This window comes from Schistocerca americana, chromosome 2 (assembly GCF_021461395.2).
Source record: "Schistocerca americana isolate TAMUIC-IGC-003095 chromosome 2, iqSchAmer2.1, whole genome shotgun sequence".
NCBI classification, from domain to species: Eukaryota; Metazoa; Arthropoda; class Insecta; order Orthoptera; family Acrididae; genus Schistocerca; species Schistocerca americana.
The window spans coordinates 873,321,615-873,393,703 of record NC_060120.1 but is presented as its reverse complement, the minus strand read 5'-3'; the positions used below and the strand labels follow the sequence as shown (position 1 = coordinate 873,393,703).

Below are 72,089 nucleotides of genomic sequence, written 5' to 3'. Positions count from 1 at the left end.
TGACTGGATACTGTGCTTGTTAATCCATTATGAAAAAAAAGTACCAGTTAGCCGGATATAGCTCTAATAATTTCCTTCCAAATTTTTTCATTTGTTTTGATGACCTATTTATTTACAAGAACTATTTTAAAGCATTAATTAGTATTAAGTTTACTTTCGTTTTTCTGCAATTAATAAGGACCGCTTGGTTTCCTGCAAGAATAACTGTCTTTTTGTAATAAATGATAGATTTCACAACTATAGTTAACATCGTAAATATGTTTTGAATTTTGTGAATATGTATTTATTATTTGTTTACAGGTCCAAAGTAATCTAAACAGGGAAGATAAAAGAAGCTGAGAATGAGATACTGCACCACGCTGTTGAACAATCTCTTTCCCATGGGTGTAATACTTCAGACTGTATGATTTGGCCCTGAAATATGCAGAACTACATCCAGAATACAAGTAACAACTAAAACACAAACAGCAACAACAACAAGAATAATAATAATAATAAATATATAATTGCATGGATAACCTGATCAATACATTAATTTACATTTAATTAGACTTCAGTATTTTATTTTATTGTGTATTTTGTTTTGATTAATATTCATTGTAATTATACAAAAGGTTAATATATTAAAAAGAATGTACTGTTTTTAAATGTAAACTATGCTACAAGAATTGCTAATAGGAATAGACATGGACTATTCTTATGTTAGAGCACGTCTAAAGCACATTACAACGAAATTAAGAGCCAGACAGGTGTGAAACTTGTTTTTTCAAAGTTTTATTGTTGCAGCATATGAAATTCTACAAGTTGGACATATTCTCCTCCGCAGTAGCACTGAATTGTAAATAAATGACATTGTGACTATTTTTAAAAAGTCCTGTATGTCTAGTTACATTTCAGCAAAAATTTGTGAATATATATAAATAAAAAATAAGAATTATGGAGGGAGCTAATAAAAAATTAGGCTTTACTTATTTAAGACCAATGCAGATTAGTTATGTAAACAGGATTATGAAGAGTGGATATGTACGGCACATCACAATGTGCTCTGCTCTGTCCACCTACAAATAGAAAAATGAAGAATCGTGAGATATATGTTGGTATGACTCTACTGTAGAGTGGCTTCATTACACAATGATTACATTACACAATACTACCAATATTCCTAAGTATGCCATATAATAGACATTACAGACAGGTAACTACAAATAATACAGATATGAGTGCATGACCAAAGCGATGAAAAGTCTAACTGATCTTAAAATCCATACATGGGCGGTGAAATGTCTGTAACAATTTACACCTTAGATTTTGAGGCACTAGCCACAGCTGTGTTCAGGCACACAGCTGCGTTCAGTCGCCGCATGCAGTAACAGTATGCGTGTCCTGGGTGGGAAAAGGCTTTATCTCTAGACTAGCCACATGCTAAATTTACAGCTTGAGACAATCTACAAAACCAAATCAGCCAGCTTCCCATGTCATCATTTATCGCTACAGTTTTTCCGAGGAGAATGTCATTGTAAACACATTGTTTCTGGTCCAGGAAACAGTCAGGATAACAGATAACAGTGTGTGAGAACATACGGGATTTTAGTGCACTCCACAGGTGGCCCAGAGCACAAAGAAATAATAAGCCCGTGACAACTTTGAATCTGTTGGAAGGAAAGAAAATTAGAATTTAATGCCCTATCGATAGCGAAATCATCAGAGAGGGAAAACATGCTTGGATAGGATGAAAAGGAGGAAGGAAATCACTCATTTTGAAAATGATATTTTCACTCTGCATCGGAGTTGTGCTGATATTAAACTTCCTGGCAGATTAAAACTGTGTGCCAGACCGAGACCCGAACATGGGACCTTTATCTTTCGTGGGCAACTGCGCTACCAACTGAGCTACCCCGCACGTTTGAGGACCTCTCGTCTCAGCTTCATTCTGCCAGTACCTCCGTCTCGTACCTTCCAAACTTCACAGGACCTCTCCTGTGAACCTTGCAGAACTACGTCTCCTGGAAGGAAAGATATTGTGGAGATATGGCTTAGCCACAGCCTGGGGGGGTGTTTTCAGAATAAAATTTTCAGTCTGCAGCAGAGTATGCGAAGATATGAAACTCCACTGAGTGAAAATTTCATTCTGGAAACATCCTGCAGACTGTGGCTAAGCCATATCTCCGCAATATCTTTTCTTCCAGGAGTGCTAGTTCTGCCAGGATCACAGAAGAGCTTCTGTGATGTTTTGGAGGCAGCAGACGAGGTAATAGCAGACTCGAAGCCGTGAGGACGACTTCTCAGTTGTGCACGAGTAGCTCAGTCAATAGAGCCCTTACGCCCAAAAAACGAAAGGTACATGTTCGAGTCTCCGTCCGGCACACATTTTTAATCTCCCAGAAAGTTTCAGTCACTTATTTCGTTTATATGGGTCGCCAGAGAAGTACATGAAACTCCTTAATGGAATCCAGTGCAGTATGTACTGTGGCAATACACTTGTATTTATATTTGATGACGAGCTACAATTTCTAATACTGAAATTTATTTCTGAAATTCAACTTAATTGTAACAGGTGTAGATGTCTCACCTAAGGCAACATACGAAAATGTGTGTTGGACCGTAACTCGAACTCATATTTCCCCCATATCACTAGCAGTCATCTTACCCTTCAGGCTATCCGAGCACAATCTCTGAATGGACCAACTTCCATGTTTCACACACTACATATTTCTTGTCATAGATTATTAATTCATTTATTCACGATATGACAAGAAATAGGTAGCCATGTGGCATATGGAAGTTTGGATCAGTCCAGTGATCATGCTTGGATAGCCAATGTGGTAAGGCCTGCTCGCGGTAAGTGGGGAATCTGGGTTCTAGTCCCAGTTCAGCACAAATTTTCATGTGTCGCTTTAAGGTACCACATCAATATCTATTGCGGTTAATTTGAACTTCACGAATGAGTTTCAGTATTTGAAACAGTAGTTCTTCAAAAAGGTACGGCCAAACTTTCAGGAAACATTCCTCACACACAAATAAAGAAAATATGTTATGTGGACATGTGTCCGGAAACGCTTAATTTCCATGTTAGAGCTCATTTTAGTTTCATCAGTATGTACTGCTCAATGGAGCTCGTTATCATGATTTTATGCGGGATACTCTACATGTGCTGGTAGAACATGTGCCTTTACAAGTACGACACAACATGTGGTTCATGCACTATGGAGCTCCTGCACATTTCAGTCGAAGTGTTCGTACGCTTCTTAACAACAGATTCGGTGACCGATGGATTGGTAGAGGCAGACCAATTCCATGGCCTCCACGCTCTCCTGACCTCAACCCTCTTGACTTTCATTTATGGGGGCATTTGAAAGATCTTGTCTACGCAACCCCAGTACCAAATGTAGAGACTCTTCGTGGTCGTATTGTGGACGGATGTGATACAATACGCCACTTTCCAGGGCTGCATCAGCGCATCAGGGATTCCATGCGACGGAGGGTGGATGCATGTATTCTCGCTAACGGAGGACAAAGTGTTTGAAGTCACGCTGGTACGTTCTGTTGCTGTGTGTTTCCATTCCATGATTAATGTGATTTGAAGAGAAGTAATAAAATGAGCTCTAACATGGAAAGTAAGCGTTTCCGGACACATGTCCACATAACATATTTTCTTTCTTTGTGTGTGAGGAATGTTTCCTGAAAGTTTGGCCGTACCTTTTCGTAACACCCTGTATATATAAACGTGCCTGTGACGAAAATACAATGCTAGTCTGTGACTACACTTTGTCTTGATTCTAAAACTTGCACGGGAATCTCGGGACGTGCGATCGGGAGTAAAGGAATAAATAATCTATTGGAATAAATAGATACGTGTGTGACATATGGAAGTTTGAGTCGGTCCAGGAAGTGTGCTAGGATAGCCTAAGTTGAAAGGCGATCGCTCGCAATAAGGGAAACTCCGTGTTTGCGTCCTTGTCCGGCAACAATTTTGATATGTGGCTTTAGGCTGTACAACTATACGTATTACACGTAAGCTGAATTTCAGGAATAAATTTCAGTTCACTAAACTGGACTGCATGAACCAAGACCTGGGGCGAGCAGGTCCCACGCTGTGGGTGATGAAAGGGCGGACATAGCAGTGTCTGACCATATCTGATGAGCAGACCTCTCTGGGCACAAAAATCTTGTTGATTGCGAAATGTAAAGGAGATTCAATATGGGTGTCACAATCTACATTCTCTTGAATGCAGTCTTAATTAGAGCTAAAGAAACTTTAAATAATTTTGGTGAGTTTTTTACCTCAACTTGGTTCATGTTTTAAGAAATAAGTAATAAAGTAGGAGACATAAGCACTTTTGTGTGCATGATCGTGTGGTAGTACCCAAGTACTGCTTTTCCCCTAGCCTGTGATTATCCTGCTCCAAAAAAAGAATGCTGTGTTTGGACTATGCCCCGTTGCACGAGCAAAATAGATGTATATATAAGTTATTGTTATGCACTTATCGCAAGCAGTTTGAGACTTGCATATATAAAGCAACCATGCTTGATTCGGAGAAACATCCTTCTTATTTCCGGTAGTTTCAAAGACATATCGCAAAGTGGATTTGAGAAAACACGTTGGGAAACGTGTACCACTTTCTTGCAATCAATTCAGCAGTTTCCTATGAAATCCATTAGCGAAAGAGCAAATGAATTTCAAGTACGACGGTCAACAACGCATGACCACAGAGTGGAACAATTCACGTAAAGATGTCGTCTACAGTAAAGGCAGTCCTTGATTAAAAGCTGCATCGTCAGCACTACTATAGTTTACTACATTCTTGTTTCAGTCCAATATAAGCTTTGCAGCAATGTAGTTCTCCGTTTGTCCGTGTGAGCCGTATCGCAGTTATCTTGTCATAAAGTGTTTCATTGTTCGAAGTGAACTCAAAACGTCAAGAGGAAGTGTTTATTCCAAGAAAAATACTCAGAAGAGCGGTTCTCCACAAAAAACGATGGAAAATTTACTATGATGTGGAATGTGTAGTTCGCTATTTGTTTGCATTGCACTTGGGGGAAAGAGATAATTTAGCTCGCGTAAAGCGTAAATCAAACGTGTACTCTACAACCACCTAAAATGGACAGTTGTTTCGTTTCAGATTCATTTAAACTGAACAAAATAGTAACAGCAGCGGAATTAGGAATCTGCTATCATGCTGTAAAATAACGTATATCTTTGAAAACATTGGACTGTACTAAGATGAGACCCATAGTTGTCAACGATGTCGAAGAAGCAAAAATCAACAGCAGTTATGAAACAAGTTTTAGCAGGCGACACTGACAAACAAATATGCAATGATCTTTCAAAGGTCTTTTCTTTTGGTACAACTAGAGATAGTAGTAATCAAGAGGAGAAAATATTTCCATTAATTAGTTCACTTTTATAAGCTTAAGAGAAGTGTCCCGGTTTCTGGTTCCAAAATTAAGTCTATTTTTAGTCAGTTTCAGAGTAATGTCACGGTTTGTCAGACGGAAATTATGGCAACCCTATAAATAATGCAAACCTTAAATTGAGTACGGTTGACGGAAAGATCGGTGTTCATTTTCCTTGTGTTTCCATTTATTTGCTATTAACTCCAGCAAACGAACAAGTTACGCTATGCTGAGGAACTGAACTGTGTGCTAGTTCAGAAGAATCAAAATTAGTGTCGTGTTACTTCTTAATAACGTGATCTTTACGTGAATAGTACAGTGTGGTCCCCTTTTGAACTAGTCTTGAGAAGAGAAAGTGGATTACCTAATAAAAAAAATATAGGGCGCTATTTAAGAAAGACGTACTGTGATCATATCTTCGTCATGAACAGAGTTACAAGAAGTCCACGATGGAATAATGATAGTGTTATGGAAAGGATAGATTGCTACTCATCATATAGTGGAGATATTCAGTCGCAGATACGAACAACAAAAATACCGCCCCTGGTCATGTGTGTGTGACTTGTGTTTCCGTGAATGTGTAGATGGAAATTTGGAAATTTGTGGTAAGTTCCTGCCAAACTGCTGAGATCATCGGTCCCTAGGCTTACACACTACTTAATCTAACTTAAACTGGCTTATGCTAAGGTCAACACACACACCTATGCCCGAGGGAGGACTCGAACCTCCGATGGGGGGAGACGCGCGAACCGTGGCAAGGCGCCCAGGGCCGCGCGGTTCCACGCGCGGCAATGCGTGCAAATGTTGCCTACTTCAGAAGAAGGCCTTTTTGGCCGAAAGCTTACTTGTATAGCAATCTCTTTGTTGCTCCTGTATGCGACTCAGCATCGCCTCTATACAGAAAGTAGCAGTCTATCCTTTCCATAATATTCTCAAAGTTATAAGAAAGATAACCACGCCGGTTAATGATCCCATGAAGGACCTTTGTTTGACACTCTGTTTATTTGGCTCCTGGCCAAAAATTATGTTTGGTGGTCAAGGTCAATAAAACATTTTGCACAATGTAGTGCTGTACCTGGGTGTAAGGGGACTCCTCGGACATACTGTACTTTTAGTAATTTTCTTGCATAGTGCGCTCTGTTAACAGTGCCGTCAGTTCCTCAGCTGCACCATGACGGTGAAGTAAGTGGCCAAGGCCGCGAACGCAGACACGAGTAGCCGGCCGTCCAGAGTGAAGAGCCGGGCGGCGGTGAAGCGTGGAGCTGGACTGTGCTGCGCCTGCTGCCAGAAGATGCTCAGCTGGGTCGGCACCGTCCATGGCTGGCCCTGGAACTAGGGACGGGAAAATCAGACCCCTTAAAACCGATACCGGTATTACTCGCTCACCCTAAGGTGACGATTCCCGCAAGAGTTTGGGTAACCTGTGCGCATTCGCACAGACGAAGGTCAATGGCTGTGTAGCCTTTAACTATATATATGTAGATAGTAACTGTTCTCGAAAGAACGGATACCATTGATGACCGTGCAGCTTCTCTAGAATAAATGCTAATTAACTGAAACCCTCAGCTGCCGACAGTGGATGGGCAAATATCTATCAGGTACATTAAGTATGTATGTAGATTGTGGACAGTTGAGAATGTGGGGTTCACGGGAAGCGTGCAAGTGATAAGTTACTGCATTCGCACTATTCATCTGTGTCCTCGGTGGCTCAGATGGATAGAGCGTTAGCCATGTAAGCAGGAGATCCCGGGTTCGAGCACCGGTCGGAGCGCACACTTTCAGCTGTCTGCTTCGAGGTATATCAACAGCGCCTGTCCGCAGCTGAGGGTTTCAATTAATTATCATTTAATATGTACTAACTCTGAATGTAAGTTAAAACTGTTCTTTTTAGAAATATTTGAAATTAGAGAATATTTGGTACACTTAAAATTTCTATTATTAATTACGCAGTCTAGTACTGTTTATTATGTTTATTTCTCGATACATTTATAAAATAATAATCTAAACTAATTGTCAAGAAAAATTGTCAACTCTTTGGAACATTGTTATTACCACAGAAAGAAGTAGTAATAAACATGCCTCTGATTTGATCGGATATATTTTGGTAGTTTGGGCGAACAATGTAATTTCAGCTTTGTTAATGTGAAAATTCAAAAGATAGTGTGATACAGCAAAATGTGACGCAGTAAATCATTGTAAAAACAAAAATCCTACAAAGACACTCTTCAAAATTATTGAGCCGTAAGAAGTTAATATGTGAGAATTTCATTTATAAGGATCAGACCGGTAGACATGAAGAACTGAAGCGAACTGTGCGAGAAAAGATACGTAAAATTTTTTATTGTAAATCTTACTCCTCTCGAATCTTCTGAAGAAGACTTCACCATCGTGGACTGTAGCATCAATAAGAATGCGAGGTGTAGATTACAACCTGCACTGCAAACATATCTGATGTGGAAGCCACTATCGATGCGTGGTTTTCACATAATTGAATTGTAGCCAAGGGCACGTATTTGCAGCCAATATATAGATTTTGAGACATTGACAAAAGTGCAGTTTTTTGTAACAGTTACAAATTTTTAAATGGGACAATGCCTGTTGACAAAAAAATCATAAAAAGTAGCGTAAACGATAATGTCAATGTTGTTTGTTGCAGAAATGTAGTGCAACTAATTTACGAGTAATCGTGTTGTGAACACTGTATACACCAACAGCTGTTTGTTCCATTGCAAAGTGCCCTGTATACACTGCGATTATATTGCGAAGATCCTATCACTTTTTGTGTGATAGTGGATGTAGTAGAACATGTTTTTATGATGGTATTTCCCAATGCGAAAATGGCGGACATGCTGATGGTTTGTGGTGAATGTAGAGCGTATGCTGTTAGTTTGTGTAGAGTTCGTGCCGAGGATATCCCAACAGATGTCAACCTCTTCAAACAATTACAGATAATGTGAAACGGCGGATTACTGCTGCCTGCACTGCAGTTTCTGCTGAATTGCTAGAACTTGTGAAGCAATCGTTGCACGGCAGAAGACGGCAATCTTCTATTGACGTTGGTGGTAGTTAATTTGAGCACAGGCGTTGAGAGTACATCAGTTCTTTTCATGACAGGTCCCACAGAAGTACTGCATTCACGTTTGTGTGTCTTTCCTTCGTCCTAGGCAATGTCTCATTTAACTTCAGGACACCTCCGGAGACTTATTAACATCTGTGTGGGGCTACACATAAGCAACCAAACGAAATTCACATTCGTTTGTGCTACAACATGGAACAAACGACAGTCGGCGTTTACAATGTTTAAACTACGATATCTCGTAAACTGCTTGTACTAAACTCCTGCAACACGCCACTGGTACTCTTATTTAGTATTCTTTGATTGTGGTACTGTCAATAGGTATTGTTCCATTGAAACATTTGTACCTGTGAAGAACAAACACATATTGGAACATGGTAACAATATGTGTATGGGGTGCATAGGAAGTCCCCTGCCTGCCATTTCAATCTGTGAAAATTGCATGTCAACGGCGCCTTCCACTATCAAAATGTTTTCGGTACAAGTATCAGGAGTTCATCCTGGATACATACATTCATTCACATAATACGTATGGATTTTGATGCAGAAGTTGGGGGGGGACTTAGAATTTTTCAATCTATGTTCGATATTTACAGTCATTACTGAAAATATGCAGATGGAAAAAAATCGCAAGACCACAAAATAATCAATGTAGAGTAATAAAATTTCGGAAATATATTTGTCTACGTATCACATTTAAGTGATTAACATTGCAAGAACAGAAGTTAACATAAGTTCAAGATAAGGCATTGGAAATGTAAAATACTGGTAAACTAATAATCGGGGTAACTGACAGAATGTTTAATGGCACCATGCGAACGAACATGCATTGTGATATACAGGTGCAGGATATTAGTTTGTGGGATGGCGTTCCATGCCTGTTGCACTTGGTTGGTCAATACGGGGATGGTTAATGCAGGTTGTGGATATATACATGCCAGATATCAGTTTGTGGGATGGTGTTCCATGCCTGTTGCACTTGGTTGGTCAATAAGGGGATGGTTAATGCAGGTTGTTGATATATAGGTGCCAAATATCAGTGTGTGGGATGACATTACATGCCTGTTGCACTTGGTCGGCCGATACAGGGATGGTTAATGCAGGTTGTGCATATATACATGCCAGATATCAGTTTGTGGAATGGCGTTCCATGCCTGTTGCACTAGGTGCACTAGGTCAATCAATACAGGGATCAATACAGGGATGCTTAATGAAGGTTGTCGACATATAGGTGCCAGATATCAGTTTGTGGGATGGCGTTCCATGCCTGTTGCACTTAGTCGGTCAATACGGGTATGGTTAATGCAGGTTGTGGATATATAGGTGCCAGATATCCGTTTGTGGAATGGCGTTCCATGCCTGTTGCACATGGTCGGTCAATATGGGGATGGTTAATGCGGGTTGTGGATATATAGGCACCAGGTATCAGTTTGTGGGATGGCGTTCCATGCCTGTTGCACTTGATCGGACAATACGGGGAATGTTAATGAACGTATTCGTTATATAAGTGCCTGATATTAGTTTGTGGGATGGCGTTGCATGCTTGTAGCACTTGGTCAGTCAATACAGGGATCAATACAGTGATGGTTAATGCAGGTTTTCGATATATAGGTGCCAGATATTAGTTTGTGGGATGGCGTTCCATGCCTGTTGCACTTGGTTGGTCAATACGGGGATGGTTAATGCAGGTTGTGGATATATAGGTGCCAGATATCAGTTTGTGGAATGGCATTCCATGCCGGTCAATATGGGGATCAATACATGAATGGTTAATGCAGGTTGTGGATATATAGGTGCCAGATATCAGTTTATGGGATGGCGTTCCATGTTTGTTGTACTTGGTCAGTCGATACAGGGATGGATAATGCAGATTGTGGGTATATAGGTGCCAGATATCAGTTTGTGGGATGACGTTCAATGCCTGTTGCATTTGTTCAGTCAATACGGGGATGGTTAATGCAGGTTGTGGATATATAGGTGCCAGATATCTGTTTGTGGGATGGCGTTCCATGCCTGTTGCACTTGGTTCGTTAATACGGGGATGGTTAATGCAGGTTGTGGATATATAGGTGCCAGGTATCAATTTGTGGGATGGCGTTCCATGCCTGTTGTATTTGGTCGGTCAATACAAGGATGGTTAATGCAGGTTGTGGATATATACATGCCAGATATCAGTTTGTGGGATGGTGTTCCATGCCTGTCAATACAGGTATCAGTACACGGATGGTCATTGTAGGTTGTGGATATATAGTGGCCAGATATCAGTTTGCCGGCCGTGGTGGTCTCGTGGTTCTAGGCGCTCAGTCCGGAACCGCGCAACTGCTACGGTCGCAGGTTCGAATCCTGCCTCGGGCATGGATGTGTGTGATGTCCTTAGGTTAGTTAGGTTTAAGTAGTTCTAAGTTCTAGGGGACTGATGACCACAGATGTTAAGTCCCATAGTGCTCAGAGCTGTTTTTGTTAGATATCAGTTTGTGGGATGCCATTGCATGCTGGTCAATACAGGGATCAATACAGGTATTTTTAATGCAAGTCGTGGATATATGTGTGCCAGATTTCAGTTTGTGGGATGGCGTTCCATGCCTGTTGCACTTGGTTCGTTAATACGGGGATGGTTAATGCAGGTTGTGGATATATAGGTGCCAGATATCAATTGGTGGGATGGCGTTCCATGCCTGTTGCACTTGGTTCGTCAATACAGGGATGGTTAATGCAGGTTGTGGATGTATAGGTGCCAGATATCAGTTTGTGGGATGGCGTTCCACGCCTGTCAATACAGGGATCAGTACAGGGATGGTCAATGTAGGTCGTGGATATATAAGGGTAGATATCAGTTTGTGGGATGGCGTTGAATGCCTGTTGCACTTGGTCGGTCAATACAGGGATGGTTAATACAGGTTGTGGATATATAGGTGCCAGATGTCAGTTGGTGGGATGCCATTGCATGCCGGTCAATACAGGGATCAATACAGGTATTTTTAATGAAAGTCGTGGATATTTATGTGCCACATTTCAGTTTGTGGGATGGCGTTCCATGCCTGTTGCACTTAGTCGGTCAATACTGGGATGGTTAACGCAGTTTGTGGATATACACTCCTGGAAATTGAAATAAGAACACCGTGAATTCATTGTCCCAGGAAGGGGAAACTTTATTGACACATTCCTGGGGTCAGATACATCACATGATCACACTGACAGAACCACAGGCACATAGACACAGGCAACAGAGCATGCACAATGTCGGCACTAGTACAGTGTATATCCACCTTTCGCAGCAATGCAGCCTGCTATTCTCCCATGGAGACGATCGTAGAGATGCTGGATGTAGTCCTGTGGTACGGCTTGCCATGCCATTTTCACCTGGCGCCTCAGTTGGACCAGCGTTCGTGCTGGACGTGCAGACCGCGTGAGACGACGCTTCATCCAGTCCCAAACATGCTCAATGGGGGACAGAAGCGGAGATCTTGCTGGCCAGGGTAGTTGACTTACACCTTCTAGAGCACGTTGGGTGGCACGGGATACATGCGGACGTGCATTGTCCTGTTGGAACAGCAAGTTCCCTTGCCGGTCTAGGAATGGTAGAACGATGGGTTCGATGACGGTTTGGATGTACCGTGCACTATTCAGTGTCCCCTCGACGATCACCAGTGGTGTACGGCCAGTGTAGGAGATCGCTCCCCACACCATAATGCCGGGTGTTGGCCCTGTGTGCCTCGGTCGTATGCAGTCCTGATTGTGGCGCTCACCTGCACGGCGCCAAACACGCATACGACCATCATTGGCACCAAGGCAGAAGCGACTCTCATCGCTGAAGACGACACGTCTCCATTCGTCCCTCCATTCACGCCTGTCGCGACACCACTGGAGGCGGGCTGCACGATGTTGGGGCGTGAGCGGAAGACGGCCTAACGGTGTGCGGGACCATAGCCCAGCTTCATGGAGACGGTTGCGAATGGTCCTCGCCGATACCCCAGGAGCAACAGTGTCCCTAATTTGCTGGGAAGTGGCGGTGCGGTCCCCTACGGCACTGCGTAGGATCCTACGGTCTTGGCGTGCATCCGTGCGTCGCTGCGGTCCGGTCCCAGGTCGACGGGCACGTGCACCTTCCGCCGACCACTGGCGACAACATCGATGTACTGTGGAGACCTCACGCCCCACGTGTTGAGCAATTCGGCGGTACGTCCACCCGGCCTCCCGCATGCCCACTACACGCCCTCGCTCAAAGTCCGTCAACTGCACATACGGTTCACGTCCACGCTGTCGCGGCATGCTACCAGTGTTAAAGACTGCGATGGAGCTCCGTATGCCACGGCAAACTGGCTGACACTGACGGCGGCGGTGCACAAATGCTGCGCAGCTACCGCCATTCGATGGCCAACACCGCGGTTCCTGGTGTGTCCGCTGTGCCGTGCGTGTGATCATTGCTTGTACAGCCCTCTCGCAGTGTCCGGAGCAAGTATGGTGGGTCTGACACACCGGTGTCAATGTGTTCTTTTTTCCATTTCCAGGAGTGTATAAATGCCAGATATCAGTTTGTGGGATGGTGTTCCATGCCTGTTGCACTTGGTTGGTCAATACAGAGATGGTTAATGCAGGTTGTGGATATATGGGTACCAGACGTCAGTTTGTAGGATGGCATTGCATGCCGGTCAATACAGGGATCAATACAGGGATTTTTAATGCAAGTCGTGGATATATTTGTGCCAGATATCACTTTGTGGGATGGCATTCCGTGCCCATTGCAGTTGGTCGGACAATATAGGGATGTTTAATGCAGGTTGTGGGTATATACGTGTCGGATATCAGTTTGTGGGATGGCGTTCTATGCCTGTTGCACTATGTCAATCAATACAGGAATCAATACAGGGATGGTTAATGCAGGTCGTGGATATATAGGTGCCAGATATCAGTTTGTGGGATGGCGTTCGATGCCTGTTGCACTATGTCAATCAATACAGGGATCAATACAGTGATGGTTAATGCAGGTTTTCGATATATAGGTGCCAGATATCAGTTTGTGGGATGGCGTTCCATGTTTGCTGCACTTGGTCGGTCAATACGGGGATGGTTATGCAGGTTGTGGATATATAGGTGCCAGATATCAGTTTGTGGGATGGCGTTCAATGCCTGTTGCATTTGTTCAGTCATTACGGGGACGGTTAATGCAGGTTGTGGATATATAGGTGCCAGATATCTGTTTGTGTGATGGCGTTCCATGCCTGTTGCACTTGGTTCGTTAATACGGGGATGGTTAATGGAGGTTGTGGATATATAGGTACCAGATGTCAGTTTGTGGGATGCCATTGCATGCCGGTCAATACAGGGATCAATACAGGGATTTTTAATGCAAGTCGTGGATATATATGTGCCAGATATCACTTTGTGGGATGGCATTCCATGCCCGTTGCAGTTGGTCGGACAATATTGGGATGTTTAATGCAGGTTGTGGGTATATACGTGTCAGATATCAGTTTGTGGGATGGCGTTCGATGCCTGTTACACTACGTAAATCAATACAGGGATCAATACAGTGATGGTTAATGCAGGTTTTCGATATATAGGTGCCAGATATCGGTTTGTGGGATGGTGTTCCATGTTTGTTGCACTTTGTCGGTTAATACTGTGATGGTTATGCAGGTTGTGGATTTATAGGTGCCACATATCAGTTTGTGGGATGGCGTTCTATGCCTGTTGCACTTGGTTGGTCAATACGAGGATGGTTAATGCAGGTTGTGGATATATAGGTGCCAGATATCAGTTTGTGGGATGGCATTCCATGCCGGTCAATGTGGAGATCAATACATGAATGGTTAATGCAGGTTGTGGATATATATGTGCCAGATATCAGTTTATGGGATATCGTTCCATGTTTGTTGTACTTGGTCAGTCGATACAGGGATGGTTAATGCAGGTTGTCGATATATAGGTGCCAGATATCAGTTTGTGGGATGGCGTTCAATGCCTGTTGCATTTGTTCAGTCAATACGGGGATGGATAATGCAGGTTGTGGATATATAGGTGCCAGATATCTGTTTGTGGGATGGCGTTCCATGCCTGTTGCACTTGTTTCATTAATACGGGGATGGTTAATGCAGGTTGTGGATATATAGGTGCCAGATATCAGTTTGAGGGATAGCGTTCCATGCCTGTTGCATTTGGTCGGTCAATACAGGGATGGTTAATGCAGGTTGTGGATATATACATCCCAGATATCAGTTTGTGGGATGGCGTTCCATGCCTGTTGCACTTGATCGGACAATACGGGGAATGTTAATGAACGTATTCGTTATATACGTGCCTGATATTAGTTTGTGGGATGGCGTTGCATGCCTGTAGCACTTGGTCAGTCAACACAGGGATCAATACAGTGATGGTTAATGCAGGTTTTCGATATATAGGTGCCAGATATCAGTTTGTGAGATGGCGTTCCATGTTTGTTGCACTTGGTTGGTCAATACGGGGATGGTTAATGCAGGTTGTCGGTATATAGGTGCCAGATATCTGTTTGTGGGATGGCGTTCCATGCCTGTTGCACTTGGTTCGTTAATACGGGGATGGTTAATGCAGGTTGTGGATGTATAGGTGCCAGGTATCAATTTGTGGGATGGCGTTCCATGCCTGTTGTATTTGGTCGGTCAATACAGGGATGGTTAATGCTGGTTGTGGATATATACATGCCAGATATCAGTTTGTGGGATGGTGTTAGATGCCTGTCAATACAGGTATCAGTACACGGATGGTCATTGTAGGTTGTGGATATATAGTGGCCAGATATCAGTTTGTGGGATGCCATTGCATGCTGGTCAATACAGGGATCAATACAGGTATTTTTAATGCAAGTCGTGGATATATGTGTGCCAGATTTCAGTTTGTGGGATGGCGTTTCATGCCTGTTGCACTTAGTCGGTCAATACAGGGATCAATACAGTGATGGTTAATGCAGGTTTTCGATATATAGGTGCCAGATATCAATTGGTGGGATGGCGTTCCATGCCTGTTGCACTTGGTTCGTCAATACGGGGATGGTTAATGCAGGTTGTGGATATATAGGTGCCAGATATCAGTTTGTGGGATGGCGTTCCATGCCTGTTACATTTGGTCGGTCAATACAGGGATGGTTAATGCAGGTTGTGGATATATACATGCCAGATATCAGTTTGTGGGATGGCATTCCATGCCTGTCAATACAGGGATCAGTACAGGGATGGTCAATGTAGGTCGTGGATATATAAGGGCAGATATCAGTTTGTGGGATGGCGTTGAATGCCTGTTGCACTTGGTCAGTCAATACAGGGATGGTTAATGCAGGTTGTGGATATATAGGTGCCAGATGTCAGTTTGTGGGATGCCATTGCATGCCGGTCAATACAGGGATCAATACAGGTATTTTTAATGAAAGTCGTGGATATTTATGTGCCACATTTCAGTTTGTGGGATGGCGTTCCATGCCTGTTGCACTTAGTCGGTCAATACTGGGATGGTTAACGCAGCTGTGGATATATAAATGCCAGATATCAGTTTGTGGGATGGTGGTCCATGCCTGTTGCACTTGGTTGGTCAATACAGGGATGGTTATTGCAAGTTGTGCATATATAGGTACCAGATGTTAGTTTGTGGGATGCCATTGCGTGCCGGTCAATTCAGGGATCAATACAGGGATTTTTAATGCAAGACGTGGATATATATGTGCCAGATACCACTTTGTATGATGGCATTCCATGCCCGTTGCAGTTGGTCGGACAATTTTGGGATGTTTAATGCAGGTTGTGGGTATATACGTGTCGGATATCAGTTTGTGGGATGGCGTTCATGCCTGTTACACTATGTAAATCAATACAGGGATCAATACAGTGATGGTTAATGCAGGATTTCGATATATAGGTGCCAGATATCGGTTTGTGGGATGGTGTTCCATGGTTGTTGCACTTTGTCGGTTAATACTGTGATGGTTATGCAAGTTGTGGATATATAGGTGCCACATATCAGTTTCTGGGATGGCGTTCTATGCCTGTTGCACTTGTTTGGTCAAATCGGGGATGGTTAATGCAGGTTGTGGATATATAGGTACCAGATATCAGTTTGTGGGATGGCATTCCATGCCGATCAATGTGGGGATCAATACATGAATGGTTAACGCAGGTTGTGGATATATAGGTGCCAGATATCAGTTTATGGGATGGCCTTCCATGTTTGTTGTACTTGGTCAATCGATACAGGGATGGTTAATGCAGGTTGTCGATATATAGGTGCCAGATATCAGTTTGTGGGATGGCGTTCAATGCCTGTTGCATTTGTTCAGTCAATACGGGGATGGTTAATGCAGGTTGTGGATATATAGGTGCCAGATATCAGTGCGTAGGATAGCGTTCCATGCCTGTTGCATTTGGTCGGTCAATACAGGGATGGTTAATGCAGGTTGTGGATATATACATGCCAGATATCAGTTTGTGGGATGGCATTCCATGCCTGTTGCACTTGATCGGACAATACGGGGAATGTTAATGAACGTATTCGTTATATAAGTGCCTGATATTAGTTTGTGGGATGGCGTTGCATGCCTGTAGCACTTGGTCAGTCAATACAGGGATCAATACAGTGATGGTTAATGCAGGTTTTCGATATATAGGTGCCAGATATCAGTTTGTGGGATGGCGTTCCATGTTTGTTGCACTTGGTCGGTCAATACGGGGATGGTTATGCAGGTTGTGGATATATAGGTGCCAGATATCTGTTTGTGGGATGGCGTTCCATGCCTGTTGCACTTGGTTGGTCAATACGGGAATGGTTAATGCAGGTTGTGGATATATAGGTGCCAGATATCAGTTTGTGGGATGGCATTCCATGCCTGTTGCATTTGTTCAGTCAATACGGGGATGGTTAATGCAGGTTGTGGATATATAGGTGGCAGATATCTGTTTGTGGGATGGCGTTCCATGCCTGTTGCACTTGGTTCGTTAAAACGGGGATGGTTAATGCAGGTTGTGGATATATAGGTGCCAGGTATCAATTTGTGGGATGGCGTTCCATGCCTGTTGTATTTGGTCGGTCAATACAGGGATGGTTAATGCAGGTTGTGGATATATACATGCCAGATATCAGTTTGTGGGATGGTGTTAGATGCCTGTCAATACAGGTATCAGTACACGGATGGTCATTGTAGGTTGTGGATATATAGTGGCCAGATATCAGTTTGTGGGATGCCATTGGATGCTGGTCAATACAGGGATCAACACAGGTATTTTTAATGCAAGTCGTGGATATATGTGTGCCAGATTTCAGTTTGTGGGATGGCGTTCCATGCCTGTTGCACTTAGTCGGCCAATACAGGGATCAATACAGTGATGGTTAATGCAGGTTTTCGATACATAGGTGCCAGATATCAATTGGTGGGATGGCGTTCCATGCCTGTTGCACTTGGTTCGTCAATACGGGGATGGTTAATGCAGGTTGTGGATATATAGGTGCCAGATATCACTTTGTGGGATGGCGTTCCATGCCTGTTACATTTGGTCGGTCAATACAGGGATGGTTAATGCAGGTTGTGGATATATACATGCCAGATATCAGTTTGTGGGATGGCATTCCATGCCTGTCAATACAGGGATCAGTACAGGGATGGTCAATGTAGGTCGTGGATATATAAGATCAGATATCAGTTTGTGGGATGGCGTTGAATGCCTGTTGCACTTGGTCAGTCAATACAGGGATGGTTAATGCAGGTTGTGGATATATAGGTGCCAGATGTCAGTTTGTGGGATGCCATTGCATGCCGGTCAATACAGGGATCAATACAGGTATTTTTAATGAAAGTCGTGGATATTTATGTGCCACATTTCAGTTTGTGGGATGGCGTTCCATGCCTGTTGCGCTTGGTTCGTTAATACGGGGATGGTGAATGGAGGTTGTGGATATATAGGTGCCAGGTATCAATTTGTGGGATGGCGTTCCATGCCTGTTGTACTTGGTCGGTCAATACAGGGATGGTTAATGCAGGTTGTGGATATATACATGCCAGATATCAGTTTGTGGGATGGTGTTCCATGCCTGTCAATACAGGTATCAGTACATGGATGGTCATTGTAGGTTGTGGATATATAGTGGCCAGATATCAGTTTGTGGGATACCATTGCATGCTGGTCAATACAGGGATCAATACAGGTATTTTTAATGCAAGTCGTGGATATATGTGTGCCAGATTTCAGTTTGTGGGATGGCGTTTCATGCCTGTTGCACTTAGTCGGTCAATACAGGGATCAATACAGTGATGGTTAATGCAGGTTTTTGATATATAGGTGCCAGATATCAACTGGTGGGATGGCGTTCCATGCCTGTTGCACTTGGTTCGTCAATACAGGGATGGTTAATGCAGGTTGTGGATATATAGGTGCCAGATATCAGTTTGTGGGCTGGCGATCCATGACTGTTACATTTGGTCGGTCAATACAGGGATGGTTAATGCAGGTTGTGGATATATACATGCCAGATATCAGTTTGTGGGATGGCATTCCATGCCTGTCAATACAGGGATAAGTACAGGGATGGTCAATGTAGGTCGTGGATATATAAGGGCAGATATCAGTTTGTGGGATGGCGTTGAATGCCTGTTGCACTTGGTCGGTCAATACAGGGATGGTTAATGCAGGTTGTGGATATATAGGTGCCAGATGTCAGTTTGTGGGATGCCATTGCATGCCGGTCAATACAGGGATCAATACAGGTATTTTTAATGAAAGTCGTGGATATTTATGTGCCACATTTCAGTTTGTGGGATGGCGTTCCATGCCTGTTGCACTTAGTCGGTCAATACTGGGATGGTTAACGCAGGCTGTGGATATATAAATGCCAGATATCTGTTTGTGGGATGGTGGTCCATGCCTGTTGCACTTGGTTGGTCAATACAGGGATGGTTATTGCAAGTTGTGCATATATAGGTACCAGATGTTAGTTTGTGGGATGCCATTGCATGCCGGTCAATACAGGGATCAATACAGGGATTTTTAATGGAAGACGTGGATATATATGTGCCAGATACCACTTTGTATGATGGCATTCCATGCCCGTTGCAGTTGGTCTGACAATATTGGGATGTTTAATGCAGGTTGTGGGTATATACTTGTCGGATATCAGTTTGTGGGATGGCGTTCATGCCTGTTACACTATGTAAATCAATACAGGGATCAATACAGTGATGGTTAATGCAGGATTTCGATATATAGGTGCCAGATATCGGTTTGTGGGATGGTGTTCCATGGTTGTTGCACTTTGTCGGTTAATACTGTGATGGTTATGCAGGTTGTGGTTATATAGGTGCCACATATCAGTTTCTGGGATGGCGTTCTATGCCTGTTGCACTTGTTTGGTCAATTCGGGGATGGTTAATGCAGGTTGTGGATATATAGGTACCAGATATCAGTTTGTGGGATGGCATTCCATGCCGATCAATGTGGGAATCAATACATGAATGGTTAACGCAGGTTGTGGATATATAGGTGCCAGATATCAGTTTATGGGATGGCCTTCCATGTTTGTTGTACTTGGTCAATCGATACAGGGATGGTTAATGCAGGTTGTCGATATATAGGTGCCAGATATCAGTTTGTGGGATGGCGTTCAATGCCTGTTGCATTCGTTCAGTCAATACGGGGATGGTTAATGCAGGTTGTGGATATATAGGTGCCAGATATCAGTGCGTAGGATAGCGTTCCATGCCTGTTGCATTTGGTCGGTCAATACAGGGATGGTTAATGCAGGTTGTGGATATATACATGCCAGATATCAGTTTGTGGGATGGCATTCCATGCCTGTTGCACTTGATCGGACAATACGGGGAATGTTAATGAACGTATTCGTTATATAAGTGCCTGATATTAGTTTGTGGGATGGCGTTGCATGCCTGTAGCACTTGGTCAGTCAATACAGGGATCAATACAGTGATGGTTAATGCAGGTTTTCGATATATAGGTGCCAGATATCAGTTTGTGGGATGGCGTTCCATGTTTGTTGCACTTGGTCGGTCAATACGGGGATGGTTATGCAGGTTGTGGATATATAGGTGCCAGATATCTGTTTGTGGGATGGCGTTCCATGCCTGTTGCACTTGGTTGGTCAATACGGGAATGGTTAATGCAGGTTGTGGATATATAGGTGCCAGATATCAGTTTGTGGGATGGCATTCCATGCCTGTTGCATTTGTTCAGTCAATACGGGGATGGTTAATGCAGGTTGTGGATATATAGGTGGCAGATATCTGTTTGTGGGATGGCGTTCCATGCCTGTTGCACTTGGTTCGTTAAAACGGGGATGGTTAATGCAGGTTGTGGATATATAGGTGCCAGGTATCAATTTGTGGGATGGCGTTCCATGCCTGTTGTATTTGGTCGGTCAATACAGGGATGGTTAATGCAGGTTGTGGATATATACATGCCAGATATCAGTTTGTGGGATGGTGTTAGATGCCTGTCAATACAGGTATCAGTACACGGATGGTCATTGTAGGTTGTGGATATATAGTGGCCAGATATCAGTTTGTGGGATGCCATTGGATGCTGGTCGATACAGGGATCAACACAGGTATTTTTAATGCAAGTCGTGGATATATGTGTGCCAGATTTCAGTTTGTGGGATGGCATTCCATGCCTGTTGCACTTAGTCGGCCAATACAGGGATCAATACAGTGATGGTTAATGCAGGTTTTCGATACATAGGTGCCAGATATCAATTGGTGGGATGGCGTTCCATGACTGTTGCACTTGGTTCGTCAATACGGGGATGGTTAATGCAGGTTGTGGATATATAGGTGCCAGATATCAGTTTGTGGGATAGCGTTCCATGCCTGTTGCATTTGGTTGGTCAATACAGGGATGGTTAATGCAGGTTGTGGATATGTACATGCCAGATATCAGTTTGTGGGATGGCGTTCCATGCCTGTCAATACAGGGATCAGTACAGGAATGGTCAATGTAGGTCGTGGATATATAGGGGCCAGATATCAGTTTGTGGGATGGCGTTGAATGCGTGTTGCACTTGGTTGGTCAATACATTGATTTTTAATGCAGGTTGTGGATATATAGGTGCCAGATGTCAGTTTGTGGGATGCCATTGCATGCCGGTCAATACAGGGATCCTTACAGGTATTTTTAATGCAAGTCGTGGATATTTATGTGCCAGATTTCAATTTGTGGGATGGCGTTCCGTGCCTGTTGCACTTAGTCGGTCAATACTGGGATGGTTAACGCAGGTTGTGGAGATATAAATGCCAGATATCAGTTTATGGGATGGTGTTCCATGCCTGTTGCACTTGGTTGGTCAACACAGGGATGGTTAATGCAGGTTGTGGATATATAGGTACCAGATGTCAGTTTGTGGGATGGCATTGCTGGCCGGTCAATACAGGGATCAATACAGGGATTTTTAATGCAAGTCGTGGATATGTATGTGCCAGATATCACTTGGTCGGATGGCATTCCGTGCCCGTTGCAGTTGGTCGGACAATATAGGGATGTTTAATGCAGGTTGTGGGTATATACGTGACGGATATCAGTTTGTGGGATGGCGTACGATGCCTGTTGCACTATGTCAATCTATACAGGAATCAATACAGGGCTGGTTAATGCAGGTCGTGGATATGTAGGTGCCAGATTTCAGTTTGTGGGATGGCGTTCCATGCCTGTTGCACTTGGTGGGTCAATACTGGAATGGTTAATGCAGGTCGTGGATATATAAGTGCCAGATATCAGTTTGTGGGATGACTTTCCATGCCCGTTGCACTGGGTTGGACAATACGGGGATGTTTAAAGCAGGTTGTGGATATATACGTGTCGGATGTAAGTTTGTGGGATGGCGTTCCATGCCTGTTGCACTAGGTCAATCAAAGCAGGGATCAATACAGATATGGTTAATGCAGGTCGTGGATATATAGGTGCCAGATATTAGTTTGTGGGATGGCGTTCCATGCCAATTGCACTTGGTCGGTCAAACGGGTATGGTTAATGCAGGTTGAACATATATAGGTGCCAGATATCAGTTTGTGATATGGGGATCAATGCCTTTTGCATTTGGTCGGTCAATACGGGGATATTTAATGCAGCTTGTGGATATATTGGTGCCAAATATCAATTTGTGGGATGGCGTTCCAAGGTTGTACCACTTGGTCGGTGAATACAGGGATCATTATAGGGATGGTTAATGCAGGTTGTCGATATATAGGTGCCAGATATTAGTTTGTGGTGAGTCGTTCCATGCCTGTTGCACTTGATGGGTCAATACAGGGATGGTTAATACAGGTCGTGGGTATATACGTGCCAGATATCAGTTTGTGGGATGGCGTTCCATGCCCGTTGCACTTGGTTGGTCAATACAGGAATGGTTAATGCAGGTTGTGGATATACAGGTGATAGATGTCAGTTTGAGGGATGGCGTTCCATGCCTGTTGCAGTTGGTCGGTCAATATAGGGATGGTTAATGCAGGTTGTGGATATATACATGCCAGATATCAGTTTGTGGAATGGTGTTCCATGGCTGTTGCACTTGGTCGGTTAATACTGGGATGGTTAATGCAGGTTGTGGATATATAGGTGCCAGATATCAGTTTGTGCTATGGCGATCCATGCCTGTTGCACTTGGTCAGTCAATACAGGGATCAATATAGGGATGGTTAATGCAGGTTGTCGATATATAGGTGCCAGATATCAGGTTGTGGGATGGCGTTCCATGCCTGTTGCACTTGATGGGTCAATACAGGGATGGTTAATGCAGGTGGTGGATATATACATGCCAGATAGCAGTTTGTGGGATGGCCTTCCATGCCTGTTGCACTTGGTCGGTCTATACAGGGATGGTTAATGCAGGTTGTGGATATATAGGTGCCGGATATTAGTTTGTGGGATGGCGTTCGATGCCTGTTGCTCTTGGTCGGTCAATATAGGGATGATTAATGCAGGTTGTGGATGACGCTGGTGTTCTCGTTCTATGATGTCTCATACGCGCTCAATTGGAGACATATCTGGTGATCGAATAGGCTGAGGTATCATGTCGACACACTGTGGAGCAAGATGGGTTACAACATCGGTATGTGGGTGAGCGTTATCTTGTTGGAAAACAACACCTGGAATGCTGTTCGTGAATGGTAGCACAATAGGTCGACTCAACCGATTGACGAACAAGTTGGCCTCATGGTGCACGCGATAGTAGCGAGAGTGCACCTGCTGTTACACTAAATCGCACTCCAGACCATAACTCCAGGTGTAGGTCCAGTGTGTCTAGCACGCCGCTTGCAGGCCCTCAACTGGCGTTCTTCTCTGCAGAAGGAACATCCAGCTTCTTGTAATCCTATTACACGACCTCATTCAAGCTCTGTGAGGTGTTGATAGTGGCTTCTTTGTCGCCTTAAAGGCATTCTTGACTAATATCACCTCGCCACGTCCAGTCTAACAGATAACTAGCGCTTACGACCATTTCAGTGTGTATTTAAAGCAAAGCTGATTTGCGTCCTCATAGTGGCGCCACTAGCCTCGCTTTTGGGCGACAGACGTGAAATTTGAAAAGACATCATATTTGAAGTTTTAGAAAGATGCCTACATACTTTCGTTTCTGTTTCACTCCATCTTAGTGCTTTGATTTTTTTTTTCTGTTAGTCTAATACCATTAACCCTTTCGTGAGCCGTGGGAAACATGCTTCCTACTACTCGCTCCTAGTCCCGTGGGATTCACTGTTCCCACCTCTGTACGGTGTTACCACCTAGTGAACAGTATAGGGTACTACTTTCAATCGGAAGTTCCCACCGTTTTTGCTGTATCTTCGCGCAGAGGCATTGTATAGCTGAGTGTTGCTCTGTAGAGGAGCCTTTCAGTGCCGTTTGCGTGACATTTTGTGATTTTTTACCTCAATGCTATAGTATAAGGTAAATACTTTTGATTTACCCAAATTTGTGAAGGAGCACGTAAAACTGGAACGGGGAGAATTCCAGTTTGAAACAAAAGGAGCCATTTCTGCAGTAAAATGGATGTATAACCATCCAGTCACTTTCCTGTCCTCAATTCATGACCCATGAGAAACAGCCACAGCGAAAAGGAAAAACAAGGATAGTACTAGTACAGAGGTTTCTTGTCCTGAAGTTGTGGCAAAATACAACAAAATAATGCGTGGTGTCGATAAGTTTGATCAGTTACGAGAAAGGTATGCTATTGGTAGACGCTCTGTAAAATGGTGGCACAGAATGCTTTATTTCCTGGTGGATGTTGCTGCAGTGAACAGTTTTATCTTGTGGAAAATTAGTAAAAGAGAAAGTGGGCAGCATGATGAGCTCACATACAGGATCCTTCTAGCCAGACAATTGATCGCTGGCTTCTCATCCCAAAAAAGGCGTCAACAAAAACCTGTCTTTCTGGCAAAAAGGGGTAAAGTACCTGAAGATTTTCGTCATGTGGCTGTAGGGGAGCATCTACCCGTTTGGGAGAAACCTACTGGACGTGCCGTCATTGTAGTACCAAAGCTGCGGAAAAGAGCACTCGCTGAGTTTGTACATATTGTTAAATACCACTTCGCATAGACCCATGTTTCAGAAAATTTCATGGCAAGTAATTATGAACAATCATTGTAACAAGAGAAGTAAATTTATCAAATAAATATGACATATATATTGAAAAAGTTGTTTTTGTCATTTAACTCCAAGGAAGGGCAGTGGGGAGAATACTTCCCACCCTGTTGTGTGACCTTACTTTCACAGTTGGAGCAAATTTGATATTCTGTATGATAAATATACCTATCTGTTAACTACTATCTGATCTCCATTCATTAAAAAAAAAAACTGCTCAATAATTTTGCCCACGAAAGGGTTAAAAGGTCGAAAATCGGTTTTATCAGTAACCGGTTGCTTTGAGTTTTTTTAACAGTCAGGTAAAACTGAAGATAGAAACCGGCAGTATGAGTGATAACCACCAGCCCTACCTGGGACACGACGCGCAGCAGCAGCACTGGGGTGCGCGCCGCCTCTGCAGCGGCCGCGCCGCACGCCAAGCAGACAGCGCACAGCTTGAGCACGCTGTAGGAGAACCAGCCGTGCCGGACCACCACGCTGCCGCTGTCCGCCGACGCCGCCACCAGCACGATGTCGTGGGCGCAGCTGAGCACGCTGGTCGCGCTGTAGCCGATGTCCACGAGCGCGACGAGGCAGAAGTGGTCCTGCAGCAGTTCCGCCGCTCTGTGGAGCGCCAGGTGGGCTTCGCGAAGGCTGAGTACTCGGGACCACGCTGCGCGACGCGCCGACGACATCTTCAGTCCCAAGATTTTCCTCAGTTCAGACTCGTCAGGCGAACTGCTCAGCTCTAGCACTCCGTCATTTAGACGTTTAAATCTGATCCAGAGCTCCACAGTGAAGCAGAAGTGCTGCAGTGAAATCATTGCGTCAAATGCCTGCTGAATAGATATTACAACCAACGACTGCTCAAAGATATCTGGCGACAACTTCGTTATGCGCAAGTACAGCTCAGTCTCCAAACAGCATAACATGATGATGATTAAAATCACGAGAGCTGTAGTTGCACATCTCCTCCTCGGACTTTTTGTCGAGAATAGTCGCCTATCTGCGTACAAGAGCGCTGTGCGAAACGACCAAAGTTCTTTAAAATTATTTAAACTGTTGCTCGCGAAGAACACTAATATCTTTGCCAATCCTAATGTTGCTACGAGCCAGTGTGCTACAGCGGCGATGGACGAAAGATCTTTGTAAATTACGCAGCGAACTTGAATGCCAAGTACAGAGGCAATTACGTGCAAAAGTAGCCACAGTAACGAAGGTGTAAATGCTAATCTGTGGCGGCTACGAGTCTTAGAAACTGACGTTCGAAAACGCTTGCCAATTTTGCATGGAACCAGCCCAAGCACTTGCCATAACTTATACAGTTTGTCACCCACCAGGAAGAATGTCTCATCTCCCATGCTATAAAGACAGGAAAACCTTGTGAAGTCTTTCCCCAGAGTGTAGCTGGATTGTCGCAAACGCTGGGACACCTGCCCAACCGAAACGAATTCTCGTGTAGAACGATTAAGATCGTGAATTTGTGACTATTATTGAATCAGATCTTAGCTGAAGTACAGAACAATGCCTTTGATATTTACCTCCAGAGCGCCTGAAATACATTTGCTGATTGCTTGGCATAAATAGATGCATGTTATTAGTACGAAGTTTCAAAGTCTTCAGGTATCTTTTTCGTTCTTAATTCGATTTCTTGTGCCGCTACGTTTCTGAGCTGTTGTTTTACTTCATAGCAGTGTGAAAATTACTGGGACTTTCTGAGAACTCATTATTTGTCGTAATTTAAAGTTTTCCGAGATCAAATATGCAGGTACAGAGTCACAGCAGTAACATGTAGAGAGTGCCTTTTCCAGTACCGCATTGAGATCTGACGACAGATACACGAATTAAACAAAGTTTTGTATCGTAACACTACGAAAACGAACAGACTTCATGGAACTCAGTCAATACGCCACTGCCTCCACTTTTTACAATTCGTTGGCGACACGATGTAATTTACTGCATATTTTTTGAAATCTGAGGTAGACAGAATTTCTCAAAGTGCTGCTATGATTTGCATATTTAAACATCCGACTGTACATGACACAGGCTGCAGTGGAATCGAAAGTAATAACGACGGGTTTTCAATTGTCTCTTACAAGGCTCGTTTATTTGCCCACGTTTACTGGAACGATTTTGCTTCTACAGGGTGATCGAAAAGTTGCGCACACCATTCTGAATAAGCGACAAAATCTATGTAATAATGTATTGGTACCCAAAGAAAATAGGGCTCGCTATGCAACCCTGTGGTGCGTCACACTGCACCCTAATTTTCTGACTGTTCTATTACTTCTTACGTTATTTTTCGTTACTCTGATTGTTAATGAGATCATATGTTGAGGTTAAGTTTGAAATGTAATTTGTGATTTAGTTCACAAGTCTAAACAGAAAGCCCAGGTACGGCAGCACTTCCTGTGAACAAAGGTTGGTCGACGGATTGAGGGACTCCGCAGTGTGTAGTGTGGACCAGAATACTGAAGCTGGAGGCTCTCGCAGGAAGGCGTGGAATAATGTTGACCTTACAGCAGGCTCATCTGCAACATCCAAAATTCCTATTAAACCTGTACCATAGTAACTGAAACCTCGATGACAGATTAAAAACAAGTAGTCGATACAATTTTCTTTGCGTGAGTATCACTAGCGATCTTCAGTTTGACTGCTTCCTCTTGACATATCCTTTGCCATTCAATTAAAATGTATGTCAACTGACTTTCATATTTCGTTAACACCTTTCGCTACGACTTTTTCGTACTAGATACATAATAAACAAACAAAGACTATCAGATGATAGTACCGACCGGCCGCCGTGTCATCCTTAGCCGTTAGGTGTCACAGGATGTGGATTCGGAGGGACATGTGGTCAGCACACAGTTCTCCCGGCCGTTGGCAGTTTTCGTGTGCGGTGCCGCTACTTCTCAATCACGTATCTCTTAAGTTGGCCTCACAAAAAGCCAAAAATTCAGAATTCCATACATGGATATACGATAAGCTGGACTTGGGGTATATCAATTATCAGTGTTTGTAGGTACTGCTAAAGGTAATCTTTCATCGATAAAATCCATCATTTTATCATATTCATACTTTTTGAGTCTCGTGCTGATCGGCTGGAATTTGGCTACTAAAGGCGTCGACTTGAGGTGATGACAGCGACAAGACAGCAAGATGAAGGGATAGATCAGGCTCAGAATGTTGATTGGTGTCAGAAACATTCGTTGAGAAAAGTACGGACATCAGCCAGTGACGAACAGCAAAGTTAGCAGTGGAAATGTAACCTAATCAGACATTTCATTTGCTTATTGGTTCAAATGGCTCTGAGCACTATGGAACTAAAATTCTGAGGTCATCAGTCCCCTAGAACTTAGAACTACTTAAACCTAACTAACCTAAGGACATCAAACACATCCATGCCCCAGGCAGGATTCGAACCTGTCGCGCGGTTCCAGTTTGTAGCGCCTAGAACAGCTCGGCCACTTCGGGCGGCTCATTTGCTTGTTGTTTTGCGTGGTTGGAAAGAAAGGATTAATTTGTGTTCTCATTCGATTTCTATTCAACTGTAGTCTGGGACATTCAGATTAAAATAATTCGTATAGATATAGAACTTTGCTAGATGATGAATATCGGTTCGAGCAATCAGGAATGTACTTATCACGTGACATCCACGGCAGCCTTCATATTCAAGATTTCATTACACTTGATGTTCGAGATACAATCTAAACTGATCACAAGACATTAAGCACTCGACCTAGCATGTCCTCAGATCACTTCTTATTGGTTAACTGTTCAACTAAATGGCACAACTATGTGAATAACAGATGTGTCCATGGATACATCACACCTAGCAATACACATCTCTTCTAAATGTTTGTAGGGTTCAGTTTACACACACCCAACAATTTATTTGTGGTTGACAGATACATTAATGGTACATTTATTTAAGAATCAGGTTGTAATTCACACATTGCATACCTGCTCGTGAGGGGCAAGGCAGGCACATATACACACACAGATCGTGACCGTTCACTAGTACTAAAGGTGGAATATAATGACTGATTACAAAATATTTGTAACCAAAACGACCAGATATCCCATTAACACCACCCATAACTAAGGTTTCAGTCGATGAATTATCATTGTTATGAATTCAAATCATGTACAGATCACTGATGATTGAAAACTAACTTGCGAGAAAATCGTCAACAGACCCTTATCCTAATTGCTAATTGAAAACTCTCACAGATTAATTAATAATAAAAAACTTCATCATAAGTAGTAAATTGTAACGACTTGCCTAAATAATATTAAATATTCTTCTACTTTGGTCACCACAATTCTCTGTATTATTCTCAAAACCCAATTAACTGGCTACTTACGTGTATACATAATTATACATATACCAAGGAAATAGTCTCTTCATACATGGAGGATATTTGAAAAAAAAAAAAAAAGAAACAGTCACTTAGATCTTATCACATGAGGCTAAACCTAATAGCCCAATACTCTACACTTCATTGAGATTATGAGAGAACGTTAAAAAATAGTTTATCTCTAAGTTCTTTTGGGGATAAAGCCCACCGATTCTGTCAATCATGTGGTACGCCAGAAGATAAGCACCAAGTTGTGCATGTTTATTATCTTGAATGGTCCCGGATGCAGTAATGGCCATATTTTGTTCTGATTTTTTAGCGACGACGATTTGGGGTGATGTCGAAGAAGTACTTTCATACCAACTTCAAAACGTTGTAATTTTGTCCGCAGCTCGTGGTGGTGCGGTAGCGTTCTCGCTTCCCGCGCCCAGGTTCCCAGGTTCGATTCCCGGCGGGGTCGGGGATTTTCTCTGCCTCGTGATGACTGGGTGTTGTGTGATGTCCTTAGGTTAGTTAGGTTTAGGTAGTTCTAAGTTCTAGGGGACTGATGACCATAGCTGTTAAGTCCCATAGTGCTCAGAGCCATTTGAACCATTTGTAATTTTCGTATAGCATAAATATATAGTAGCTTTCTCTGACGCACGTTGGAGGTCAGAGTGATTAGGCCTATTGACTCCATGATTTTCCGTTCCCACCATTCATCGTTGGTTAGAATTTGCGGCAATCTGTCGACCCATTTATTCTTTGCGGCTTTCTCAACGTCAGCTGAGATGGGCCTGTAGTTCTTTTTATTTCCTGGTATATCTAAGTGCCCAAGGGATTGTGTAGTGGCTGTAGCAGTAGGTATGATGAGGTTTCGTATTTAGACGACAAACATATCCGCTAAGTATGGCAGGGTTTTCTGCTAAACCTGAGCGTATTTCAGTGAAGGTTCCAAAACACGCTCTGCTCCGAAGGCATAAATCAATCGAATTGTCAATCTTGGATGTTATCTGCTCACGAATCGACACTGTCTCTGTGACAACAGGCAGTTATTTTAATTTATCTGCAGTTGTTCAACATGTCCATCTCTCAACCTTTCGCTTATTTTCCGTGGATGCATTCCTTCGGTAACAGGTTAACTGTAGTGGAGACTCCTTCGTCCGTAAATTTTAGCTTGCCTGAAGAAAAGTCTGTCGTTCAGTCCTTCACGTGCTGACGACCAAATTCAGCACCACCAAGCACGTGCATAATGTAGCTACATTACCCAGGATTATTTGCAGTCGCATCTGCCATTATATAATTCCATAAACGTTCACTAGCAGCACCAACTACGCGACCCTTCGCTGCAGGAAGAGTGCGTAAATCAGTTCTTTTCCGCATCCTTGTGCCAATGAGACTGCATTGATATACGCTCCAGTGTCTCGTACTTCAATACAAACTGCAGATTGTGGTCTTTTAGTTGATTTTAATTTAGGCGGATGTGGATCCTGCACAAGTTCTCCACGTCTGTCTTGTCTATCATTATACTGTAGCACCAAAAACCTATAACTACCAGAGCCCTTTATTAATTCTCGACCAACATATTTGGGCGAGATGTGGTCGTATTTAGTTTAATGTTGATTGCGGCCTGGTAGGACTATGGTCCTCCACCACTTCTATCATAATCGGTGGATTATTCCGGCATTCATTGTTTAGGTTACCCATGGCAGCCGGATTTTTCTGCCTCTGGTTATGTCCTCAAATTGTCTGACAATCAGGATTGATTATCCTTTCGTGCCTCCTACACTGGAAGCGGTTATGATTGCCTTTGTTGTACGTGTTACTGACAGTGGGATTCATCAGATTTGGTCCATTCCCATTTCTGTACTGTCTATGTCCAGTGGCGAACTAAATCTGCGTTAGTTGCTCGTATTAATGAACTCACCTGATTGTTAGGCCTTCTAGTCCTACTACAACACATGTAGAGTGTCTAATACAGACAAGAACTCTTCCACATTGGTGAAGATAATGTGGCTCTGTTGGCGAGTAGCCAAGTATGGAAGTGAAACAAGGACGATAAATAGTTTGGACAAGAAGAGAATAGAAGCTTTCGAAATGTGGTGCTACAGAAGAATGCTGAAGATTAGATGGGTGGATCACATAACTAATGAGGAGGTATTGAATAGGATTGGGGACGAGAGGAGTTTGTGGCACAACTTGACCAGAAGAAGGGATCGGTCGGTAGGACATGTTCTGAGGCATCAAGGGATCACCAATTTAGTACTGGAGGGCAGCGTGGAGGGTAAAAATCGTAGAGCGAGACCAAGAGATGAACACACTAAGCAGATTCAGAAGGGTGTAGGTTGCAGTAGGTACTGGGAGATGAAGAAGCTTGAACAGGATAGAGTAGCATGGAGAGCTGCATCAAACCAGTCTCAGGACTGAAGACCACAACAACAACAACAACAACAACAATTTGGCTCTGTTCCTTTGGTCGCCCAGGTCGCCTGACCTAACGCCTTGTGACATTTACTTTGGGGATACATTACAGACCGTGCTTATGCCTTCCAGTTGCCAAGAACGCTGGAACAGCGCAGAAAACGCATCAGTGCTGCTGTGATGACCATTAATGAAATATTGCTTCGTAACGAATGCGTGGACGTGTGTCTTGTGACCAGAGAACACTGCAGAGTCCAAAATGCAAACTTGGTGAGCTTTAGGTTTTATTCATGCATATATTATATTTGTACATGTAATACTGGAAAATAGAGCTTTGAAAACGAATTAATAATTTATAGTAGCCTTGCACTGTTGAACAGTTAAGAAACGTTTCTCCTGGAAAAACATGTATACTATGCAATGAAGAACACGATCCTGCAGACTTTAACTGAACTGTAGCAGTTATATCGGCCTCTTTGTTTCTTGTCGGTAATACTTGTAGTGCTGTCTTGCATGGCTGAGCGAACGAATCCACTGCACCTCCTATTTACAGACATATTTGTGGTGATACTATATTGCAGTGCCTGTGTTATTCCGAATAGAGATTGAATGTTCCTTCAGACATGCACACATACCTGAAGGAAAAGGTACTGCGGCGACTGCAGTTGTTATGAAATACATCCAATGTATTTGCAGTTGCTAATATGGATAACTATCAACAGCATAATGTAATGAAGAAAGTGAAAGTATGTGCCGGACCAGGACTCGAAACGCGATTTCCCGCTTACCGCGGGCGGTGCCTTACCATTTCTTTTTAATTATCAGAGTGACTTGGCATTATAATGAAACTTCAGAAGGCCAGTCAGATCATCATGGAATATAAGCTGCAAATGGGAGAACAAATTAATTATCATAACAAAACAGTAATAAAAAGAGAAAGGAAAAAAAACTGAGACCATAGCCGAAAAACCACCTCCAAGCTCTCATGATATGTATAAATATTTTTATAGTATTTTATATTAATTTAGTTTTTAAATTTTTATATATTTTGTATTATATAGAACCTAAAAGTAGGAAGATAACGAATCAGATCATATTCTAAATAACAAACTAAGAAAAATTTCAATATGATTTCAAGGATTGTATACGCTCGTGGGTATATATATACTTCATCTATACACATTTTACAACAGAACTCAAGCGATACTGAGTCAAAACACTAAACAAATCGAGCAGGGAAACTAGGCGAGAACAACCGAAGCAATTCAGATGGGAAACACACATAACAAGGAAAACACTTATCATTAGAAAATGAAATTAACCAACACCTTGCCGACACAAAACAAGATTAAACATGTTGCCGAAGAGGTCTCGATATCGAGGCATTCGCAAGCATGTCCAATAGGCCGTGATCATGTACTGCATCAAGTTCAGGTGATCTTCCCGCTCGCCTTCTACAACATAATGAACCAAGGGTCCCAGTAACCAGATAACGGTATCGGTTTTCGACCATGGAAAGAAGGAAGATTCCGGTCGAAATATGATGTCCGTAGTGTATAAAGTCTCAGAAGATCGAGTAAGGAAGGCCAATTGCGTCCTAATCCAAGACCAGTTTGCCATATGACATCCACAAGTAAGGGGATGTTGAACCGTATTTGTAGACGTACAACGACTACATAAATCCGTGTCGCTAAGCCCAAAACGGAAAAGTCGCTCTTTCGTTGGAATCAAGTTATTTCCTGCCTTATACCAATAGGATGCTACGGGCATCGGCAATATCGGAAGACTGATATTGCACCAAACTGTTTCCCAGTTTGTTTGCGGCGATCCTCTTTCAACGAGGTTCGGACAAGGGACTGCTTTCCAACAACTCTGTAGGAATTTCATGGTGAAGACAGGTCTTCATAAGATGTCAGCCCCTAAACAGCTCACCACATGTATTTAACTTGTAATTTATGAGACCAACATCGCCCAGCCCCCCTTTTTTTGTATGTCCCCTCCCTCCATTGGCTCCCCCCTTTTTTCCTTTGCTCTCCTCCCCCCTTTTTTCCCTTCATCTGTCTGGGTCTCCCCCCCCCCCCCTCTCCCCCACCCCGCCCCTCCATCTGCCACCGTGTTGCCTCTACAGTGCTGTTTTGAGTGAGTGTTCAGTGTTGTGCGTCCCCTGTCAGTGTTGCGAACAACCACCATACAGTCACTAGTTGTGTTTCTATCTTGTGCGAACAGAAACCAGACTGTCTCCGTGTTCTTTAATTGTGCATGTCTCCTTCCTGTGTGTCTTCATTCGCATCGCAACACTGTGTTTTTGTATTTTAAGTTCTGCAACTTTCCGCCATTTTACTGTTATTAACAATGTCACCGTTTTATCGCCTTTTTATATTGTTTGTTCTCTGACCATTGTTTGTTTAATTCAAAAAATGGTTCAAATGGCTCTGAGCACTATGGGACTTAACATCTATGGTCATCAGTCCCCTAGAACTTAGAACTACTTAAACCTAACTAACCTAAGGACATCACACAACACCCAGTCATCACGAGGCAGAGAAAATCCCTGATCCCGCCGGGAATCGAACTCGGGAACCCGGGCGCAGGAAGCGAGAACGCTACCGCACGACCACGAGGTTTGTTTAATTTTTGTCTCGGCTGTAGAGCAGCGTATTAAACTGCTGTCAGCGCGCCCCCCCCCCCCCCAGGTGGGGGGGAATCGAAAATCAATAAAGGAAGAAAAAAACGACTAACATCAATAGACGGTTCAAGACCAACAGGACGGACACAGAGAAATAGAAGAGACGTGAATGTGTGAGTTTCTTGATGTATCATCAAAACCGTACATCGCACATGTAGCATCTGCGTCTTCCTTCGTATGTCAGCCAGACCCAACCCACCAAGGAAATGACGCTTTGTAACGACCTCGTACCGTAAGCAGCAATGTCTTTTCCATAAGAAAGGACCAGACAGTTGCTGAAGTTTCTTCGCCATCATCGAGAGAAGCGCATAAACTTGGGCCACGTAATAAGCTTTGCATAAAACATATGTATCCAGTATTCGGACTTTCTGGAGCTGAGTAAGAGAACGCCTTTTATGTTCTAGTACTGCTCCCTGAATTTTTTCCGCAACAGACTTCCAGCTGAGCGTTGCCGTTTTGAATGAACAACGATCAATGATGATACTGAAAGACGTATGCTGATCCATCCATTTGGCTATCCGAGCACGACTCATGGCCAGATCCAAACATCCATATGTCGTCAACTATGTTTCTATATCCTGTACTCGTACATCCGTTATGTATATTCCTGTACAGTGGAAACATTTTACTTGAAAGTAGCTTGCCCTGTGTCGGAGGATGCAATGTTCCTTCGGAGATGCATGCGTGTACTGGCGGTCATTATCTTGCTGAAATGCAAGCCCAGGATGGCTTACCATGAAGGGCAACAAAACGGGACGTAGCATATCGTTGACGTACCGAAATGCAGTAAGGGTGCTGCGGGCGACAACTAAATGTATCCTACAATGAAAAGAAATGGGACACCAGACCGTCACTACTGGTTGTCTGACCGTATGGAGGGCAACAGTCAGGTTGATATCCTGCCGCTTTCTGGGGTGTCTCCAGAGACGTCTTCGGCCTGGAATCTCATTGACTGGAGTAGAATTACCTTCAATGAACAGTCCCACGTCGGAGTGAGTCCCGATCACAAGCAAAGACGTGTCTGGAGACGTCCCCGACAGCAGAGGGATACCAATCTGACTGACGCTTGTTGTGTTACTGAGGATAGCCTAGTAGTAGTAGGAGGAAATAAGTGTTTAACGTCCTTCGACATCGAGGTCGTTAGAGACAGAATATAAGCTCGGATTAGGGATGGATGGGGAAGGAAAGCGACTGCGATCTTTCAAAGGAACTATCCTGGCATTTGTCTTAAGAGATTTAGGGGAATCACGGAAAATCTAAATCTGGTCGGCGGGACGCCGGTTTCAATCGTTGTCCTCTCGAATGCTAGTCCACTGCACAACCTCTCTTGGTACAACGGCCGAAATAGAGATGATATAAAAAGCAGACTCACAGTGCCAAGAAAAGCGATTCGGACGAAGATAAATATTTTAACATCAAATACAAATCTGTTAAGTCAAGAGAAGAACAGAAGCTTTTGAAATGTGCTGCTACAGAAGAATACCGAAGATTACGAAATGGGTTTATTGGATAATGAACGAGAAGTTAGTGAATCGAACTGAAATGTTTTTACACAATTTCACTAAAAAGTTAATGATTTATAGCGCACGTGCTGAGAGATCAGGGAATCGCCACTTTAGTAAAAAAGGACAGCAGGTGGGGGAAATGTAAAAACTGTAGAGGGCGACCAAGGCTTGATTACAGTAGCAGGTTCTGAGTAACGTGGGTTGTAGCAGTTATACAGAGATAAAAAAACTTGCAAGACTAGATTAGTGTGGAGAGCTGCATCAAACCTGTCTTCAGAGAGCACACCCCAGACGTCATGTACGACGTTGTAGACAACGATAAGGAGAGATGGGCTACAGAATTGTGTAACCACTGTCATCGCAGGAAAGCTGGACAAGAGCTGAAGTAACCAGTGAACAATGTAACACAACAAATATAAGATTTACTTAACCTGTATTTCTCGAAGTTAATGAATACTCAGTAGAAATAATGCAGCAGGAAACAGTGCAGCTATATCAGTGTCAACAAGGATGATGCATGAAAGAAGATGGTGTAGTGTAGTGGTTCCAAATGCGAGAGAGCTGAGCGGGTGCCGCCAACCGTCCTATATTATGGCAGCTGAGGGCACTCATGACGCAGAGCTGTTGCAGGTATGGTTCAGTGGACACACACCATTGGATCCACCGGATCCCATGACACACTCTCGACGTCAGACAGAAACTTGCCGTTCTGTTACCAACCCGGATGTACGGCGGGGTGGTATCAATACGTGATACCACAACAGTAACAGGTGATATTATGTCACAACCTTCCAATGACTAACCATTACTTTCTGCCTTGGGTCTACAACCATTTCTACCATTTCTGCAATAAACACACTTTCGTGACTGATTAATGTCACAACAACAGAATCATCCTGCATTGTCTGTACACTGCCCACCTGCTCCTGATACAAGCATGTAAACAGACAATGATTCATCCAAGTTCGGTAGGTAGCAGATACTTGTATGCACTGATTTTCTTTTGTTTTACGTTATATATTCTAACGAGGTAATTTAACGCTTTCACTACCATCAGGGCATATGTGACCCATTAGAGATTATCAAAGAACTAGTGGTAATTTCCAGAGTGAAATTTACAACGTAGAAGACGAAGTACTGGCGGAATTAAACCGTGAGTACCGGCTGTGTGTCATGCTTCGGTAGCTCAGATGGTAGAGCACTTGCCCGCGAAACGTCCCGAGCTCGAGTCTCGATTCAGAACACAGTTTTAACCTACCAGGATGTTTCAGTGGAAATTTGATACATGCTACTGTATGTACCAGTGTCCCACTGGTAAGAGGAAGCCAGCTAATGGTTTGCAGAAGTCTTATATAGTTTGCAGCTGTAGGTTGCGCTGTCTTCGGATTTCATTGTTAACCATCCGCTCCGCTCCGTATTGTCCCATCAAATTAGTTCACACCTACAGATGGGCAACACAGTGAACAGATTTGCAAATCGGGTTGCTGTCGCACCTTTCCAGACAATTTGTAGCAATGAAATGCACACACGTATTGGCGTTTGCTGAGTCACAAACAGTGTCATATAGAGTAACTGACATGGATCTTTTCTGCTGTATGTCTTGTGGTTTCAGTCAATTTATCTTCTGAACCTCTGAACCCATCCCCTTCCTACGTTGGAAGATGAAACGGCGTGAAATCTTTTTTTATATATACATATATATACAGGGCCTATCCGAAAACATATTTTTACACAAGCGACTTATCATTTGTCGCCCCTTTCCCTCCCTTCTCCCTAGTACACTTCCATCTGAGTCTCGCTAATTGCGATAAGCACTGTAATATGGGGTGGTCCGAATTCCTATTAAACAGTTATAGACATTGTACAGGAGACTCAGGACAGCAATATCGATACAAATTACAAATATACATATTTACCAAATATACATATTTACCAAAAAATACCAATGGGAAGATCTCCATACATATGGGACAGAGACTTAAGGAAGACATCCGAAACTGGAAATGGGAAGCTCAAGATCGACAGAAATGGAAAAACATGCAGGCATCCTATGTTGCACGCCGAGGCAAAAAGGCGACATCACCAACTGAGCGAACTGGCTAACGGTGATCATCACCACCATGATGATGTATGTATGTGTGTATGTTCCACATCTCCTCGTAAACAACTGGACCGATATCAGCGAAACTTGATAGACGCATCACTTACCATCTGGAAACCATCACTGTGGACGTAAGAACTACCTACATACTAATTAGTTGGCGGTAGGGGTGAAGAAGCCGTATAGCCCACGAGGCACCAATACCCATATTTTAGTCAAGCAATATTTGACAATGAGAGCTTTTTAGAGACTTGCATCAAACTTTACACATAATTTCAGACCTTTAAGAAACTTTTTCTTGTTGATGACCACCACAAAATAATGAAAGAAGGAAAGTTTATTGCTTACAAATTTTCGCTGTTCACGCAGTATAACTGCTGGATGAAGCATGACGTTTTAATTTATTAATCCTTTACCAATAACGATATTCGCGACACATTTTGCAGATAGTATTCACATATACCATTGAATGTACCACAAAAAGTATATAATTTTACGACACGTAGTTCAGGAGAAGTGACATCACAAACATCGAAATGTATGAAAACCCGCTGCATCACGCAAGAGATTTAAATTTATTACTTCGTTGCTACTAACTATATTCGCAAACCTTTTCGCAGACAGTAATCACATCTGTCATTGAAAGTACCTTCAAACATATATCTCATGTACGACTTTTTAATTTCTTACTTATTTACTGCTAACCTATTTGCAACGTATCTCGCAGGCAGTGTCCACACACGTTACTGAATGCATTTTCAAGCAAATATTTCATGTATCTCGTTTGAATTTATTATTTATTTATTTCTAGCTCTATTTCCAACAAATTTCGCCGATAGTATCCACACATGCCGCTGCATGTGACGAGAATAATGTGTCATTCTGCAGCACTTAATATAGGAGATATCACTTCACCAATACAGAGATGCGTGAAAAAATACAGCATCCTGCATGACTTTTTAATTTATTATTTCTTTACTACCGAATCTATTCAAAACACATTTCGCTAATAGTAGCCATATGTAAACTGGATATACAACTTATATCACTGTACAGCACATAGTTAGGAGATACGACGTCATGAACATGGAACTGAGGGAAAATGAAACTATGGGACGAAATTTGCTAGAGATACAAGTGGAAATGTATGCAAATACATGTGAAATATATTTGACGTATACCTATGCGGGAAAAATGTCGCGTTTAAAAAGCTCACCCTAAACCTGTGGAGCGATTTCAGCCTAACGTGGTACAAATATTAGTTCCAATCTGTAAAGAAATACTGTGGGAGTAAGAACCACCAGCCTCGTATTAGGGTGGGGGTGATAACATGGACAGACAGAGGGGGAGGAGGTGACGGATATACAGGGAGGGTGAAGCAGGCGAAGTATAGGGAAAAGAAAGACGAAGAGACCAACGGAAGAGGGCGAAGGAGAAGATGGACAGAGGACAAGAGGAGGAGACCGACAAAGAATGGCGGAGTAGGAGATGGACAGAGGAGGAAGGAGCAGATGGACAGAGAATCTTGTTCAAAGAATTAATACTGCCATTTTTACTATTCGAACGGTATCTGAAGTGAGCGACCGTTCGACACGAAAATTAGTCTACGTTGCTTATTTTCATTCGCTTACGTCGAATAGTATTACATTTGGGGGTAACTTTTCCCATTCTAAAAAATATTTTTTACTCAGTAACAGGCGGTTCGGGCAATATGTGGTGAAGTAAGCGCGTAAGTCGACTCGTGTTCACGAGTCTGGGTATTTTGTCATTGGCCTCTCAATATATATATATTCCTTACTGTCATTTCTTGTTAACAAGATGACCTTATTCCCAAGAATAAGCAGCTTTCACTCAGTTAATACTCGGCAGAAATCAAACCTGCATTTGGATAGGACCTTCTTAACTCTTGCGCGGATAGGTATGCAACATACTGCTGCATTCATTTTCAGTAATCTGCCACTGGAATTCAAAAATCTTATCAATAATCCTCGGGCTTTCAAATCGATACTGAAGAGTTTCCTCATGGGTTACTCCTACTATTCTGTCGAGGAGTTCCTTGAAAAATTTAGCTGATTCTTGTTGCATTGTTGATTACGTTTGCTTAAACTAATGGACTGACATTTTTCGGGTTCATAAATATTTATTTTCATCTGTTACTACTGTTATGTTGTAATTTCATGTACTGACACGTTCCATGATCTTGGAGATTTGCTCCACAGTTTGATCCTACGGAACTTGACGTGTAAATAAAATACTGGGTGATCAAAAAGTCAGTATAAATTTGAAAACAATGTATCCCGTAATAATGTAGATAGAGAGGTACAAATTGACATACATGCTTGGAATGACATGGGATTTTATTACAACAAAAAAAATACAAAAGTTCAAAAAATGTCCGACATATGGCGCTTCATCTGATCAGAATAACAATAATTAGCATAACAAAGTAAGACAAAGCAAAGATGATGTTCTTTACAGGAAATGCTCAATATGTCCACCATCATTCCTCAACAATAGCTGTAGTCGAGGAATAATGTTGTGAACAGCACTGTAAGGCATGTCTGGAGTTGTGGTGAGGCACTGGCGTCGGATGTTGTCTTTCAGCATCCCTAGAGATGTCGGTCGATCACGATACACTTGCGACTTCAGGTAACCCCAAAGCCAATAATCGCACGGACTGACGTCTGGGGACCTGGGAGGCCAAGCATGACGAAAGTGGCGATTGAGCACACGATCATAACCAAACGACGTGCGCAAGAAATCTTTCACGCGTCTAGCAATATGGGGTGGTTCTAATAAAACCCCATGTCATTCCAAGCATGTGTGTCAATTTTTACCTCTCTATGTACATTATTCCGTGGTTTATTAAGTTTTCAAATTTATACTGACTTTTTGATCATCCGGTAAATAAAGGGGGACGAGCAGATTGACAAAGGGGGGAGGAGCACATGCACAGAGAGAGGGCAGGAGGAGAGGGATAGAGAAAAGGGGAAGAAGGTTTGGGAGTAATAGAAGACTGGAATAATTACGCAATTGGGCAACGCTGAGTTATCAGCTAGTTTGGTAGTAAACACACCTGTCCAGAAATGTACCGTCTGGAAGATAAGCGACTTCGAAAGAAAGTCAGAAGGCATGTTGCACATGCATCAACCAGCTCGTGCCTCCGTGAACCACAACGTATGGTCGAAGTGGAGACTGATTTTCGTTGCACGAAGTGTACCTGCGAACAGTATTCACGTACACACGGTCCAAAAGTTTTGGAATCTCTCGAATGGCCTCCGCTGCATATGTGTGTGTGTGTGTGTGTGTGTGTGTGTGTGCGTGTTGTGTGCGTGCATGTAAGAAAGAGAGTATGTGTATGATTGATGGTTGTTTGTGTGTGTGCGTGTGTGTGTGTGTGTGTGTGTGTGTTTGTGTGTGTGTGTGTGTGTGTGTGTGAGTGGGTGGGTTTGTGGGGGTGGGTGAGTTCTGGTTATTCAGTGCTGGTTGTAGGATGTTGAATATGATTGTAATAGCTGTCAGAGAGTGGCTGAAAGTTTTGGTGTCCAGGTGATTTGAGCTTTGGTTTGAATTTTTTATGGAGTGGTTCACGGAAATGTGAGTGGAAAGGGGTTGGTGGTATTATTATAATTATTAATATACTCTGTTGGAGTGTTACTCTATAATTTTATCTGATTGTGTAAACAATGAGTTGTTTGGCATGTGTACTTAATCATTCAACAGGGTTTTCTTTTCTGCTTTGGTTTCCTCTACACAGTAATTTTCTTGCAGAGTTAGGAGGTGTTTTTTATCGTTGATTCTAATTATTTTCATGTTTTCTTCTCTAGAGGTTGGTTTGTGACTGTGTTATCTTTGGTATCCCGCAAATTGGGACTAGATTGTCCCATACTTCCAGGCTCTCATGTGTTCTTTGTATACACCATCAAATGTTCCACCTTTTTGTCCTATGTATTTGCCATTACAAACGATACACTGTAATTGATCTATACCAGCTTCCTGGTATATTTATCCGTCTTTTGTCAGTTTTTGGGCGTATTTTTGGACAGAACTGGTTGTTGTGTATGTTATGTTTATGCTCTGTCTTTTGAAAATGTTGGTGATCTTATGTGTGAGTTTGTGTTTGTATATCACTGTGTAACATATTGTATTTTCTCTTTTATTTTCCTGATTGTTCTGTGTAGTTGTTATGGCACTGAGTGTTTGTGATTGTGTTTGGTTCTGTTGCGTTAATGTATGTGGTTTTGAGTTTTCTGCTTTTATTTTATTTTTAATTTTTTGTTTAGCTTTGTTACTGTGTTGCTGTAATAGCCATTATTATTGGCTACTAGCAGTATTATGTCAAGTTGATTTTACTAGTTTTCTTCGTTGAGTGGCACTGTGTTGAGTCTATGGAGCAAGTGTCGAACTATTGCTTGCTTTTGTGAGTGTGAGTGGCCTGAGGATAGGGGAGTGATAACGGGAGTTGTTTTGGGTTTACGGTAAAATACACTGCTGTAAAAAAGGCGGTTTTTATTTACAAAACAAACACTCTATTAAGTTCTGTACAAAATACAGAGTCATACCAACAACTGATGTAGCGGATGAGCAGCGGTCAGTAAACAAGGTCGAAGTTCCAATCTTATGGGTGCACATATTGATGAAAACTTGAATTGGAAGAACTCCTAAAACGCCTAAAATCCTGAAACAATTAAGTACAGCAACTTCTGCTCTTCGAATAATTACTAGTCTTGAAAACAAAGAAATCAACCTCCTGAAGTATTTTGCATATTTCCACTCAGTAATGTGTAACAGAATAATTTTCTGGGGTAGCTCAGCACTATGAAAGAATGTCTTGATTGCACAAAATCAAGCTGTAAGAATAATATGTAGTATTCATTATGGTCGTCATGTAAGTACCTCTTCGAGGAGTTTGGCATTTTAACTGCACCGTCACATTACGTACATTCACTAATAATATTCGTCATTTATCTATTACACTTCGAGAACAGAAATGTCCATACCTACAAAACTAGAGGAAAAAATGACCCTTATTACCCACTATTAAAGCTGTTAGTGGCTCAGAAAGGAGTTCAATACGCAGGAACAAAAATGTTTGATCATTTGTCTAACAACATTAAACGTCTGAGAAGGTGCAAAGCAAATTTTAAATATAACATCAAATAATTTCTCCTAGTCACCGGCCGATATTTTACTTAAAATTGATAGCCTGTACAGAAAAAGAATAGTTTTTAAGTTATTTACATAAATAGGACCAAAACAGTATGTTCATTAATGTTAACACTAATCGTGTACAAAATTAATATATCTTCGATAAAAGAAAAGTTCAAAGGATCTACGAAACTTGTAGCTAAAAAACTAACAATAAGCCAGTTCTAAACAAATAAGGGAAAGCTGAAAGGTGACAAGACTATATAGAAGGTTACAGAAGGGAAAAGAAGACAGCATTATAGAAAAAGAAGAGGAAGATAAGATGGAAGATATTATGCTGTGAGAAGAATCTGCCAGAACACTGAGAGACTTGAAATCGACACGAAGGTTCCTGGTGTAGACGACATTCCGACAGAGTTACTGAAGTCCAAAGGGTGAGCCAGCCATGACAAAACTATTCCACCAGATGCGCAAGTTATAGGAGAGATTCGAAATATCCCTAGACGTCACAAAAACGTAGTAATTCCTTTTTTAAAGAAATCAGGTACTGAGAGGTGCGAATATTACAGTACTAACTGTTTAATAAGTAGAGGTGGTTAAATACTTTACAGAGATACGAGAAACTGACAGGAGACAACTTCGGGGGCTATCATTTTGTGTTCGGGAAAATGTACAAAACACGCGAGAGAATGCAAACACTACCATTTATTTTAGAAGATAGACTGAAGAAAGGCAAAGCTACGCCAAAGTTTCACAGATTTAGAGAATGTCTTTGATAATGTTGACTGCAATACACTCTTTGAAATTCTGAAGGTAGCACGGTTGAACTTTAATCGAAAGAAACAGGACTGCATTTATGTGATTAGCATTATGTGAAGGGGAAGCAGCAGTTGAGAAGGTAATATGAAAGGGTTTTATCTACAAGCTGTGCATCGATAGAAACCAAGAAGAAATTTGGAAAAGGAGTAAAGCTTTGTGAGGAGAAATAAAAGATTTGAGGCCGGCTGACGACATCGTAATTCTGTCACGGAATGCAAAGGACTTAGAAGAGCAGCGGAACGAAATGCATAGCGTCATGAACATAAACAACACTAAATCATGGGTAATGGAATGTTGTCGAATTACATTAAGCGTTAGTAAGGAAATTAGATAAAGAAATGAGAGAATAAAACAATTGATGAGGTTTGCTATTTGGGCATCAAAATAACGGATGATGGTCTAACTAGACAGGATATAAAACGGCAAGGCAAAGAAAAGTTATTCTGAAAAAGATAAATCTGTTAGCATCAAATGTAAATTTAAGTGCTAAGAAGTCTTTACTGAAGGTATTTGTACGAATAGCTGCCTTTACGACAACAAACTGTTCAGACAAGAAGAGAACAGAGGTTTTTAAAATTTGGCTTTACTTAAGAATGGCGATGAAAAGACGTGTAGATCCAGTAACTAATGAGGAAGTGCTGATTCGAACAGGCCAAAAATTAATTAATAGCCCAACGAGACTGAAAGACGCGATCGTTTTATAGGACGTATCCTGAGGCATTATGGAATCGTCTGTTTTGACATGGAGGGAAATATTGGAGCCAAAAATTGTGGACTGAATATTGTAAGCAAGTCCAAATCGATCAAGGGAGCAGTAACTGTACGAAGACGAAGAAGTTCGCATAGGATAATGCAGCTTGAGCATCGGGTTGCAAATCACAATAAATAGATTTTTGCCCCCAATTACGTGAATAAAGCGTGAAACTGAATTTTATTTCACCAGTTTAACCACTAACAGATGTTATCTACTTTGATTTTTAGAGCTTTATCTGACCAAGATAATAAAAATTACTCAAAGCACTAAAACTATCCTTCGTAGCTGGCTTTAGGTATCTCCACTGAAGAGCAAGGAAAAACCGGTGTTTGGAATAAGTCTCTCCACTAGAAAATAAAAATAAAAGTTCAGGGACACTACCTAAACCGATGTTTAGGAATAAGTCTCTTCACTAGAAAAAAAATAAAAGTTCAGAGACACTACCTAATACTGCTTGAACATTGAAGACCTTGTTTACGCTTTGTGGGAAGAGTAAGGCAACCACTATTCCAATTTTTGACCACCGTTAGAATAAGCGACAATCACAGCTGACAGTTGGTCCCCATTGCAGGGGGTGACCTATCGAAACTGTCCAGAAATTCAACATAAACCATTATGTCTTTCGTAAGAAAATAATATGCGTCGTATTATAATCTTAGTCTTCTGGATAGTATAGCAGAATTTCGTAGGTCGGTCTATGCCACACAGTAAAACGTCGTGGCACACCAACTGGGAGAGTGTGATTCTCGAAACTCGAGAATGAGGCATCCCGCGGGAGGGAATGACCACACTGGAGCATGGGGTCGGGTGAAACATCAAAGCATGCATTGAAAATTTTACAGAAACGTGACAGGCCAACTTTAAAAGGCACATTATGGTTTAACTCAAGATTAGTATAAGGAACGTAAAACAGGATCACAAAAGTAGCAGCAAGTGAGCTACATTATTACTAATTCAAATGTGTAAATGTCAGACTTTGGGACTATTACGGCTGCTCAACTGTTTCACTTAAACGCCTGAGTCGTTTGGAGTATATCAGAAAACGAAGTTTAGAAGAGCTTTGTTAAAAATTTAAAGCAAAAGCTCTCTGTCGACAATATTGTGGTACGAGTTCGTAATAAGATACAGCAGACCAGTGCAGACTAGAACCTCTCTTTGAAACTACTATATCTTTTTGTATTACGCTAATTTCATTTAACAAAGTACTGTTTTGGTGGTTTTATTCTTCAAACTTTTGTAAATACACATACTTTTATTTCATTGTTTCAGAAATACTGCGCTATCGTACGCACACAGTCCTAAACAGTATTAATATTTTTAATTCAAATCCGTTAACGGTTAATTGTCCTCCAAAGAACTGGTCTGTGCGCTGCGGTGTCCGTAGCAATGCGCATTCCACTGTTTGCGACTCTTAGATGATCGTGCTGGCAATATAATATTCACACATATTATGAAAACTGATGTACGATTGTTTAAAGCAACAATGAATTAATTTTCTATGTCAAATGTACTTCTATATAAAGTATGTATAAAACTAAAAATGTAATTTATTAAGCTATTTAAGTAATAATGCACTCAAGTAGCGATGAACTACATTCTTCTTCTACTAACAAATTTACTAATATGAGTGTATTTCTCATGAAAAAGCTAAAATTCATGTATTCCATGTATGAAATGCTCAGTCAGTATTTAATCTGCATATAACAGATGTATGTATCTAAGGTATTACACAGAATATACGACAACTACCAACAATAGGACAAACAAACTTACAACACTCTCAGAAATATACCAATACACACAAACACAGTAAACGTACATAGGCAGAAACCATTTCAGATGAGAATAGCTCGAGGTTCTACCGAGACCTTCTCACCTGAAATAGGTAGAAATAGGTCGAAATAGGTCATTATCAACCAACTAGCTACATAGGCTATATTACACATCCAGATACACTATATCACTTCCCTCTACATATTGCAAATTTTTTCCAACGCACTCATTGTAATAAATTTTTATTTTTATTTTTCTTTGACATTTGCATGTATAAATAATACTCCTATCAACTAGGCAGAAACAAATTGTATAGAACCATTTTAACAACTGTTAAGCACTCAGTTCGCTGTAACCTTAGAGAAATTTTTATATTATGTTCGTTATATTATTTAAAAAAAGCATTACAACTTTATACCAATAACGTTGTAATACTGAGGAGTTTATGCTGTTGGATTCAGAAGCATCCGAGCCATCTTACACTTCAAGGTGGTGTGTTACTCTGTGCTGTTAATGAAATAAATAAATAAAATTTATATTTGTATGTACATTCCCATCTCCTCCTAAAGCACTGGACTGATTTCAACCAAATGTGGTGTAGATTACACTTACTGTCTGGAAAGAATCGCGGGGTACGTAAGAACCACCTTCCTAGCAAAGGAATGGGGTTGGAGTGAAACCGAAGTGCAGCACATGAAGCTTAAATACCCAGACTTTTTTCGACCAGTATTTGAAAATGCGAGCTCTTAGTGGCTTGCAGCAACCTTTAAACCTAATTTCCAACCTCGACAAAACTTTTTCTTCCTGTCACCCGCCACAAAAATATGAAAGGAAAAAAAGTTTATCGCTTACTACATTTTGGCTGTTCTTGCAGTAAAACTGCCGCATCAGGCGTACGCTTCAGCTTAATACTCCTTTACTACTGGCTGTATTCGCAACACGTTTTGCAGACAATATGCACAAAAATCAGTAAATGCAACTGCTAAATTATGCCATTGCACGACAGGTAGTTCATCAGATATGACGTCATAAAATTTAAGCTGTGAGAAAACGAAACTGTCCTGCGAAATTCGTTGGAGGTACGGGTAAAACGTGTGTAGAAATACGAGTGAAATATGTTAAATGTATGTGACAATTGGGTAAGCGCGCAAAGCAACAGGCAAAAGCTCCTCCTAAAATTCTGGGTCGGTTTAAACAAACGTGGTACACACACATTGAAGAGCCGGAGAAACTGGTACACCTGCTTAATATCGTGTAGGGCCCCCGTGGGTATGCAGAAGTGCTGCAAGACGACATCATATGGACTCGACTAATATCTGAAATAGTGCTGGAGGGACTTGGCACCATGAATACTACGAGTGAGTGGAGATCTCTTCTGAACAGCACGTTGCAGTACATCTCAGATATGCTCAATAATGTTCACGTCTGGGGAGTTGGTGGCCAGCGGAAGAGTTTAACCTCAGAAGAGTGTTCCTGGAGCCACTCTGTAGCAATCCTGGACGTGTGGGGTGCCACATTGTCCTGCTGGAATTGCCGAAGTGCGTCGGAATGCACAATGGACATGAGTGGATGCAGATGATCACAGAGGGTGCTTACGTACGTGTCACCTGTTAGAGCCGTATCTAGACCTATCAGGGGTCTTATATCACTCCAAATGCATACAGCCAGCACCAATACAGAGCTTTCCCCAGCTTGAACGGTGCCCTGCCGATAGGCAGGGTCATGAGGTTGTCTCCATATCCGCACACGTCCATCTGCTCGATAGAATGTGAAACGAGACACGTCCGACCAGGCACATGTTTCCAGTAATCAACAGTCCAATGTCAGTCTTGACGGGCCCAGGCGAGGTATAAAGCTTTGTGTCGTGCAGTCATTAAGGGTACACGAGTGGGCGTTCGAAAGGCCATATCAATGATGTTTCATTGAATGGTTCGCACACTGACACTTGTTGGTGGGCCAGCATTGAAATCTGCAGCAATTTCGGAAGGGTTGCACTACTGTCACGTTGAACGACTCTCTTCAGTTGTCTTTGGTCCAGTTCTTGTAGGATCTTTTTCCTACCGCAGAGATGTCAGAGATTTGATGTTTTACCGGATTCCTGATATTCACGGTAGTTTCGTGAAATGGTCGTACGGGAAACTCCCCACTTTATCGCTACCTCGGAGGTACTGTGTCCCGTCTCTCGTGTACCGACTACAACACCATGTTCAAACTCACCAAAAACTTGTCAACCTGCCACTGTAGCAACAGGAACCGACCTAACAACTGCGCCAGACACTTGTTGTCTTATATAGGTGGTGCCGACGGCAGTGCCTTAATTCTGCCTGTTCACAAATCTCTGTATTTGAACACGCATGCCCACACCAATTTCTTTGGCGCTTCAGTGTATTACTTACTATCAGGAATGAAGTACTCTAGGGATAAGCACCAGGAAGATTCTAGTGGGTTGGTGGTCTTAATGCGGAGAGAGAAAGTGGAGAAGGAGAGGTTCAGAGAGAGATGGAAGGAGAAATGGACAGGGAGAGGAAAAAGGAGATGGACAGAGGGAGGGGATGAAGGTGATACAGGGAGGAGGAGGAAGAGGTGGACAGAGAGAAGAGGAGAGCCAGGGAGAAGGGGTGGAGAAGAGATGGACAGAAAAAGAAGAGAGGAAGAGATGGATAGGAAGAGGAGTAAGAGGGGATGTACGGAGAGACAGGGGTGGAGGTGATGAGCAGGGAGGGTAGGGGGCGGGTGGAGAAGGAGCAGATGGACAGACAGGGGAAGGGGGAGAGGCAATGAGAGGTAGATAGCTGGGGAAGGAGGATATGGACTAACAGAAGAATGGAATAAATACATACGGCGGGAACACAGCTAATGATTCTCACTCACTCCAAACTTCGTTCCACACAGGTTCTCCGTAGCAGTGTGTGGATCGTCACTTGTTTCAGTATTGTAAAAAACAAAAATGCCCCACCTGTTACCAGCAAATGAAAACTTCTCTCTTCCACTATACGTTTCGAACACACATTCGCGAAGTTTAAGATGAAGAGTCGGATGATATGGATTTCTAGACAAGGACGGCGTGACTATGTATCAGAGGACCTGAGTCGCCCTTTTTGTTACGAATTATCAGCCGCCCTTCTCCATCACATCGGCTGTCTGGTTACATAAATGCACCTTTATCTTTGTGATGTGTGTGTGCGTGACAACACGGATGTTGCGACGCGATAACACGTACCATTGAGAAGCTGATAACGACACTGTAATCAACTGAGACACGGCGAAATATACACATTCGCCCGTATATAGAACCAATTGTATTTGCCACGAAGACCATGGAATTCCGGTGTGCATCTAAGAATAGGCGATTTATTTCTATTGTGTGAAGGAAAAATATTAACGGCAGTCCCCAAAAACATTGAAAATCTGTCGATGTAGGTTTTACCCGTGGTCTAGGAGTTGCGTCTTTGATGCATAATCAAAACATCTTCGGTCCCGGGTTCGATCCCCGCCACTGCCTAAACTTTGATAAATAATCAGCATTGGCGGCCGAAGACTTCCGGCATAAGAAGTCAGCCTCATTCTGCCAACGGCCTTGTCAAAGAGGGCGGAGGAGCGGATAGAGGTTCAGGGCACTCTCTTGTCCTAGCGGTGGGAAATTGCCCCTAAAGGCGGAAGAATCAGCAATGATCAACGACATGAGGATGCAGAAGGCAATGGAAACCACTGCATTAAAGACACGTAACGTGTATCCACAGGACATGTGGCCTGTATTTGAAGAAGTGTCATGATGATCTCTTCATTGGCAAAAGATTCCGGAATAGTCTCCCATTCGGATCTCCGGGAGGGGACTGCCAAGGGGGAGGTTACCATGAGAAAAAGATTGAATAATCAACGTTCTACGAGTCGGGGCGTGGAATGTCAGAAGCTTGAACGTGGTAGGGAAACTAGAAAATCTGAAAAGGGAAATGCAAAGGCTCAATCTAGATATAGTAGGGGTCAGTGAAGTGAAGTGGAAGGAAGACAAGGATTTCTGGTCAGATGAGTATCGGGTAATATCAACAGCAGCAGAAAATGGTATAACAGGTGTAGGATTCGTTATGAATAGGAAGGTAGGGCAGAGGGTGTGTTACTGTGAACAGTTCAGTGACTTGGTTGTTCTAATCAGAATCGACAGCAGACCAACACCGACAACGATAGTTCAGGTATACATTGCATGGGGGCTTAATTAAATATTATGCAAATATTTTTAATTTTAGTCGCTGTATGTCCGGCTACAAGGTCTCGTAAACGGTTAGCCCTGACTAGCATTAGTACGCAATCTGACTGCATAGAATAACAACAAAGAATGAAAGGAAATTTCCGTTACCACAATTAATTAATTAAGTCCCCAGCAACTATAAAAGCTACGAAACAAAAACTACGAACAACAAAGCACAAGTGCAACTGTTCTGTGTGTGGTAGTGTGATTCAACGTACACATCTGGCACGGTTCTTCCTCAATAAGACAAGATATTTTAAATACCATTTACACTGAATTAATTAAATAAAACTGAAATACTATAATTGCATAGAGAAATCCGAATTACAGCCTAATACATGAACACAAGCCAGATGCTTTGTTGACTGAACCTGTGACCAAGAGGCATTATTAGTTAGGAAATTTAAAAAAAAAATAAAAAAAATGTTTTTTACCTTCATATATATTGAATAAAAATACACTATGATCATTACAACATCTCCTTTCGAACAACATCTGCTGTCTAGCCCATCAAAACAACTGCACACGACATGGCCTCAAATAGTACAGCTATCAACATCCTCTCAGCAAAGCACTAACCATCACAACTTCTGAACCAGCACTGCCAGTGGAGGCGGCGGAATAAAACTCTTTGGCGCAATCTCTGGCGCTGTGACTCAGTGTAGCCACCTTTCATATGCCCCTCCACCACGGGCTAGAATTTGATGGTATTTTTGCCAGCATTGGTGGTGAAAATACCACCAAATTCGTCAAAAAAAACAGACAAAATAAAAGATAATATTAATAAGTAAATATCACGTAACTAAATAAATTTTGGCTTTGCACTGACCCTTCAATAACCTAATATACAAAATACAGTAAGGAATACAAATGCTTTCATACATGTGATTTTACATGATAGTTTACACAAGTATCATTCAATCAATGGCACCAGCAATGACTAATAGGTGTAAGTAAGAGACTCATAACATTTCATAAACAGTAAATACACAAAAAATCAGTTTATACAAATATTCACACAAAATCTTTTCAATAGTTCAATAAACACGTAGCACTTCTCAGAGTAGTTGACAGTTCCAACAGTAGCACCAAGCAATGGTCAACAGATGCAAATAGCAGTCTCATAATATTTAATCAGCAGTATTTAAACAGCTCCAACAGTGGCACCCACAAATGGCGAGCAGGTGCAGACACCAACAAGTGACCTTATTTCAGTAGAAGCAGTTCCATCAGTGGCACCCAGTAATGTTGAACAGGTGCAGACAACAACAAGTGACATCATTTCAGTAGAAGCAGTTCCATCAGGGGCATCCAGCAATGTTGAACAGGTGCAGACACAAACAAGTGACATTATTTCAGTAGAAGCAGTTCCATCAGTGGCATCCAGCAATGTTGAACAGGTGTAGACACCAACAAGTGACATTATTTCAGTAGAAGCAGTTCCATCAGTGGCATCCAGCAATGTTGAACAGGTGCAGACAGCAACAAGTGACATCATTTCAGTAGAAGCAGTTCCATCAGTGGCACCTAGCAATGTTGAACAGGTGCAGACACCAACAAGTGACATTATTTCAGTAGAAGCAGTTCCATCAGTGGCATCCAGCAATGTTGAACAGGTGCAGACACCAACAAGTGACATTATTTCAGTAGAAGCAGTTCCATCAGTGGCATCCAGCAATGTTGAGCGGGTGCAGACACCAACAGTGACATAATTTCAGTATAAGCAGTTCCATCAATGGCACCCAGCAATGTTGAACATGTGCAGACAGCAACAAGTGACATCATTTCAGTAGAAGCAATTCCATCAGTGGCACCTAGCAATGTTGAACAGGTGCAGACAGCAACAAGTGACATCATCTCAGTAGAAGTAGTTCCATCAGTGGCACCCAGCAATGTTAAGCAAGTGCAGGTAACAGTTCATAATATTCACTATCACTAATCAGGCAGTTCATCAGAGTTTATCAGCAGAAATTAAACATTTCCAAGTGGCACCCATCATGTTGAACAAGTGCAGGTAACAGTCCATAATATTCACTATCACTAATCAGACAGTTCATCAGAGTTCATCAGCAGAAATTAAACATTTCTAAGTGGCACCCATTAATGTTGAACAGGTGCAGGCATGAACAACAGATTGAATGCACACACAATTGCTTTTACAAAATCATTATTAATTCTCTTACACTAAACATACAAATTGTAATAAACACACAAATGATATCAGATAGTTGTCATATTAACTATTACAATACACAAATAACAGTAAACCTATAATATTTATGGATGTCAGTGCAAGCCACAACAAACAAGTAAAATAATATTTATGAGATAGGTCGGTACCAATTATTTGGGATTAGGAAGGGAAAACACACAAAACACACTCGCTCATCTTTCATCCACATTTAAGTACTACTGTGTAATTGAATAGTGTTAATTGTGTAAATGCAATTCTGTCAAAGATTTAATGTTCGACATGTGTATCAAGTAGTAGTGGCAACAGTGTATAACAGTCAATAATAGTTAGTCAACGTCATAGTCATCATGTTAAGACCAATGTTTGCCAAGCCAAATCAAAATGTACGGTTTCTGAACAACTGTCAGTGTGCCCAGATATGCAAATGCTTCCTCTCTCCAAAAAAAAGTATATACTGCTTAGTGATTTAACAAAGTGTGTGTGTAGACAATCTTCCTTCCACTTGAGTGTTCTAGTCTGCCATCTCAATCCTCCTTGTTCCATATAAACCAACAAAAGAAAAATTCTCCTCACTTACTTTATCTCTTATCCACCAAAACTGCAATAATCATCAGCATCACATAATCTTAATACTTCAATAATACCTCTTACGTTGATACATATAAACCTTATCATCAATATCATTTACCTTACCTCTTGTCCACCAAAACTCCAATAATCACCAACTTCACACAATCTCAATACCTCAATAATACCTCTTCAATACGTCGACACATATAAACCTTATCGCCAATATCATTTCACTTCCATAACAACTCTTTCCTCTAGTCAGTCTCCTCGAACAAGTACAGATAAAATTCTAGTGCAAACTTCAATTCATCATCCCATACAATCTGAAGACACAATGTCCGCACACAACCTCTGTGTAATCCATCTGACCCAAATCTTCTACTCATTATGAATTATAAAATACATTGTGGTTACCTTATCCATCATTAAATAAAAGAAATGCATACATGACCTCTAACAGCCTTTAGTTTGAATAACTCTCAGTAAGTAAGTACGAGTACGGAGTGTGAATGATCGTAATATTTCACAGTGTGTACACCACTTCAAGAATCATGGCAAAACAGAAGCAAACATGTGGAGTATTTCTTGTGTCAAGTGTCACTCGCTATTTCAATTGCTCACGAAGAATGCAGTGTAATAACTGTCAATGGTCTAAACCTAGTGTTGGTATGTCAAGTCGTTAGCTTCCTTCCTATTAGGATAAATTTATACAGCTTCCATAAAACCTCTAGCTCATGTGACTTCAATGAAGTTTCTTGTACCAATGTCGTTCGTAGAATTATAGCAGTTCATTTTCTTATCTTAAAATATAAAGCACTGAGCGTAAGCAAAACATGCAATAGCGAGTAAATGTACCAGTAGATAACTGAATGTCAACAAGTGGATGTACCACAATCCCTATAACGAGGCTCTGCCAAGCGAACAATCTATAATTAATACCATAGTGTGACCTAAACTCCATGTTCGTACACCGCATATCAGCATTTCTATATACCAAATTAAAGAGTAGTTATGACAACAAAACAGAAATGTATAAATATGCAATCCATACGCAAAGCAGCAAATATGTATCTTACATAATAAACAGGTCATTAGCATCATATCAGCATAAGCAAATAAATGTTCATATGTAATCTTAATAAGTAAACATGAAGGCGCAAGCAGATAAATCACAAAGTGTAACCTACATACATAACCACATCAGCACAATTAATCAGGTGACAATTATAATTTAAATAAATAAGCACAGCAGGCACATAATAGAAAAATATTACATCAGTGAAAAAGCAGTGCAGCCAAGCGATGCATAATATACACTAGTAACAACCCTGTTCATTACTCAATCATTGTCAATATCAGTTAACACGAAGTATGAATCACATAATCGCGAGCAGCAAATTACGTCTAAAGTACGTACCAAGTGGAAATATGTTACCTGAAAAATAAACTCAATTAACAATTACCTTTTTAGTTTATTACTTTCTTCTTCGAAATTGCATTCTTCCTGAAATTTTCTCGATAGCAAGTCCTCTTAACGTCGGACACACACAGAATTTACCTGAAGGTCTTAAATATTTTATACAACTGTATCCTGAAAAATACTGAACGTTAATAACATAATTTATCAAGTCACTATAGCTTTATACTGAATTTATTCGGAGAAATTAGACTGTGTATTTGTTTACGGCTGTCAGTGCATTCGCACTGAGCGCTGGATCAGCTGTAGGTACGCGTGACGTAGGAAGTAATTGTTTGCGGTCAACGACTGCCTTGCGCGCCGCGCAGACTTGACTGTTGCTTTGAGTATGTGCCGCCGCCGGAACAAGGCGCGGTAGCCGTGGACTCTCCGTGTGTTTACGTGTAACTGTTAGTTTCTCAAAATTATGTCATTCCACAAAAATTTTAACGTTCGATATATGATGTACTCCCTTAGAGCGCCGTGATTTAAGAGTTTCTACTTCGACAGTGTTATCTTGAATAATTTTGCGATCTCTGCATGGACCGTTATTAAGCAGAAAAAATTTGCGACACAAGCCTTTTCCTCTGTGAGACAAACGATGAGACTTAATTAAGACCTTTTCACCAACTGACAAGGTTTTTAAACGACCAGGACGTTTAGCTGATTTCTCTCTTCTAGCAGCCGCAGATGCAATATTTTGCAGAGCCAGGTTCACAACTTCAGAATGCCGCAATTTCCGTGTAGGCGGAAAAGGAACTATTTCATAAATGCGATTTGTCGGTGCTTTTTTTTTTTAATATCAATATAGGCGGTAAAGAAGTTGAATCATTAGGAAGTTCATTCAGAATGTTTTCAAAAATATGAAGATACTGATCCCACGCTATGTGATTCTGATGACAATAAAGTCGACACAATTTATTGATTTCCTTCATCCATCTCTCTGAAGCATTAGATTGAGGGTGAACAATTGAAATGAAAATTGGTTTAATCTTACGAAGCCAAATTTTAGAGCGAAACTGTGACCCATTATCTGATATAACCTTATCAACATGACCCACTTCTTTAAGAAAATGTTTGATGAAAGCATTAGATACTGAACGAGCTGTTGCTTTGCGTAAAGGTGTAAAACACACATATTTTGATGTCAATTCCACTGCTACCAAAATGTACGCAAAACCATTAGTAGAACGAACCACTGGACCGAACAAATCGACTGCAGCCATGTCCTTTAATTTCGCTGGAATGATAGGAAACAACGATGCTCTGTGAGAAATAGTTGGAGGCTTAGCTTTTTGACATAATTTGCATTTGGCAAGAACAGATCGGATACGTTTTTCCATATTACTGAAGTAGCAATTTTCTCGTAATTTATGAAAGCATTTTCTGGGACCAAAGTGTGCATAACTGAAATGTGTATACCAAATCAATTTATTAACCCACTCATCAGGAATACAAACTAACCAAACAGAGTTGTCGACCGATTTTCGTTTAAAAAGAATATCATTGCGAACTAAATAATACTGTCTAATCGCTACGCTTTCCTTTCTCCTTCACTTCTCCTTAATGTCCTTCCAGAATGGATCCTTATTTTGATCCTTAGCGATGTCCTGGAGCGAAGACGAAATAAAATTTTCGAACGCAACGCTTTGAATATACATCAAACAATAATTATTTTTTTTGCAGTCCTCTTCAGCACTTTGTTTCAAACTCATAGGTGCACGTGATAAAGCATCAGCAATAATATTTGAAGAACCCTGTATGTAAACAATACTAAAATCAAATTCCTGTAGATACAGCGCCTATCGTGACAATCTTCCATGTGTTAATTTTGTTGACATAAGAAATTCCAGAGCTCGATGATCGGTGTGAACCTTGGTATGTCTCCCATACAAAAATATGCGAAATTTTGTGAAAGCCCATACAACAGCCAAGGCTTCAAATTCCCTAATCGAATAATTCTTTTCTGATTTAGAGAGAACACGACTTCCAAATGCAATAGTTTTCTGTACTACAACGCCGTTTTCTTCTATCTCTTTAAATAAGTGTGCACCTAGGCCTTTGTATGATGAGTCCGTCGCCAAACAAAAATCTTTAGATAAATCCGGATGTGAAAGAAGTGGAGCAGCAACTAAAGCATCACGAAGTTGTTCAAATTCTGATTGAGCTTCCTCATCCCAACACCAATTAGAATTCTTTCCAGATAGTTCACATAAACGAGGTGTGGCCAAATCGTCCAATCTAACAAAGCGTCTAAGAAAATTTCAGACACCAAGGAAACTACGAACATCACGTTTTGTGGCAGGAACAGCATAATTACGAATAGCGTCTAGTTTCTCTGCATCAGGAAGAATACCTTCTGTAGAAATAATACGACCAAGGAATTTCACCTGAGAACGACCAAATTCAGATTTTTCCAAGTTCACTGTAATGCCATCTCTTGCAAAAATACGTAATAATAAATCCAAAATTTTGTTATGCTCACTCCAAGAACGTTTAGCAATAAGAATATCGTCAACATATGAAGTAATATTGTTACGATGACAAACAGGTACACTGAAGATACAGTAATTCCAAACGGTAATTTCCGAAATCACTTTTGGGTAAAATAGTCATATCTAGTTATTCTTTACCGAGTCCTTTTCTAGATAGATTGATAGTTGAAGAGTTGTTCTGATAGATACAAAGAATAGTAAAAGAGAAGGCAGCAGTGCAGAAAACTAAAAGGTAAATAGCACCACTACAGCTCAGGGCCCTGTGCACACTACGGCACATATTCACTTAGTGTAGCGAATCCCCTGAGGACTTAAATAGCCGCACTTAAATTCCAGTTTGTGACTTAGTGGCCAATTTGGTGGAAGTGCGTACATAAATTGATCTAACCATGAACATGGATGTATGTCATTCTTAGAATTGCGAAAGATCTTAAATTTCCGAACAGTTAAAAAGTGTTTATAGTCAAAGTTTTCTCCTCGTGGCGACAAAGACCTACCGCGTCTGTCCCAGTCCGAATGTCGATTATTGTCAAGTTCGCGCGCCTGGCGCTCTCTTGTTGCATCTCGTAAATGAAATAAATTATTTTCTTCAAAGCCCTCTGCTACCTGTGATTCTAAATTTCTTCTGTTGTCTTTTCCTACGATTTCGCCTTCAATTTGTTTGACTTGCTTTCGTAATGCCTCAAATTCCCTTTTAACGCATACATTAAATTTTCCCTGATTTTCGACATGTTTATTTATGTTCTGGTACTCTTCTGTTTCTGCAAATGGCAATGGAGCTGTATCATCTGAATCTCTGTCCCCATGTAAACTAAGATTTCTCAATTTATCTGAAATCTCCTCAACTCTTTCCGTTAAGTCACCTATTTTTTGTATCTGTTTATTTACGTCTTCCGTAAGTGTCGCGACTCGGGTTTCAGTATTGACACATTTAGTAGTTAACTGTTCATATTGTTGTGTTAGGTTATTTATTCTGTCATTTGGTACGGATTCCTCGATTCTCTCAAATATTTCTTCCTTGTCGTGTGCACGTTGTAAATTTAATTCTGAAAATTTTTGTACTATCACGCGATCTCTTTCTTCCTGTTCTCTATCCTGTTCCTTTTGTCTAATTTCTATTGCAATTAATCTATTATTGTGAGAATTCAAAATCGGTTGTACTTCTTCTCTAATTTCTTTCTTCAATTCATCTTTCATGTTTTTGAAACATGTCCCTATTCGTGAGTCTAACTGTGTTTCCATTGTTTCCATCTCTGTTTTAATTGTTCCTATTTGTGATCCCACTGTTTTTAATTCAGATCTTAACTGTGTTTCCATTGTTCCCATATCAGTTTTAATTGTTCCTGTTTGTGATCCCACTGTTTATAATTCAGATCTTAACTGTGTTTCCATTGTTCCCATATCAGTTTTAATTGTTCCTATTTGTGATCCCACTGTTTTTAATTCAGATCCCAAATTTAACATTGCACTCATCAACTACTCCATATTAACTGGTTCGAAATTCTTTTCACCCCTAACATTTCCCGCAAAACGAGCTTCTTTCGTCATAGCAGCAAATCTATCTGTGTTCGATACTATTCCAGAATCTTCCATCGTTAATCTCGTATCTGAAAGTTTTTTGTTTGTAAAAATTTTGAACTGGTTCCGGACTATTTTCCCGACTTATTAAATTGTTTTCTACTTCACTATTCATCATACTGTTCTCCTGTGTTGGCGAGTTCGCCATGTTAACAATTTCGTCATTCTCACTATCCATCATTTTTGCCTTTTTCATCAATCGCGTAATCATTAACAAAACATACAAAACTCGTCACTATACGAAAATTACACACAATATGACACTTTATCACCAACAATACCATTCACATGAAATGCTTCCCTCAAACACGATTAACGAACAATTGAAATCTTCATAATTGCACAAAATTGTCAAATGCGTATACAAGACATCAAAAATTAAATTCTGCAAAAATACCATTAGAAGAAAGACAAGACAACTACAAATGTTCATTACCAAATCTACACATGCAATATAGACTACAATTACTAAACTACAAATTACTACAACAATACTACTGTCTGCTATTTTTACTATCAAAAGAATTCCAAGGACGATCCGAAGCAGCGGTCGCCACGTACATGGTGGCTTAATTATTTAGAATGCAAATATTTTTAATTTTAGTCGCTGTATGTCCGGCTACAAGGTCTCGTAAACGGTTAGCCCTGACTAGCATTAGTACGCAATCTGACCGCATAGAATAACAACAAAGAATGAAAGGAAATTTCCGTTACCACAATTAATTAATGAAGTCCCCAGCAACTATAAAAGCTACGAAACAAAAACTACGAACATCAAAGCACAAGTGTAACTGTTCTGTGTGTGGTAGTGTGATTCAACGTACACATCTGGCATGGTTCTTCCTCAATAAGACAAGATATTTTAAATACCATTTACACTGAATTAATTAAATAAAACTGAAATACTATTATTGAATATAGAAACCCGAATTACAGTCTAATACATGAACACAAGCCAGATGCTTTGTTGACTGAACCTGTGACCAAGAGGCATTGTTAGTCAGGAAATTTAAAAAAAAAATTTAAAAAATGTTTTTTACCTTCATATATATTGACTAAAAATACACTTTGATCATTACAACATCTCCATTCGAACAACATCTGCTGTATAGCCCATCAAAACAACTGCACACGACATGGCCTCAAATAGTACAGCCATCAACATCCTCTCAGCAAAGCACTAACCACCACAACTTCTGAACCAGCACTGCCAGTGGAGGCGGCGGAATAAAACTCTTTGGCGCAATCTCTGGCGCTGTGACTCAGTGTAGCCTTTCAACATGCCGACGTAGCAAGCTGAAGATGAACAGATAGAGAAAGTGTATGAGGATATTGAAAGGGTAATGCAGTATGTAAAGGGGGACGAAAATCTAATAGTCATGGGCGACTGGAATGCAGTTGTAGGGGAAGGAGTAGAAGAAAAGGTTACAGGAGAATATGGGCTTGGGACAAGGAATGAAAGAGGAGAAAGACTAATTGAGTTCTGTAACAAGTTTCAGCTAGTAATAGCGAACACCCTGTTCATGAATCACAAGAGGAGGAGGTATACTTGGAAAAGGCCGGGAGATACGGGAAGATTTCAATTACATTACATCGTGGTCAGACAGAGATTCCGAAATCAGATACTGGATTGTAAGTCGTACCCAGGAGCAGATATAGACTCAGATCACAATATAGTAGTGATGAAGAGTAGGCTGAAGTTCAAGACATTAGTCAGGAAGAATCAATACGCAAAGAAGTGGGATACGGAAGTAATAAGGAATGACGAGATACGTTTGAAGTTCTCTAACGCTATAGATACAGCAATAAGGAATAGCGCAGTAGGCAGTACAGTTGAAGAGGAATGGACACCTCTAAAAAGGGCCATCACAGAGGTTGGGAAGGAAAACATAGGTACAAAGAAGGTAGCTGCGAAGAAACCATGGGTAACAGAAGAAATACTTCAGTTGATTGATGAAAGGAGGAAGTACAAACATGTTCCGGGAAAATCAGGAATACAGAAATACAAGTCGCTGAGGAATGAAATAAATAGGAAGTGCAGGGAGGCTAAGACGAAATGGCTGCAGGAAAAACGTGAAGACATCGAAAATGATATGATTGTCGGAAAGACAGACTCAGCATACAGGAAAGTCAAAACAACCTTTGGCGACATTAAAAGCAACGGTGGTAACATTAAGAGTGCAACGGGAATTCCACTGTTAAATGCAGAGGAGAGAGCAGATAGGTGGAAAGAATACATTGAAAGCCTCTATGAGGGTGAAGATTTGCCTGATGTGACAGAAGTAGGAACAGGAGTCGATTTAGAAGAGATAGGGATCCAGTATTAGAACCGGAATTTAAAAGAGCTTTGGAGGACTTACGGTCAAATAAGGCAAAAGGGATAGATAACATTCCATCAGAATTTCTAAAATCATTGGGGGAAGTGGCAACAAAACGACTATTCACGTTGGTGTGTAGAATATGTGAGTCTGGCGACATACCATCTGACTTTCGGAAAAGCATCATCCACACAATTCCGAAGACGGCAAGAGCTGACAAGTGCGAGAATTATCGCACAATCAGCTTAACAGCTCATGCATCGAAACTGCTTACAAGAATAATATACAGAAGAATGGAAAAGAAAATTGAGAATGCGCTAGGTGACGATCAGTTTGGCTTTAGGAAAAGTAAAGGGACGAGAGAGGCAATTCTGACATTACGGCTAATAATGGAAACAAGGCTAAAGAAAAATCAAGACACTTTCATAGGATTTGTCGACCTGGAAAAAGCGTTCGACAATATAAAATGGTGCAAGCTGTTCGAGATTGTGAAAAAAGCAGGGGTAAGATATAGGGAGAGACGGGTCATATACAATATGTACAACAACCATGAGGGAATAATAAGAGTGGACGATCAAGAACGAAGTGCTCGTATCAAGAAGGGTGTAAGACAAGGCTGTAGCCTTTCGTCCCTACTCTTCAATCTGTACATCGAGGAAGCAATGATGGAAATAAAAGAAAGGTTCAGGAGTGGAATTAAAATACAAGGTGAAAGGATATCAATGATACGATTCGCTGATGACATTGCTATCCTAAGTGAAAGTGAAGAAGAATTAAATGATCTGCTGAACAGAATGAACAGTCTAATGAGTACACAGTATGGTTTGAGAGTAAATCGGAGAAAGACAAAGGTAATGAGAAGTAGTAGAAATGAGAACAGCGAGAAACTTAACATCAGGATTGATGGTCACGAAGTCAATGAAGTTAAGGAATTCTGCTACCTAGGCAGTAAAATAACCAATGACGGACGGAGCAAGGAGGACATCAAAAGCAGACTCGCTATGGCAAAAAATGCATTTCTGGCCAAGAGAAGTCTACTAATATCAAAGACCGGCCTTAATTTGAGGAAGAAATTTCTGAGGATGTACGTCTGGAGTACAGCATTGTATGGTAGTGAAACATGGACTGTGGGAAAACCGGAACAGAAGAGAATCGAAGCATTTGAGATGTGGTGCTATAGACGAATGTTGAAAATTAGGTGGACTGATAAGGTAAGGAATGAGGAGGCTCTACGCAGAATCGGAGAGGAAAAGAATATGTGGAAAACACTGATAAGGAGAAGGGACAGGATGATATGACATCTGCTAAGACATGAGGGAATGACTTTGTAACACCTCCGTTTATTTATCCCGACCTGATCTGATCGAATAGCAGCCCAATAATTATTATTAATGTGACCGTGTACCTAATGGGGCTGGCAATCGGAATTGACTGCTACGGAAGTTGTTACTTTCCAGTTCGTCCTTCTCAAATGCTGCAATAATGAAATGTCTGGTAACAAGGAAAACACCAACAGAGTTTCACTAATTACGAACCTATATTCGTCTCAAAAACACAAAAAGGAGGAGACAGCCACTGCCTTCGTCATACATATCTAATTACGGCTAATCTCAGCACAGGCTTCTTCATTTTCCATTATCGTCACACGCTAATTCATCACTGTATCCAACACTGCAATCCAATACTGCAATCCAAAGTGATGCCGGCGCGGTAGACGCGAAACCAAAATATCGGCACTAGAAATATCACTGATCACTCTCGTAATTATACTTCTTCACTTTCCCGGTATTATTCTAGTACAAAGGGGTTAAACCACGGCGATGGCAACTCCCTTTGTCGTTAAAGCCTTGCATTACAACAACTGGCCTCCACACATCTCTACCCGCAACATGGCACTGGTTCAACTCTACACTCGCTCTCGCAACACGACACAATCGATTGTTCGCCCTATCGTCCTGTGCCGAGTGCAAATTTGTAGTAAGGGCCTACGGACCCCTTACAACTTCCATGGTACTAGAGGGAGCTGTAGAGGGCAAAAACTGTAGAGGAAGACAGAGATTGGAATACATCAAGCAAATAATTGAGGACGTAGGTTGCAAGTGCTACTCTGAGATGAAGAGGTTAGCACAGGAAAGGAATTCGTGGCGGGCCGCATCAAACCAGTCAGTAGACTGATTACAAAAAAAAAAAAAAAGTCTACCCTTCAACACCCTTACAAACTTTTCAGACTGTTTCTGACCACTACTACTACTGGATGCGGATATGGAGGGGCATGTGGTCAGCACACTGCTCTCCCGGCCGTGTCTCAGTTTCCGAGACCTGTCAAGTAGCTGCTCAGTTTGCGCCAAGGCCTGAGCGCACCCGTCTTGGCGCTCGGAAGACCGGATGGTCACCCATCCAAGTGCTAGCCAAGGCCGACAGCGCTTATCTTCGGTGATCTGATGGGAACCGGTGTTACCACTGCAGCAAGGCCGTTGGGTTCTGACGACCCTATAGATCGCATATTCAGTTTTTACTGGAATAAACTCGGCGATGGCTTGTTGATTATGAACCACATTTCAAAATTCTGTGCCCCACAGTTTAATTACTCACTTTAAACCAGCTTCCACATAGATGATTGATTCTTAACGTTTTGTACTGTTCGTTCACTTAGTTCGCGCTCACCTTGTCATCAGCCAGTTTCCAAAAAACCATTACTGGTCTCGCCCCTTCAACTGCATCTGTCTCAGTTTATTCCACATTACGCAATGATAATAAGTACTTAGTGCCCTTTACTGTATCATTTCGTGCCTTTCATGTGTCATTCCACCAACCAGCCCAGCATACGCCTTTACTCCTCTCTCGTACAACGCTGAAAAACCAACGCTGAAAAACTGTTCCCATCCCTTGTTCCTTTGATTTTATGTTGATATTAGTTCCTCTTAGATTAGCATTTAAATTACGAAACGTGTACATCTACAACATTTGCCCGCAATTCAAATTTACGTTTCACTCTGTATACTGTCATTTGCTGAAAGTCTTGTATATATATATATATATATATATATATATATATGTGTGTGTGTGTGTGTGTGTGCTGAATCATTCACAAAATATTGCAGGTTTTATGCCTGATGCAAGTTGTTGATACATCAGTTACAGTTACAGGATACTAAGCAGTTGTCTTGTATAAATAATTTCGCTGTGAGTCAACATTTTTGGTTTCCAGCTGAGACACATAATCAGCAGATGGTTGCAGCTTAGGGCTATTTGTCAACACCAGTTGACTTCATAGACGGCTTACTGTCGTGATGTCATTGTAATTATGGTTACCTTACCGCAAGATGATAGAACTAATAATCTAAAGCCTGCTGCTGAAACAAGTTGTATGAAACTTCTCGCCTTCAGAGAGACATTCACAGAATGTTTGTTTAGATATTCGGTAGCGAATCATACAGACGTAATAAATTAACATCACGATCTCACTATGTACCTGAATGTGCGGCGACAGCATAGAATTTATGTCTTAGCCTATATGTTTCTAATAATTTGGTGGTCTGTTAACAGCCGTGCTATTGCCATGTACCTCATCTCAAAGTACGCGAAGGATGACTCTCTCTACCCGAAGGCTGTCGACAAACGTGTTCTTGTCGACCAGAGGCTGTTTTTTGGTCAAGATTTGTACAACAGAATTTTGAATGTTCTCGTAAGTATCGCATTATTGCCGTTCGTACAAAGAAACAAATCACATTCTGTTTTTGTTTAGTATCGTCAAAATGAGAAAAGGAAAATGACATACTTTTACTTTTAGTTCCATGGTTTTCTTTCGATAAATGACCTTAATTTTAAGAAAGTACCCAAGTTCAGTCGCCATATCTCTCTCCTTTGTTTTCATATGACTGGTGGCGAACCAGCTACCCATCATCAGATCATTTGTTACAATTGCAGAGTACCCTGTCGAATGTGGAACTGAATGTTCACTGTCAAGCTAGCAACTGATACAACAATCTCCTTTCTGTGAGCATGCGCAATCTGTGGCATGCTATGCATTTTAGGACAACACACTCACCACAGCCACATTGTAATTGACGTCACCAACCCACTAGCGACGTGATTGGCGGCTGACTTACATGCAGTCACGTGACGCGCTCAAATCAAGGGTAGTCGATTTTGAGCAAAGACTCGAAAAACGGGCTTTAGCAAAACACGGCCCCATCTCCCCTCCTGCCTGTTGGAAGTCGATAATCACTAGGTTTAATTATTCAAGTCTCGGCCTTCAGTTGGAGCAGTGAAGATTTCATTATTGATCTCAGAGTTACTTTATACATATTCATTTCGTAGTAGTGGTGGGGTACAGCCTAATTAACGTTATACTTTGTTCCCATAGTTTGTGGTGTACTACTAATGTTTAACATTGAATCAACTCTGAATGAAACAGGAGACGTTGTATTTGGAGAAAAGGCCTCATAGTGGATTTCCTCTTTAAGTATCAATTTTCTAAACTTCGATTTTTCCTTGCCTAAACAAAACAAGTTTCCCCTTGAATCAATTGCAGTCCGAAGAATGATGTCTTATCGTATGTGATTATGTATTTTGCGCCAGACCATACTCACTATGCTGTAACCACAGTAAATACGTCATTAGTTGGATTGCTAAACACGTCTTTAATTACAGTTTTAATCGTTTCGGTTACGTGGTTGATTCTGTGGACACAATGGATAATGTAAACGTTACATTATTAATGTCTTTCTACTTTCAGTATCTCATTTTGTGTACCTTCCGTGTATTTTTATGTCTTGTACATTTTAGAACCCACGTTCTTACTATATCGTTGCAGTTACTGAGATCTGCATTTAAGTTAATTTCCTGTCAACAGCGGCCAAAATTTTATAGCGAACGGACGGATCCCAGCAGCATCGATAAAGTTATTGACGGTCTGGAAACCCTAAACAGAATGCTCGATGGCAAACAGTGGCTAGTTGGAGACAAGTCACACTTGCTGATTACGCTGTCGCTAATTCTTTGTCGGCATTAGAGGTAACGTAAAGCTTTCTATTCAACTTTCAAGAAGTTAAGAATATACGATCAGTCTATCTAATACGAACTAGTTAATTTTGATTCCAAACGCCCTGAGTGGTTGCAACAGATGATGTCGTCGAAACTTTCCCACCTTAGTTCAGCAGAAATATCCTTAAAGTGTGTCACACCACCAGGCACAATTCCTATGAAACTCAGAAAAATTATTTAATTTAGACAACCAAAATACTTATGTTCAACAATTATTTGGGTGCTGATGTTATCTCTCATTTCAGTTTGTTCCAGAAAGTGGAATTGACCCTACGAAGCAGCCTAACATCAAGGAGTGGCTTCCACGTGTTGAAAGTTCTCACCCAAACTACGGAGAAAGCCTCAAAGAATTACGTGAGGGCTTTAAGAAAATGGCGCAGAAGTAAAAGAACCTACCATTTACATATTTTGTATTTATGTAATAAAACGTTAACAGTTATCTAGTGAAACAAAATTTATTGACAATATGTACACATTATATGCAAAGAGCGAAAGACTTTCTAGAATGAATTTTTAAATGTCCACCGTACGGAGTGCGCGTTGTTCCGAAAATTCCTTACAGGTTAAAACTATTTAAGACCTGTCTGTGTCTATCAGCAACCGTAACTCACAGTGGTCTTAACTGTTGTCTGTGCTAAGGCGAATAAGTTCACATTTGGTACAACAAAGTCCTATACTGTTCGCCTCTGCTGAAGATGGTGATGATATGTCCATGACGAGCTCCTTAAGCCCAATTCCAGCAACCGTTTTTATGGAAAAATTCTAAGAACAGGCACAGAGAAACGCTGTCAAAAAGAACGAACGTCCGGCTGTTTTACGTAAACGATACCTTCGTGTTTTGCAGACAATGGCTAAGAGAAATGATAGTGTCTTCATATACGCCTTAATAAAATTAGTACTAAGATTCAGCTCGTCAAGCAGGGAGAGGCAAATGGCAAATTAATGTAAATTTAATGAAAATTCTGCTTGCACTAGTCTTCATGAAATAAAATGGTAGCTTGGGCACTCACGAACGGACCGTTACTTACGCTGGGATTCAAATTACCATCCGCAGCAGTAGTGTAGTGTTATGGAAACGTTTGCAAATAGAGGGAGTCAGGAAGATTTGTGAACCAGAGCAGCTCGATGCAGAAGTGGATTATCTGGTTCATGCGCTACTGAATATCTTCTATTAATCTGTTGAAAGAAGTGTTGAGACCAACACGTAAAGATCATAGTGGTGTACTACTGTCTCCAAAAGCCTAAGTTTTCCTGTCTTTATTAAAGACGCAGCTGACGCTGTAGGGAAGATCCTGAAGAAATGGAACATCGCCGTAGTGTACAAACACATATGAGCGATGACATGTCTTAGCTCGGCCACGAAAGATTAACAATCACTGGAAAGAGCAGGAGTTTACAGAATACCACGCAGTTACGGAGACCACGTGCTAGGTTGTGGAAGCACACATGCACCGTAGGTGTCTATTACCCGTGCTCGCGCCTTCCATTTATATGTGTCGCGTTTGTCACCACTTCCGGACGCTGTTGCATTTACTCATTTCGCCCGTCACTGCGGCTATTCTTGCAACGCTCGCGACTACAGCGGCTGTTTTCGTCTCCACTGTCTATCGCTATTAATTTTACTTTGTTGGGGTTACGTTTGACAACCACTCCATTGTAATTTTCTTGACAGGCGATGAAGCCCAAGTTTGTCTGACTATTTTAGTGATTGTTACAAGTTGTTGTCTAATAACCCCTGGTAGCTTGAAGTTAATTAAATGTGGCCATATCTTCAGGTTTACGCAGATCGTTGAGATACCGATTCAGTTCGCAGTATTTAAGTTAGAAGCCCGTTAAACTCTTGTCGCTATTCCTTGTGAACGCCTACTCCTGCAATGTCTCATGGCGAATGATGTTCTACACGGAAGTTTCTCCTGTAATTCCATTATTGACGGGCAGAGTTCACTTGGCTCCATGAAAGCGCACTTTCATTTAATCTAATTACAAAGGAGCTATTTTTCCTTCTCTCATTCCATTGGTTTGGCAGTAACACTTCGAACTGCTTGATGAAAACAGACAGGTATATTTTCCCCATGAGCTATGTGGATGTGGTGCTGTCACCTTGCTGAATCATTTGCGTCATCTCGCTCATGGCTCCTTACTTCGGTAATTATTTGAGAAGACGACGATCGCTAGTACGATCTGTCTGGGACGCTCAGATATTTCTCGATCCTTTTCGGCTGTTTCACCAACCCTTCTTCCTAAATGGCCTGTATTTTCGCCCACTTCATTTGATACTGCTTTTTACAATATATGAATTCCTTTAGTCTGTTGTGTTGCAAGCTCCATACGGGCTGTTTGCAAGCCAGAATTGGCTACCGTCACCTCATTTCACAGCTCTGTTGAATTCCGTTCTGTTTCCTTTAATTCTGACGCTGCAATTCAGCCCATTTAGTTTCTGACAGTTCAGTAGGTAAACCGACCTCTTCGTGTTCAACTACTGTTTGCGACCACCAACATCTGACCACGTTTGCCGAAACTCAAGCGATTGGTTCTACAGTTTTCTTTCCATATCAGGTAATCGTTGAGTCAGGGCTTGATCTCAGTCCAACTCCCTCTGTCTTCAGACAATTCCTTCTGTTTCTTCTGCGCCAAGCTCTTTCGTTATAATGATGTTCGGGAATAAATTCTCAAAAGTAAGTCTGTCACTTGATGGGACATCCTCTATATTACTGTTAATATTCTGCCGTGAGGAAGATCGTGTGGAGATCAAGTTACCTTCCCTGAAATGAATACTATTCTGTTCCTCTTTGAGGTTTTCTGCGGTATCATTCACATCGTTCTCGATAGTAATTTCCCTTCCAGTTTTAAATTAACCGGAAGACTTCCAAAACGCACAAATATATGTTCAAATGTTTTCTGGCTCCGATTATCTTCATACGATTTACTCTGCAACGCGCACCAACACAAAAATATTCAAAAACTATATCCCCAGTGCTTAATATGTGTTGTTGTTGCGGCCTTCAGTCCGAAGACTGGTCTGATGCAGATCTTCATGCTAGTCAACTTTGCGTGCCTCTTCATTTCCGAAACTACTGCAACCTACATCTTTCTGATTCTGCTAATTGTATTCATCTCTTGGCGCCTCTCACTCTTACCTTCAGTACTAAATAGTGATCCCTTAATGACTCAGAATGTGTCTTATCAACCGATGACTTCTTTTAGTAAAGTTGTACCATGAATTTCTTTTCTCCCCGTTTCTCTCCTCATTATTTACGACATCTACTCATTTAATCTTCAGCATTTTTCTGTAGCGTCACATTTCAAAAGCTTGCATTCCGTTCCTGTCTAAACCGTTTATCGTCCATGTTTCACTTCGATTCATATCTGCACACCATACAAATACCTTCAGAAAATCTATATTCGTTTTAACAAATTTCTTCTCTTGAGAAACGCATTTTTTGCCGTCGGGAGTCTACTTTTTATCCTCTCTGCTCCTGTCATCATCGTATCTTTTACTGCCCAAACAGCAAAACTCATCTACCACTTAAAGTATCTCGTTTTCTAATCTAGTTTCTTCGACCTCACTTGATTTAATTCGACTGCATTCCAATATGGTTGTTTTACTTTTGTTGATGTTCATGCCGTCCAGTTGCTCCTCCAAGTCATTTGCCGTCTCTGGTGAAATAACAGTGTCAACGCCAAGACTCAAAGTTTTTATCTCTTCTACCTTAACTTTAATTCCTACTCTAAATTTTTCTTTGGTTTTCTTTACTGAATCTCACACATACAACAAATAGGCACTCACAACAGTCACACATCCCTGTCACAAATGCCACCCACAAACAGAAAGTCAAAATTTTTCGTTTAAAAAGAGAGCATGGCAACTCACAGTTAAATAAATGTCCCACCAAAACAAACGCTAGTAACAAGACACTCAAAACAACGACGTACAATTAAACACATCTATAGTTACTTGTTGAAATGGCTCATATTCTAAACTCTTTGGTCTTCTTAATAAATCTCTGTTTGTTTTTGTACTATAATTCTCTTTAAAGATGATTTACCCCTGTCGATGTGACATCACATACTCCACACAGGGTGTCGTGTCTTGCATATGAATGTTGCTCTTGTCCGTTAATGTACGGGCGTCCTGACAGGGTCGTTACGTGCGATGTTATACGGCTTGTAGATTAGGGATTTAAAACGGTGTTGTATTGTGCTTGCGCATGCCGATTCCGAACACTGAAGAATCCAGCAGACTGATCTGCTTCCTACTGCTCCAGCACAATCACCCCCACGTTTACTTCCCTCTGTGCCCTCTTGCACAACGGAAACGCCCAACACTCTGCATACCTCATGTGTCAAACATGAGCAGGAACTAATATAAAACGACAGCGTTGCTACCTGGTTCCCAACGCGAAATAAACCAAGCTAACTCAGGATAAGGTACCTTTTTTTTCTTAGGATTACATACCTGGTAAAAACGGAACCCCTATAGAATCATCTATCTGTCTGTCCGTCTCTTAAAAAAGCATATTTTTCATAAATGTTTGGAGGCCGGCCGGTGTGGCCGTGCGGTTCTAGGCGCTACAGTCTGGAACCGAGCGACCGCTACGGTCGCAGGTTCGAATCCTGCCTCAGGCATGGATGTGTGTGATGTCCTTAGGTTAGTTAGGTTTAATTAGTTCTAAGTTCTAGGCGACTGATGACCTCAGAAGTTAAGTCGCATAGTGCTCAGAGCCATAAATGTTTAAATTTATGTCAAATACTGTGATCTACTGTCCCTTGGCGGTGTACGAAATTGAAGCTTCTACGTCAATGCAGTCAAAAGATATGGCGGTAATATGTTTTGATACAAAATCACTCATCAAACGCTATATGGTACTTCCAGTTGGCCTAGGATCTTGAAATTTGGCAAGAGGCGAGGTTTCAAAGTACAACAAAAGCAGAAAAGCAGAATTGTGTAGACACGTAACGTTTAAGTGTTAATACAAACTAACGCGCTTACGTGATAAATGGATGTTTCGTTATGTTTCCTTTTGAGCTATCAGCTAATGACTGTTACACGTCACCCCTAATTCAACTCCTCAAGCAGAAGTGGGTGGATTAAACATCTGAGCTAAAAACGGTGTAGAACGGAAACGGTCGGTCTCCGATCAGGGGTTCCTATTCAAAATGTTCTGTACTCACTCCCCTCTAAAAGCCCTAGAAGTTCGTATCGGCAGTTTCTGAACACCCTGTATACATTATTAAGTTTGTACCGAACCCACTGTGCTCGCACATGGCCAGTTTTTTTAAAACTTGTCACACCGGACAATCGCCATCATTTGTTACTTTTCGGACGCCATATTTATACACTGCCAATCTCGAAAAATAGAAACAATTTGAGAGTCATTATCACAATTATTTTGAGTCGTTGATTACATACGCATTTGATTAAGAGTACTACTTGCAGTCCTAGCCATCTTGAGCTTTGTTACATCAGCTATAAAGATGACTACGTTTAACCCCTGTTTTCCCTGTTTTATAACAAACAACAAACAAAAATATAGCCACGATGTGCAAACATACTAATTCTTCCCTGCACTCGACACCAAATGTAATCTGTCGTACGTT

At 41.5% G+C, this 72,089-nt stretch overlaps 1 pseudogene; it reads left to right on the top strand.

Annotated features, from left to right (window-relative positions):
* Positions 1-25,938: 25,938 nt before the first annotated feature.
* Positions 25,939-66,877, top strand: LOC124594508 (annotated as a pseudogene).
* Positions 66,878-72,089: the final 5,212 nt, after the last annotated feature.